The 72,089-nt window shown below is 40.1% G+C and overlaps 1 protein-coding gene and 1 long non-coding RNA gene across 2 annotated transcripts; both read right to left on the bottom strand.

The window, feature by feature from the left end:
* Positions 1-21,452: 21,452 nt before the first annotated feature.
* LOC122744068 lies at positions 21,453-38,089 on the bottom strand. Its single transcript, XR_006355044.1, has 5 exons — positions 37,870-38,089; positions 35,268-35,428; positions 30,103-30,183; positions 22,407-22,495; positions 21,453-21,762 (listed from the first exon to the last, which is right to left on the bottom strand). It is a non-coding gene; the product is annotated as an uncharacterized LOC122744068 (long non-coding RNA).
* A 123-nt stretch (positions 38,090-38,212) lies between these two features.
* Positions 38,213-66,479, bottom strand: LOC122739265 (protein FAM170A-like). Its single transcript, XM_043981070.1, has 3 exons — positions 66,363-66,479; positions 39,722-39,803; positions 38,213-38,950 (listed from the first exon to the last, which is right to left on the bottom strand). The coding sequence occupies exons 1-3, from the start codon at positions 66,477-66,479 to the stop codon at positions 38,214-38,216; spliced, it is 936 nt and encodes a 311-aa protein (XP_043837005.1). The 3' UTR covers position 38,213.
* Between the last annotated feature and the right edge of the window lie 5,610 nt (positions 66,480-72,089).

The following is a 72,089-nucleotide window of genomic DNA, read 5'->3' as shown; positions in this document are numbered from 1 at the left end:
TGTAAGGGACCTTAGACATAACCTTCTCCATAATGAGGGACCTCCTTACAACCCTTATTTTCTTAGATTAGGAAATTGAGATTCAGAAAAGTTATGGCTTTCTGTGGGTCAACCAGATCATGAGGAGCAGATGGGTCTTGGACTTGGGGTCTCTGACCCCAAAGCCAGCATTCTTTCCACTGTACTACATTGCTAGGTGGTCATTAGAAGACTGATCTTTGAGGGTTCAAACCTGGCCTAAGACACTTCCTAGCTGTGTGACCCTGGACAAGTCACTTTACCCAGTTTGCCTCAGTTTCTTCATCTGTGAAATGATCTGGAGAAGGAAATGGCAAACCACTCCAGTATCTTTGCCCAAGAAAACGCCAAATGGAATCACAGGAAGTCCAACATGACTGAAAGAGCTGAACAGCAACATTGCCTACAATGCTTGCATCCTGACAGATCATATATAAAATTTGAATTCAGATAAGGAGGAAAGAATGGGGATTGCATTAACTTTTTAAAATATATTTTTATTTGTAAAATATTTCCGAATTACATGTAAAATATTTTAACTTTAAAACATTTTGAGTTCCAAAATGCCTCCTGCCCCCTCCTCCTCCTCTTGAGAAGGCAAGCAATATATCGATTGAACACGTGAAATCATGTAAAACATTTCCAGATTAGCCATTTATGAACTGTGTGTATCAGTGAGGAATGGTAGAAATAGCAATGGATTGGCATTGGAGGGGCTGGGTTTGAGCCAGGCTACTTAAGAGGTTCCCCTACTTGGAGTTACAGAGTTTACACAATAGCTGTACAATCCAAGGCAAGTTACTTAATCTTTCTGAGCCTCAGTTTCCTTTGCTATACATTAGGGGTTGGATTTGATCTCTCACATCCCATTTGAGGCTCTAGGTCCTATGAGGGTCGAGGAGGGGAGGCTGATAGAAATTAGTGGACAGGCAGATTTGTCTCCTTATTTGTAATTTAGAGGGAGTTGCCATCTAGGTCACTCTGTTCCACAGCATGCACAAAACACCTGGAATTGCACCCAGAGACAGAGATCAGGCAAACCCTGGGGCAGAGATTGATTAAAGCTGAAATGTGTTTATAACATTCTCTCCAGTGGGAAAAGGATAAACATTTCCAGATGGCAGTAAACATCAGCACTCTTTTTCACTGTAATATGTTTGCTGAGGGGAAGCAGATGCCTCAAAAGAATGAGTATGCTCAGAGAGGGGCAGCTAGGTGGTTCAGTGAATAGAGCACCAGATGCCTCTCCTGAGTTCAAATCTGGCCTCAGACACTTAGTAGCTGTACGACCCTGGGCAAGTCACTTCACCCCGTTTGCCTCAGTTTCCTCATCTGTAAAATAAGCTGGAGAAGGAAATGGCAAACAACTCCAGTATTCTTGCCAAGAAAACCTCAAATGGTGTCATGAAGAGTCAGACATGACTGAAATGATTAAACAAATGCTCAGGGATAATTTCCCAAAGAGGCCTTTGACCCATGATGGTTTCAGAGCTGCCTCCATCAAGTGGAATGGACCTTTCCATTTGATATCAGAAGACTTTGGTTCTTGTACAGGCTCTTCTGCCCAATAACTGTGCCACCTTTTCAAAACCACTTTCCCAACTGCTTGCTCATCTGTGGGGTGAAGGGCTTGAAATCAGATGATATCTAAGGTTCTCAGAAATCCTCTTTGACCAACAGTCTATCAACTTTTTTTTTGTTTTTATTTTTTTTTTTGTGAGGCAATTGGGGTTAAGTGACTTGCCCAGGGTCACACAGCCAGTAAGTGTTAAGTAGTCTATCAACTTGTAGTCAATGTAGACAAACAGAAGCAAGTGGAAGCTCTTCCAAATTACCCACCCTTCCCTGACAAACATGAAGAATAGCTCTTCAGTTGATTCCTGTGGGATAACACTGTAGAAAGCTACATGTAACCCAAACAGGAGGTGAAGCTCATCACTCACACATGCCAGAGATGCGGGCGTTACATTGCTTCCTCAGCCAGGATCTCCACCTTCACCAGCATAGGCTTGGTAATACCTTAGATCTTCCCATGACCCATAGCTGAGCCACCTTGATCCTGAACTCTGAACTCTGAAATTCCTCTCTCTGATCATAACCACGCCTCCTTCCAACTCAGCCTCAATTTCCTCAAGTGTAAAATGGAGAGATAATATTAGACAGTACCTCCTCAGGTTTTGGTGGGGATCAAATGACAAAATATGTGTAGGGGCAGCTAGGTATCACAGTGGATAAAGAACTGGCCCTGGATTCAGAAGGACCTGAGTTCAAATCTAGCCTCAGACACTTGACACTCTGTGTGACTCTGGGCAAGTCACTTAACCCTCATTGCCCCGCAAAAAAAAAAAAAGAGAGAGAGAGAAAGAAAGAAAAAAGAAAATATATGTAGAATGTTTTACAAACCTTAAAATACAAAGCTATTATTATTTATTTACTAAACTCTATTCTGGAATCTCTTTCTCCTTTGTCCTCTGCAGCTTCTTAGTTGCCTTAATTTGCTCCCATCCCTGGGATCACTCTGGTCTGAGCCTTCTTCCCAAGCCATTTTTTCTAAGACCAAGCCCAAGGTTGTAGCTCAGGTATGTGAACTATCCATGAACTTTATCATCCATGTGGTGTCAGTGAGGCAGTTGGGTCACAGAACAAGGCAAGTTTATACCTTGTCAAGAAGATATTATCAGTACGAGACAAAGGACCAGATCAATGGGGCAACAAGGACCCAGAGCAAGTTGGGTGGTCATTGAATTGATCATAATTCTTAAATCTTTCAACGTTACATATCTTTACAATGTTGTTATTGTATAAATTTTTTTGGGTTCTGCTCTGTTTACTTCACTCTCCATCAGTTCATACAAGTTTTCCTAGGATTCTCTGAAATCATCCATTTATATTTATGTATCATAGTTTGTTTAGGCATTTCCCAATTGATGGGCACACCTTTGGTTCTTTGCCACCACAAAAGAATCATTATACATATTTTTATACATATGTGTCTTTCCCCTTTTTCTTTAATCTCTTTGGGGCATAGATCTAGTTGTGGTATTATTCACTTTAATAACTTGGGGCATAATTACATATTGCTCTTCAGAATGGATGGATCAATTTACAGCTCCAACAATGCATTAATGTGCCTGGTTTCCTGCAGCTCCTCCAACATGTTATTTTCCCTTTTTTGATAATTTCTGTTAATCTAAAGGGTACAAAGTAGAACCCCAGAGTTGCTTTAACTTTTATTTATCTAGTTAAAAGTGATTTAGAGTATTTTTTTTTCATATGGCTATTAATAGGTTGGATTTCTTACTTAGAAGACTATGTCTTCATATCATTTGACCATTTTATCAATGGAATAATGGTTCTTTTTCTTGTAAATTTGAATCATTTTCTTATATATCTTGGAGGCGATACCTTTATCAGAAAAATTTGCTGCAGAGCTTTTTTTCCCCCGTTGCCTACTTCCCTTATAATTTTAGCTACATTGGTTTTGTTTGTGCAAAAACTTTAAAAATGTAATCATAATTGTCCATTTTACCTTATATGATCCTGTACTGTCTTATCATGAACACTTTTATCCATAGATCTAAAAGGTAACTTCTTTACTCCTCTATATTGTTTATGATGTCATTCTTTATATCTGTTTTATATATATATATATTTACACACACATACACACATACGCATTTGAAATATGAGATTTTAGTCTATTCATAGTTTTTGTCTTGCTTTATGGTTTTCCCAGTAGCTTTTTTTTTTTTTGGCAGGGCAATGGGGGTTAAGTGACTTGCCCAGGGTCACACAGCTAGTAAGTGTCAAGTGTCTGAGGTTAGATTTGAACTCAGGTCCTCCTGAATCCAGGGCCAGTATTTTATCCATTGAGCCACCTAGCTGCCCATCCCCCCACTAGCTTTTACTGAATAGTGAGAACTATGTAATTTAAGATTCTAAATGTGGGGTTCTAATCTGTTCCCCCAGTTTTGGGGAAAACTGACTAAAATCACTGATAAAACTAGTTTAGGTTTTTAAGGGTTTATTGAAAGATAGAAAGAGAAAGAATGAGAATAGAATTCCAACAGCATGACAATCCTATCTTTCCTTAATTTTCCTGTGAAGTCCTCTGCTGCCACCACCACCACCATGAAGTCAGGAACCCAAAAGAACCTCTCCGCGCAGGCCCTCCTTCCTCCTTCCTCCTTCCTGTCCCCTCCCAGAAAATGGGAGACTCCTCAAGTTGATTGGCTGGTAGCCTTGATAGATAGTACTCATGCGCAAACGTTACTTCCTGATGCCAAGGAAAAGTCGCATGGCCTTGCTCTCTGAGGCATTCTCTTCATGGTGGAGCTTTCCTATAGTAAGTCTCCAGTAGGTGGCGTCATTCCAGTTCTTACCCCAGCAGCTGGATTCTTAGGGTTTGCAAACACTAGGTTACTATGGGCTCATTTGCTTTTATATAACGTTACTTAATCTGTTCTGCTGATCAATCTTTTTTCTTAAACAAATAATTTTGATTATTACTGCTTTTTAGTGTGGTTTGATATCTATGTAATGCCAGGCTCCTTCCTTTCCAGTTTTTTCATTATTTCCCTTGAGATTCTGACCTTCTATTCCTCTAGATGAATAAAAAACATTTTTTCTGGCCTAATATCTTTTAGTAATCTGATTTAAATAGCACTAAATAAGTAAATTAATTTAAATAGTATTGTCATTTTTGTTATTTTGATTTTGCTTACTCAAGATTAAAGAGATTAAATTACCTTTCTCCTCAATCTTGTTCAGATCCCAACCAAGTGTGGAAGCCCATTGCGCTCTACCAGATATGAGTGGGGATAAATTCTTTAATTATATTGCTAAAGGCTGGGCAATTTAGAAGTAAATGACATAATCAAAGTTATATCCCCCCAACCCCCTCATTAGACTAAGCCCACCTTTCATTACAATATTCATGCTTTCTCATTAATTGTCAACCAATCAGAGTTGATTGCCACCCTAAGGAACACCCACTCTTCCAAGAGCATATAAACTGTGAGCCCACCACCAGGATTGGTCTTTTTCATTCAAGAGTGTCACTGGACCATTTTATTGGTAATATCCAGCATTATTAATAAAATGATTAATTATCTAGAAATTATATCTCTTAAAATGTCACAGTATGAAGAGTCAAGGATAACTCCTCCTTGTTTGTGAACCTAGGTGACAGGAGAAATGGTGGTGCCCTCTACAGAAACAAGGAAGTTAGGAGCAGGGGTGGGTTTAAAGTAAGAAACAATAAATTTTATTTAGGACATGATAACTTGAAATGTCTCTGGAAAATCTAGATGAAGCAGCTAGTTGGTGCAGTAGATAGAATACAGGGCCTAGAGTCAGGAAGACTCATCTTCCTGAGTTTAAATCAAGCCTCAGAGACTTACTACCTGTGTGACCCTGGGCAAGTCACTTAACCCAGTTTGCCTCAATTTCCTCACCTGTAAAATTAGCCAGAGAAGAAAATGGCAAGCCATTCCAGTATTTTTGCCCAGAAAACCTTAAATGGGGTCACAGAGAGTTGGATATGACTGAAAAACAACCGATCAACAATGTCCACAAGGCAGTTTTATTCCTAGACACATACTCTTTAATCTAGTAACAACAGTCATCTTTCTTCTCTGGGCATTTTCTCTGACTGTCCCCCATGTCTGGGGGACATGTTGCACATGTCCATAATTTCTGCCTCCTGGCTTCTCTGGCTTCCTTCAAGTCCCAACTAAAAGCACACCTTCTCCTAGAAGCCTTTCCCAACACTTCTTAATTCCAGAGGCCTTTCTGTCTATTAATTAATTCCTATTTATCCTGTATTTAGCTCCCCAGGTGATTTTGAACTTTTTCATGGCAGGAACTGTATTTTGCCTCTTTTTGTATCCCCAGTGCTTGGCACATGGTAGATGCTTAATGAATACTTATTGACTGACAATGACAGATGTAGGACTGCAGTTCAGAAGGGAGATTGGGCTGTGCATGTAGATTTAAGAGTTTTCTACATCAAGTTGATACTTAAATTTATGGAAACTGATGAGATCAAGAGAAAAAGTAGACAAAGAGAAGACCCAGTACAGAGCAATGGGGTACACACATACCTAGGGGTTCTGACATAAATGAGGGTGCTTCGGAGGCTGAGGATTATTCAAACAGGGTGGAAGAGAAAGGGCAGGAGAGAGCAACATCCCAATGACCCAGGGAGGAGAGAGAATCCAGAAGGCTAGGGGTATTTATTAAGCACCTACTATGTGCTTGGCACTGTATTAGTCTACATTTAGTCTGGTTTTTGCTCACTACTAATTAGGCTATTGGGGAAGCCCTCTCATCCTTGCTTTTCTCTTAGCAAATGGCTTACTAGGTCTCATTTGCTTAATCCTGAATAATCTCCCTCTGTGGCTTTGGGAAGATGTAGACTCTGTTTAACCATGTTTATTGTGAGGTAGTAGGGTATAGCAAAAACAAATAGATTTAAAGTTGGGAGACCTGGGTGGTAGTTGTAGTAATAGTAGTAGTAGTAGTAGTAGTAGTAGTAGTAGTAGTAGTAGTAGTAGTAGTAGTAGTAGTAGTAGTAGTAGTAGTAGTAGTAGTAGTAGCAGTAGCAGTAGCAGTAGTAGTAGCAGTAGTAGTAGTAGTAGTAGTAGTAGTAGTAGTAGTAGTAGTGGTGGTGGTGGTGGTGGTGGTGGTGGTAGTAGTGGAGGTAGAAGTGATAGTGATAATGGTGATGGTGGTGGTGGTGGTAGTAGTAATAGTAGTAATACAATAACAACAATAATAACAACAATTACAAACACCACCACGATAACAATAACTAGCATTTGTAAAGCATTTCAAGGTTTGTAAAGAATTGTACTTATGCTATCTTATTTGATCGTCACAACAGCCCTTTGAGGTAGGTAATATTATTCTCACTGTATAGATGAGAAAACTGAGGCTGAGAGAGGCTAAATGACTTGCCCAGGGTCAAATAGATAGTAAGTGTCTGAAGGAGGACTTGAGCTCATGTCTTTCTGCATCCGGGTCCAGCATTCTTAACTATTGTGCCATCTGGCAACTTCTGTTCTATTCCTAGGGTCCTGGCTCTGTCATTGGTTTTGCCACCAGCTCTGTGATTACAGATAAATTATTCGACCTTTCTGAGCCTCAGTTTCCTTTCTTTGTGGAAGGTGAGAAGCCAGAACAAAAAGAAACAATAATTATAATTTACACTTTTATAGCACTTTCAAGATTGATTTTCAGAGCAAAGGGGGTGGGAGCTGTTTCTAAAGAATAATACTGAAGTACAGAGATGCCCCTTATGAGAGAAGAGATGCCATTGGGAACAGCATAAGTGTACAGCCAGGGATGTGCTCTGATCAAAGCCACTCATGACTTAAACTTGCCTAGAATTTTTAGTTAGAGTAATGTGGCATGAATAGGAGAGCCTGCCTATTATTCTTTTTTTTTTTTTAAAGTGAGGCAGTTGGGGTTAAGTGACTTGCCCAGGGTCACACAGCTAGTAAGTGTTAAGTGTCTGAGGCCGGATTTGAATTCAGGTCCTCCTGAATCCAGGGCCGGTGCTCTATCCACTGCACCATCTAGCTGCCCCAAGCCTGCCTATTATTAATAAGGTCTCTGAACCACAGAAATGAGGGCATTCTCTGAATGAAGTTACAGAAATCACAGAATGTTGGAGTCAGAAAAGACCCAGATAGGAAAGGAAATCTCCACTGTAAGGGTGAGGAATGAGAAAAAGCCATGGGATTTGGCAACTAGGTCACTGAAGACCTCCGTTTCAGTCCACAAAAGGGAAAGGAAGTCAGATCATGGAGTATCGTGAGGAATGGTAAATGAGTAGAGATGGGAGATAATTGATTATATGCCTAAGATGTTTGTCAATGGGAGGAAGAAAAAGAAGAGAGAGAATGATGGTGAAAAAGTAGGTGTAGTGAATTGAAAGGTTTCTTTCTTTACTTTTTTTGCAGGGCAATGAGGGTTAAGTGATTTGCCCAGGGTCACACAGCTAGTAAATGTCAAGTGTCTGAGGTCAGATTTGAACTCAGGTCCTCCTGAATCCAGGGCCCATGCTTTTATCCATTGTGCCACCTAGCTGCCCCTGAAGGGTTTCTTTAAAATGAAGAAAAACGAATATTTTAAGGCAAAGGGGGAGGGAGAGAACAAGCATTTATTAAGTGCCTAGAATGTGCCAGGTACTATGCTAAGGGCTTTACAAATATCATCTCATTTGATCCTCATAAGAACCCTGGGAGGTAGGTGCTATTATCATTCCTATTTTACACTTGAGGAAACTGATGTAGGAAGGTTAAGGTTAAGTGACTTGACCAGGGTCACACAGCTATGGCGGAATGGAGAAAGTGAAAATATTAGTGAGGGAGGGAATATTTGGGATATATGGTATAAGAGGAGGTAGGGAGGGATGAGTGTAAAGTAAAGAAGAAGGGGGTTAGGTTTAAATAGGAGAGAAAGCTCTTCAGGGATAAGTGTAGAAAGTGATGCATTAAAAAGGAAGTGGTACATGAATTGATGCTGAGTGAAATGAGCAGAACCAAGAGAACATTGTACATTGTATCAACAACATTGTCTGATGATCCACTGTGATCGACTTAATTCTTCTTAGCAATAAATGATCCAAGACAAAGCCAAAAGACTTATGGTAGAAAATGCTCTCCACATTCAGAGAAAGAATTATGGAGTCTGAGTGCAGATCGAAGCAGACTATTTTCACTTTTGTTGTTGCTTTTTTGTTATTGTTCTTGTTTATTCCTCCTTGTGTTCTTTCCCTTTTGTTCTGACTCTTCTCTTACAACATGACTAATGTGGAAATATGTTTAACATGATTGTAATGTATAACCTGTAGCAGAATACTTGCTGGCCTCAGGAGTGGGGAGGGAAGGGAGGATGGGAGAAAAATTTGGAACTCAAAAAAATATCTTTACATGTAATTGGGAAAATTTTTTAAAAAAATAAATTAAATCGGGGCAGCTAGGTGGTGCAGTGGATAAAGCACCAGTCCTAGATTCAGGAGGACTTGAGTTCAAATCTGGCCATAGACACTTGACACCGACTAGCTGTGTGACCCTGGGCAAATCACTTAACCCTCATTGCCCCGCAAAAAAAATTTTTTAAAAAAAGAAGTGGGTATTCATTAAAAGATGGTGTCAGTCATCATGTCCTGTACCTCTTCTAGTTTTGCACAGGGGGAGGAGATTCAATGTCAGAGTCAGTGTCACGGAGCTCATGCTTATCTCTTTTCCCTTACTAGTCAAGGAGTCATCTTGGCAAACAGAATTGGGCAATAGATACCGATGGAATTGTGCTGACACAGAGCACAATTAGAGAAATGCTAGATCCAAAGCAACAGAATGTCTTCCTACTGTATCTTGGCAAGAGCGAAGATGTCCAGAGCCTAGCTTACTCCCTCACCCAGCGCACCAGTGGTGTACCATTTCACTTGAGTGGAAAATATTCCCCTGTGTTGACTGGAATCATTCTGCTAGGTTTCAATCGAGATAAGATGGTAAACAACTCAGGTTCAACGAAAGATCAAGGTAAACTCCAGATAGTAACTATTCAGAAGGGCTCAGATGGCATTTATTTATGTAACACTTGAAACTAAAGGTTTCTGTTGCCAAGGAGCAGCTGGGAAAGTGTGAAGTCCATTTTTAAACATTATATTTTTCCTCCTAGAGCTAGAAGGGACTGTGGATATTATGTCATTCCATCCTATTATTTTATGGATGAGGAAATTGAGGACCCCTAAGTTTAAACATATAACCAATGCCTAGAATAATACTTTGGATCTAGTAGGTGCTTAATAGATGATTTTTAATAAAAGAGATTTAGGTGACTTGTTCAAGGTCACAATCTACTTAGCCAAGTCAGTCTTTCTACCATACTATATATTTTTTTTTTTTGGTGGGGCAATGAGGGTTAAGTGACTTGGCCAGGGTCACACAGCTAGTAAGTGTCAAGGGTATGAGGTCAAATTTGAACTCAGGTCCTCCTGAATCCAGGGCCAGTGCCTTATCCACTGTGTCACCTAGTTGCTCCCTACTATACTATACTTTAAAGAAAACAAACAGACTTTCAAATTAGAGCTAGTAAATTTTAAATTTCAAATTTGAGCCCATGATCTCAAAAGGAATCCAAATTTGAACAAGTAGAAATTGTGATGAAAATTGAAAATGTATTTCAAAGCACAAGAATTATGTTCTTCTTTGTAATTAATACATGATTATATCAGCTATAGTCCTGATCTATCCATTTCCCTTTCATCATTTACTGGTAATCCTTCTATGCTGCCTTTTGAACTCTGCTCCCAATCAATACTCCTGTCAGCTCAGTTGTTTTTCGGTTGTGTCTGATTCTCCATTTGGGAATTTCTTGGCAAAGATACTGGAGTGGTTTGCCCTCTCCACCTCATTTTATAGGTGAGGACATGAGGCAAACAGGGTTAAGTGACTTGCCCAGGGTCACACAGCTAGTAAGTGTCAAGGGTCTGAGGCCAGATTTGAACTCAGGAAGAGGAGTCTTCCTGACCCCAGGTCCAGCGCTCTATCCACTGCACCATCTAGCTGCCCAAACTTCCTATCACAGAATCTGTGTTGGAAGGGACCTTGTAAGGCTTGTAGTCTTACCTGTTCTGGAGCAGAAATCCTCTCTGCAATATTCTCAACAAGTGGTCATCTAGTCTACATTGGAATAGCTCATGACTTCATGGGATAATTCTTTCTACCATTGAACAGCACTAGTGGTTGGAAAGGTTTTCCTTTTACTTAAAGCTAAAATCTGCAAAAGTGACAGATTGGATTAGAAAACAAAACCCACAATCTGTTGCTTACAAGAAACACATCTTTAAAAAAAATACACACACAGAATAAAAATGAGGGACTGGAACAAAATTTACTACACATTGCGATTTTTTTAAAAAGCAGGAGTTGCAATTATACTATCAGACAACGCAGAAACAAATATTTGTAACATAAAAATATAAACAAGTTACATTTGCTGAAAAGAACCATATATGACAACCCAATATTGATATTCAATTTATATGCTTCAAAAGATTGAGGATCTGAATTCATAAAGGAAAAGCTAACAATTACAAAAAGACACAGAAGGTACTATACAACAATAGCAGAAGACTATAATTTTCCCCTTTCAGTTTTGGACAAATCTAACTTGAACTAAAAGCTGGATCTTTGAAAACACCAATAAAATTGATAAACCTTTAGCCAATCTGGTTAACAAAATAACAAATTAAGTAGAAAAAAATTTAAATGGAAGAAACAAAGAACAATTAGTACCAATACAACACAAATTATTATTATTATTATTATTTTTGCACAGGGCGATGAGGATTAAGTGACTCACCCAAGGTCACACAGCTAGTTAAGTGTCAAGTGTCTGAGGTCAGGTTTGAACTCAGGTCCTCCTGAATCCAGTGCCAGTGCTTTATCCACTACACCACCTAGCTGCCCCCACAAATTCTTCTTAAAAACTGAGAAAGGAAGCACTCTAATAGACTCCTCCCGTGGGACAAATATAGTTCTAAATATCTAAACCAGGGAAGGATAAAGCAAATAAAGAATTAAAGACTAATACCACTAATGACTATTGACTCAAAGATTTCAAATAAAACCCTGCCAAACTTCAGTAATTCGTCCAAGAATTCATCCAAGTTAGATTTATACCAATAATGCAAGAATGGTTCAATATTAAGAAAACAATTGACATAATTGATCATATTAAAAACAAAAAATCCAAAACCACATGATTTTCAATAGATGCAGAAAAAGTCTTTGACAATGAACATCATTTATTTATGCAATGATCCTAAAAACTATAGGTATATGAGAGGGACCAGGGGAAGGGGACCTGGAAGGAATCGTAATAATGTAAAAAATGAAAAAAATCTATTATAAAAAATTTATCAGTGAAAGGTACCTGGTTAAGGGAAAGAGGGGAAATGAAAAATGCAGTTGTTTATTGTCTATTAATTTTGGTAGATGCTATGGCCTTTATGTAAGATTTAAAAAATATTTTGTACATTTATTTTATTATTGATGTTTTCATGGCTGGTTATTAAGTTTATATACATATGTGTATATGTGTGTGTGAATTACACATACTTATAATATACATGTGTTACATGGATGTGCTGTATGTATATATGTTGTTCAGTTATTTCAGTCATGTCTGACCCTTCATGATCCCATTTGGGATTTTCTTGGAAAAGATACTGAACTGGTTTACCATTTCCTTCTCCAGCTCTTTTTACAGATGAAGAAACTGAGGCAAACAGGATTAAGTAAGTGTCTGAGGCCAGATTTGAACTCAGGAAAAGAAATCTTCCTGACTTCAGGCTCAGGACTCTATTCACTGAGGCATCTAGCTGCCTTGTATTTATATACACACACGTATGTATGCATGCATGTGTATATACATACACACATACATGTATACATATACCTATACACAACACAGATATAAATAGTGTGTGTTATATATATGTATAATCAAATATAAACTACTCCGATTTGGCTAATCTCACTTTGCTTTCTTTTATACAGACCTTTCCATGTTTGTATTTTTCTTTTTTTATGCATAGTACTATAATGTTCCATGGACAGGTACTTTGACATTGTGGATCTTACACTGGACTTGAAGATCTGTGTTCAAGCCTTGTCTTTGGTATTTACTAGTTACTCAACTAGACCATAGACAAGTCACTCAAACTTATTCATCCTCCTAAGCTGGTAAATTATAAATCTATATTGGTGAAATGAGTTCCCACACAAACAAAATCTCAAGTCCTTGATGTACTGATGTGAAATCTTAGATTATAATAACTTCAATGGAGTAGTCCCCCAACAGAAATTATTCCAGGAAAACCTCCTTAAACAAAGCTTAGGTTTGACTTATTTCTAGGCTCTCCTCTTAAAAGGATTTTCATAGGGAAGCCTCTAGAAAAGTTAACCCAATGTACATAGTAGAAGATGTTAGGCATTTTTCTTCTTCTCCAAAATAAAGGCTAAAAATGTAAAAGAATCATAAAAATTCCCTGACAAATACCTAAAACAAGAGGCAGTAACCCAGCACTTCCATCCTACTCTCCTTAGAAGAAGGAAGACTTCCAGGAGATTGGTGGGTCAGTTGAAGAGGCATTTCATTTTCCCCTCAGATCTGTCATGCGAGTCTGTATGTACCTTCTGGACAGCCAGGTGTGCATTACTAATCTTTGTGTTAGTGGTCATTTTCTCTTCTAAGAATGTGTCCAGGTGCAGGAAGTCAGATACCAGCCTCATGGCTCATGAGTTAGCCACCAAGGCTGGAAACATCCATCTCATAATCACTGTTTGGTCACCTGTGTTCAGGGAAAGTAGTACAAAGCACAATAAGCCGTTAGGGATTTGTGATCCCATCTTAGGGAAGTGTTTATACTTGCTATCATGAACTTGAAATGATTGTTAACTGCTGTTGGGGAGTGGGAGGAAAATCCTTCCCCACACACACACTTTATTAAAAGTCCAAGAGCTACTGGATTCCTAAAGCTGCATATTTTTTAAAAAGTCAGCAAAACTGAGAATAGAAGTTGTTTCTCTTTTTAAATCTACTGAAAGGGTAGCTCTTCCTCTAAGTTGACAAGTACCTTTTTTTTTGGTTTCTATTTTCAGTTTCAAATTCTTTCCCTCACACCTTTCCCCTACTCATTGAGAAGGCAAGAAATACAATACCTATTATAAATGTGAAGTCATGTAAAACATAATTCCACATTAGTCATGTTGTGAAAGGAAAAAAAGCAAGTAAAAGAAAATATGCTTCAGTCTGCATTCAGAATTCATCAGTTCTCTCTTGGTAGGTTGATAGCATTTTTCATCATGAGTCTTGGAATTTTCATGAATCATATAATTATCTTTGAAACATTCCAATGATATCCGGTCTCAGACACTTGACACTTACTAGCTGTGTCACCCTGGGCAAGTCACTTAACCCTCATTGTCCCGCAAAAAAAAAGAACCCTATGTTACATTCCAATGACAGAGACCATGGGGACCAATCAGGAATCTTTGGTTTCAAATGTACTTGAACAAGGGGTGCATTTGAAAGAGCCAGCACATAGGACTGTCCTCACGCATGCTGCATGAGATCGCCTGCAAGGGTCCTAATCTAATAGATCCAGGGGACTCCCCTGATTACTCCCATTAAATTAATACAATTAAACAATTTAGTCATTCTCTAATTCTTGGACAAACATGTGGCTTCCAGTTTCTTGCTGTAAAAAATAAACTTGCTATGAATGTGCTTATGTTTATAGTTTATTTTTTCCTTTTTTGGTGACATTTCTATTATAAAATCATAGCAATGGCTCAAAATCTCTTATCAGTTTTGTGACTTATGGGCTTATTATATCCCTTGCTTCTCAAGGTGTCTCTGTCCTTTAGTTTTGTGTAAACTGCTTTGTGTAAAGTCTGTAGCACTCTACAATCCCAGCATCAACACCCATCATTTAGTACAATGCCTGGCACATAGTAAATGCTTAATAAATGTTTGTTGAATTGAATTGAATGTTTATTGAACAGCATAGTGTCTTTTCCCACAGTCCTACCAACATTGGATTTTATCAGTTCCTTCTACCTCCTTCAGACCCTTGAAGGTTCTCTTCTCTCTCACATAGTATCTGTGGTCTCCCACTGTGCTAAGCATTGGGGATACAAAAAGAGGCAAAAGACAGTCTCTGCCTTCAAGGAGTTTACAGGTGAATGGGGGACACAACATGCAAACAAATAAATCCAAGCAAGCTTTATATCGGATAAATTGGGAAAACACTGGAATTAAGAGGGGTTAGGGAAGGCCTCCTGTAGGATGTAGGATTTTAGTTGGGACTTAAAAGAAGCCAGGGAGGTCAGTAATTGGAGTGGAGAAGAGAGAGATTCCAGGAACAAGGTACAGTCAGAGAAAATGTCCACAAGTCCAGAGATGCAATGCCTTGTTTATGGAACAATCAGGAGGCAAACCTTCTTCCCCCTTTTCATCTTCCTTTATGTGTTGTCTTCTCCCGTTAGAAGGTAAGCTCCTTGAGGGAAGATATTGTGTTTTATTTATTTATTTTTTGCTTGTATATGTATTCCCAGGGCTTAGCACAGTACTGTTATGAGGTTGGGACATATCAAGGAATTTGGAACTATTAAAGTTTAAACTGAGGGGAAGTTGGGTGGTGTAGTGGCTGAAGCACCGGCCCTGGATTCAAGAGGACCTGAGTTCATATCTGGCCTCAGAAACTTGACACTTACTAGTTGTGTGACCCTGGGCAAATCACTTAACCCTCACTGCCTCACAAAAAAAAAAAAGTTTAAACTGGCCAGCTAAACTAAAGGACAGAGACACCTTGAGAAGCAAGGGATATAAACCCATAAGGCGTGGCTGCTGCCCAATGGGTGCCAGGGGACAGAGATAACTCCAGAAGTCAGGACCACCACCTTTCACTCAAGCTTTCCCCACACCCAAAAGGAATTTTCCATTGTCAGTTGTTCACCCTATCTACCATCTATAAAAGTTTTTGCCTTTCTTGTTTGGAGAGAAATGTGTTTCAGAGAATCATGTCTCTAAACATTTTCTCCCCTTGAGAGTCTGTCTTTCTTGGTTCCTTTTTCTAGTTCCTAAATAAAAGATTGTTTTATTCTAATTAGATTGGTGTGCGAGAGGGTGTAATTCTTTAAAGAGAAATTCCTAAGGACCCCCACACCACCACCAATTTCCCTGTGGCAGTATCCAGCACATGCTTGTTGATTGAATGTTCATATACCATCTCAGGCATTTATTCCTTGTGTGACCCAAGAGAAGGTGCTTAACCTGTTGACCTCAGTTTCCTCATCTGTAAAATGGAGATAGTAACGATATCTTCCTCACAGAGTTGCTGTGAGGATCAAATTAAACAAAGAGTTGGTGAAGAAATTTTTGCACACTTTAAAGTGCTGCATAAATATTAGCTACTATGACATTATTATTACAGCTCTAATTGTCAGGAAGTTTTTCCAAACACCAAATTAAAATTTGCTTTTCTGAAACTGCACTTAACGTTCTGGAGTTCTCTGAGGTCAAGAATACAAAGTCGTTTTTTTTTTTTTTTTAGTGAGGCAATTGGGGTTAAGTGACTTGCCCAGGGTCACACAGCTAGTAAGTGTTAAGTGTCTGAGGTCGGATTTGAACTCAGGTACTCCTGACTCCAGGGCTGGTGCTCTATCCACTGCGCCACCTAGCTGCCCCAAGAATACAAAGTTTTAATGCCTCCCCCACATGACAGCCCCTTTTACAAATACAGCTACATCTTATTTCTCTCTTCTTCTCTAAATATTTCCAGTTCTTTCAACCAATTCTTCTATGACTGAATGGATCTCAAGATCTTTTGCCTCTTCGTTATCCCCTTTTCTAAGTTCTTCAGCTTATAAATTTCCTAAGGTCGTCCACCCCAAGCATGTGAAGACTTCCCCTGGAGGATGACAACAATTTGTTACAATGTCCATGAAGATGGCTGAAGCAGGTGATGTGGAACACTTAGAGATTGGTCAGACATTGAAGACACAAAGGTCATCCACTGAGCCATCACCAGTTGTCCAGATTCTTGTCTCGTGACTGAACTTAGATGACTCTGGATGAGAAATTGAGGAGGACAAACTTTGTGCAATTCTGCCTCACTTAAATCCAATTTATGAACAAGTCAAGGCATCACCTCATCATGTCAGTGGTCCTCTTTGAAAATGAAGGGTGGAGGCAGCTAGGTGGCACAGTGGATAGAGCACTGGCCCTGGATTCAGGAGGACCTGAGTTCAAATCCGACCTCAGACACTTAACACTTACTAGCTGTGTGACCCTGGGCAAGTCACTTAACCCCAATTGCCTCACCAAAAAAAAAAAAAAAAAAGAAAAAGAAAATGAAGGGTCAACAACAACAAACTTTCCTAAGGATATGGTACTTGGAACTATATACAATACTCTTGATCTGGGTTCAAAGCCCACTTCTGAAACTTACAAACTGTGTGACTCTGGATAAATTGTTTAACCTCTCCGAGATTCAGTTTCTATAATTGATAGGGATAGGGACTTTGGAAAGGGACTGAACCTTTAATATCACTGGTCTAGGGTACTCCCAGGTGAAGAAACTCCCTCTACCAATGCAGATTTTCTTGCTCTCTGTAACTTCCAGTCTCAGGGGTTAATGACTTGCTCACAGACACACAGTCAATGTATGTTAAAAGAAGAGCTTGGGGCAGCTAGATGGTGCAGTGGATAGAGCACCGGCCCTGGAGTCAGGAGTACCTGAGTTCAAATCCGGCCTCAGACACTTAACACTTACTAACTGTGTGACCCTGGGCAAGTCACTTAACCCCAATTGCCTCACTAAAAAAAAAAAAAAAAAAAAAGAAGAGCTTGACCAGGCCTTCCTGGCTTAGAGGCCCACTCTCTATGCCCTATACCAAGCTGTCAGTAACACAATTTAGTAGAAAGGACATTGTCTTATAGTTAGAAATCTGGGTTCAAGGCCCATCTCTGAAATTTATAAGCTGTATGATCCTGAATAAACGGACTCTCTGAGGTAAAGTTTCTGTAAACAGAAAATAATAATATTTCATGCTTTATACCACAGGGTTAGTGTAAAGAGATAATTTATAATTCTGAGAAGACCATGTAAATTGGAGTAATTGTTTTATTTTCTATAATAAATAAAAGCAGTGTGGCATAGGAGACAGAAAGCTGGGCTTCAAGTCAGGAACACCTGGATTCAAGTCATGCCACTGACATTTACTGACTGTGTGACCCTGGTCAAGTCATTTAACCCCTTAGTGCTCCAAGCAACTCACTAAAACTCTCAAGTTTCAGAGGCAATGCTGACCTCTGTTGGTTAAAGGAGTTTCCTTTCCCAATTAAATCACAGGGCTAGTTACTATACCTATACTGTTATTGTTTTGTTGATTAGTTGTGAATGACTCTTCATGACCTCATTTAGGGTTTTATTGGCAAAGATACTGGAGTGGTTTGCCCTTTCCTCCTCCAGCTCATTTTACACATAAGGTAATGGGGGGGGGTGTAAATAGGGTTAAGTGACTTACCCAAGGTCACATAGCTAGTAAATGTCTGAGGCTGGATTTGAACTCGGGTCTTCCTGCCTCCAGACAAGGCACTCTATCCACTGCCCTGACACCTAGCTGCCCTACTATTCCTCTATAGTACATATCCAAGATATTTTTCTAACAAGTTGGAAAGATCTTAGCATGCCATTAGGATTGTATATCTGTCATGCACAGACCAATCTGGCTTACTAAGTTGCCTGTAGGGTTATGAATTTTCCATCCTCAGTAAGTCTTAAAGAACATTTGCTAAGCCAGAGAAGGACTAGGACTCACTGAGGTGGAGGGAGCCCCCACGCTCCCAGCATAATCACAGATCCTTGAAACAGGTGTGACCTTGGAGTCTCCTGACTCCAGGCTCAGGCTCTTTCTTCCACCCTGCACTACCCTGGAAATCCAACAGTTGACAGCTTCCTGATGTTCCTGTGATCAGAAAAACGTGTGACCCGATGTCTGATTTCCCACCATTAATTTCACTAGTCAGTGTAACAACACTGGATTCAAAATTGTATCTTTAGACTGTCCCCTTTCTTTAAAAAGCATTATTTCTTTTGTGAAACTTTAGTAAAAGTACCCATTCTATTTTGTTCCCTTTGTTTTCCTTTGGATACTAAAATGATATTGCTACTTGGATCACTTCTACGGCACCTCAGGGAGGGGCAAGATGGGTGGAAAAGTGGATGGAGTGACATCCTTGGAATCCAGAAGACCTGGTTCTAATCTTGCCTCTGACACTTATTAGCTCCAGCTAACTGCTTAATATAGGTGGATCTAGAACCCCTCCCCCCAGACTGATGAGATCACAGGTTCTGATTCTACTCCCCCCCCTCTCCCCAACAGGCCCAAACCCAGGAAGGACATACAGATAAACACACATGTCAAACCCCTTCAAACAAATGGGGTATTTACTACGTATAACGGCTTGGGAATATTCATGGTCTTTGTCAGGATTGAAAATGTGTGTGGCCCTCCTGGGTCACTGCCGCTCCATTCCCCATATCTGTCAGATGGGAGGCATTGTGTGGTAGTGGGAAGAGCTCTTGACTTGGAGCCGGAGGGTTTGGGTTCAGATCCTCAGCATCCTTAATCATGATCTTTCTTCCCCAAACTCAACCCTCCTCCAGACTTTCCCTATTTCTGTTGCCATGATGATGTAATATTTAATATGCACTAGATAGGGATAGCAACTACGATTTAATTGGGATAGGAACTCCCACATGAGGAAACTCCTTCACAATGGTCAGCACATTCTGGAGTCATCTAGAAAGGACACACGCAATCCAAACGTGTTGACCCTAACAAATTGCTCTAAGCCATTACTTCTTTTCACTTATACAGGCTTTTTTGTAATTTAGGCTATTGTTCAAGAGAATTCTGGAGGTAGCATACCTAGATTTTAGCAAAGCATTTGATAAAATCTTGCATAATTTCTATGGACAAGATAGAGAGGGTAGGTGAAATTATATAGTACAGTTAGATAAATTCAGGACTGGCTGAATGACTAGACTCAATGAGTAGTTCAGTGTTAACTCGGAATGAGGTCTCTAGCACTAACATTTTTATCAATGACTTGGACACTGGCATAGGATAGCATATTTCTCAGATCTGCAAATGGCACGAAGAGGGATAACATAATGGAGGGCAGAATCAGAATCTAAAAATACCTTGTAAGGGCAGAATTCTAGGCTTTCTCTGTTAAGATGAAATTCTATAGGAATAAATGGAAAGCCTTACCCTAGGGTTCACAAAATCAGTTTCACAAGAACAATAGGAAGAGACATAGTTAGATAGCACTTTGAGAAAGATCATAGTGGGCAGCTAGGTGGCGCAGTGGATAAAGCACTAGCCCTGGATTCAGGCGAATCTGAGTTCAAATCCAGTCTCAGACACTTGACACTCACTAGCTGTGTGACCTTGGGCAAGTCACTTAACCCTCATTGCCCCATCCCCCCTCCCCTCCAAAAGAGAAAGATCAGAGAGTTTTATTGGACTTGCAGTCAAAAGAGACCAACCAAGATGGCTGCTACTTATTTGAATAGAGCACTGAACTCGGAATCAGGAAGACTTGTCTTTATGAGTTCAAATCTGGCCTTAGACACTTACTAGCTATGTGACCCTGGGCAAGTAATTTAACCCTGTTTGCCTCAGTTTCCTCACCTGTAAAATGAGCTGGAGAAGGAAATAGCAAACCACTCCAGTATCTTTGCCAATAAAATCCCAAATGGGGTCACGAAGAGTCAGACATGAGTAAAACGACTAAATGAGATGCTATAAAATATATAGAAGAGAAATGAGACCCAGACCCCACAGATAAGGAATTTAAAATCTAGTTGCTTCAAAGCTCTGAAAGTATTGCAACTTTCCCTCTTTGGACTATAGTTTCCTTATCTGTAAAGAGGGTTTCGTAGTTTTTGTCCAATGATCAATTTAGACTTTTTGAGGCTTGTAATGAGTAAATGCATTCACCAATGCCTTTTGTTTTTGTTTTGTTGTTTTTTGGGTTTTTTTGCAGGGCAATGGGGGTTAAGTGACTTGCCCAGGGTCACACAGCTAGTAAGTGTCAAGTGTCTGAGGCCGGATTTGAACTCAGGTACCCCTGAATCCAGGGCCGGTGCTTTATCCACTGCGCCACCTAGCCACCCCGACCAATGCCTTTTAATAGGAAAAAGTAGTATTAAGACTTTTATTGTATTCCCCACTGAGCCACACTGATGAAAACTGGGCAATAATGTTTAGGCCATCTGCCTGAGTGACTGATAAAAAGCATGAGGACAGGACCCACTCATCTCATTGGCTGGGAAATTTGAAATCTTGAAGCAATGAAAAAGACCAACTAAATAAACACTTCGCTTCTTTCTACTTCAAAAGGATTGGGGTCCCCAAGATAATACAGATTAACTAAGAAGGAAAGAATGGATCAGGAAGGTTCTGAGGAAGGGCCCCACTTGCAAAGACATTATCTTTGTTGGAGCTCAGTGTCTATTGCTGAGAGGTCCAATGTGGGATCAGGTGACACCACAAAAGTCAGTTCCTTTTCATTGGAAGTGCTCAAGCAGAAGCCCAGGCCTACCTGACAGGGTTTGTCATCAAAAGGCTTCATGAATTGGGAGGGAAAGCTGACTTACATAACCTCTCAGGTTCTGTATGGCTTTATCTTATGAGGAGGTAAAGAACAAATCTTAAAAACAAAAAACAAAAAAAACCCCCAAATCTCACTGAATAGTGTTGAATTGTCTTTATTGCCTGCCAACACATATATTTAATTTTTATTTCCCCCAAATCCAATACAATCAGAATAAACTTGAGAATAATACAAGGGCCTGTTTTTTGGGGGGTGAGGGTGGATGAGGCAGTACATGAAGGGGTGCAGGACACTGCTCCTACCCTCAAGGAACCCTCAATCTCATTAGGGAGATGGACTCTTCATCATTGATCTTTCCTGTCCATGAGTGAGGAACATTTTTTTTTTTCAAAAGCTCCATTGTGGACAAAGAACTTCCCCATCAGAACCAGTATTTAGCTGTCTCTTCACTGTGAGCAACTCGGGCACTTTCTCTCTTCTTTCTCTGATGAACTCTCTTGTCTCTTTTGACCTTTCCTCTCTGCCTTCCTGCTGCTGAGAATGAAGATAAATCATTGTTCTGATGAGATATCAAAAGTTTGCCTTTGGGGCAGAATAGCTCATCCTTTTAAAAAAATTTCAATTTCAATTTCAATTTATTTTTAAACAGAGAGCCACTTTCTCTCCCCTCCACACCCCCTCCTTCTAATTGCCCTATCCATCTACCATTGAGAAAGCAAGGAAAAAAAATCCCGTTACAAATATATATAGTCAAGGACAACAAATTCTTGCATTGCCCATGTCCAAAAAATATGCCTCAATCTGCATTGAGTCCATCACTTCTTTATCAGGGTCATGAGAAATAATTATTAATAATCAATATTTTGGGGAGTCTAGCACCTTATCCACCACACCATGCTAGCAAGTGGTCTAAGGATTCCATTCTGCTATAAGCCGAGGTCTTTTTCAGATTGCCCAAAGGAGGACAGGAACACAGAAAAGTGACATGAGATTTGTTTTCAAAACAAACTCAGAGGACAAAGAGTCTTACTTCTAGAATACCAGGGGCTTGGCATTCTTGTTGCCTCATTTGAATAGGCTTCCACAAGATCACAGCCTAATTTGGTGGTGCTTTGGGGCCCTTATCTTCCTAGTGACAGATCCTGACACCGAGGAACCCTAAACTCCCCTGTCCTTACCTAGGATCATTCCTGGAATGTTTTCTCCTCCTTAGATCTGTACTTCCTCGTCCCATCTTCATGTTGCTGGATTCTTTTCCTCTTGGGAACTGAAAAATGGGGAAAATCCAATAGAAAGAGAAAATCACAAAGACTTCAGTCGTCTCTGGAAGTTATGGGCTCCCTTATTGTTTTTCCTGAGTATGGAGGCCTACAAATCGGCCTGTACTGTGCATGTGTGTCCTGTAGAGCCATGCCCCATTGCTGCCTGACTAAAGATATCTGTACCCACTCCTGGGCTATTGCAATAGTCTTCTGGTTGAGGCAGCTAGATGGCACAGTGGATAAAGCACCAGACCTGAGTTCAAATCTGGCCTCAGACACTTGACACTTACTAGCTGTGTGACCCTGGGTAAGTCACTTAACCCTCATTGTCCCAAGAAAGTGTAACGATTGGAATAACGCCACCTGCTGGATATTTACTGTAGAAGAGTTCTACCCATGAAGCGAAGGTCTTTGAGGGCAAGACCAGGAGTCTTTTCTTTGGCATCAGGAAGTGACGCGGACTAGTGGGAGGAGGAAGGAAGAGACTGGCGCTCAGTCTCGGGCTCTTTTCCTTTGGACTCTGGTGGAGAGCGGAGCTAGAAATGTGCTCTCCCTTTAAATAGATAGGAATCTAGGCCTTTCTCTCTCTTTACCAAATTCTTATTCTCCTTAATAAATGCTTAAAAGTCTAACTCTTGCTAAAGCTTATAATTTATTGGTGACCACTCATTAGATATTTTAGACAGTTTAGCTAGAATTTTAGCCCTTAACAAAAGAAAGAAAGAAAGAAAGAAAGAAAGAAAGAAAGAAAGAAAGAAAGAAAGAAAAAGAAAATAGCCTTCTGGTTGCCCTTTTTGCCTCATCTCTGCCCATTCCAATCTCTCCTCTCCATAGCTATCAAAGGGACCTTCCCAAAGTGAAAATCTGACTATGTCACTCCCATATTCCGTAAACTCTATTGATTTCTTATTGCCTCTAGGATCGAATATAAAATCCTGTTTGGCTTTTAAATGGCTTTCATAACCTGGTCCCTTCCCTCCTTTCTAGCCTTCTTATACTTTTTCCTGCACATACTCCACAACTGGGTGATGCTGGCTGGCTTCCTCATCACATCATCTCCCGGCAGCCTTTACTTGGACACCCTCCATGCCTGAAATTTCCTCCTTTCTCCTTCAAGTCTCAGCTAAAATCTCACCTTTTGCAAGAAGTCTTTTCTGGTCTCCTTTAATGCCACCTGCTTTTATCCTGTGTCTATCCTGCTTGTACATCATCATTTGTATGTTTTCTCTCCCCCATTGGAACGTGAGTTCCTTGAGGGCAGGGATTGTTTTTCATCTTTTTTGGTATCCTCAGTGCTTAACGCAGTGCTTGGCATGTAAGCAGCACTAAATAATGCTTATTGACCTGATCACTGCAGCTCACCAGTCAGGTCCCTGGGAGGACATCCTGTGCTCAGTTTTCTGGAGGTTAACCGTCATTCTTTCTTCTGGATGCAGCTCACTACAGCCTCTGATACTGTTAGAGATTCGTAAAAAGATAAATTAACAAGAAGAGAAACATTTTTTACAGGCAAGTCCCACAGATTCTAACTTAGAAACCCCTAAAGGGTATCCTGTAGGATTCCCCTGTAAGAAAGGCCAAGACCCACATCAGATCCGTGATTCAAACATACCACCGTGGTAGGCCTTTTCTTGATCCTTCTGCTATCACATCAGCTGAACTTGGGTTCGACTTGTCTTTTATTCAAGAGGGCAGCCTCATCTTGAGGGTACCTCTCAATATCCATTGAGTCATTGGGAACACAGATAAAATTTCACAGTGCTGGGACACAATGAAAAGAGTCAAATTTTCAAACAGCAAAATGTTTCCGTGACCAACTCAGATTTGCCTAAAAGGGGCCCTGTCTACAGACCAACTCCTCACCTTTACAAGCTCCCAATATAGCTATCATGGCACTAAACCAAGATTTCTCAGAGTTAAATTTCAAAGATCATGATAATAGCTAGCATTTATATAATGCTTAAAAGGGCTACAATGAGGGGCAGCTAGGTGGTGCAGTGGATAGAGTACTGGCCCTGGAGTCAGGAGTACCTGAGTTCAAATCTGGCCTCAGACACTTAACACTTACTAGCTGTGTGACCCTGGGCAAGTCACTTAACCCCAATTGCCTCACTTAAAAAAAATGACTGCAATGTACTTTATAGATATGATTTTATTTGATCCTCATAACCATTCTTTGACATTGGTTGTGTTATTCCCATTTGATAGATGAGGCAACTGAGGCTCACAGAGACAATTACATGACTTGCCCATGGTTACACAGCTAAGTTTTAGGAGAGGATTCAAATTCAGTACACTCATGTCTCTAAGTCCAGTGTTCTTTCCACTGTGCTATCTGTTTTAACTCAGCTGGGCCAGGTACTGAACAGAGTCTCTTGGTGACTTTACCCTCCCTGCCCCAACTTGCCCATAAGCAGCTGAATCCCTGGGTCCAAATAGGTTCCTAAGAGCCCAACAAAAATACATAGATGGTAGCTCTTCCCCTCACTTTCTCTAGCCTCCATTGCCCAGTTCCTACCAGGGACTAGATGTTCTCTCCCAGGTGGATGTTGACTGCCTTCCTCTCCATCTTAACTCCAGCCAGAGGTATCCCTGTAGCCCTGTTCCAATCCTACCATGTACAATTGTTGGCTGCTCATACTGCTTAGATGAACAGGAAGTTATCTGCCAACTATAATTCTTCTGGTAAGATGGTAGACTACTGGGCCTTCCCATCTGCCTTTCCACTATTCCTCTGAGATCCTTGAGTACTGCCATCTGACCTGTATCCCCAGGGATTCCTGGGCTTTATCATCTGCCCTCTTGCTTTCCCCTACAGACTGGAGTCCTTTGAATTTTCCTTTTGGGTAAATCTTCCTATCTTCTCTAATTAGAATGTGAACTTTTTGAGAGGAGAGATGGTGTCTTGCTTTCTTATCTATATCCCCAGCACTTGGCAAAGGAGTATACAGTAAGTACTTGACAAATGCTTTTCCATTCCATACCTGAAAAGGAACCCCCAAGATAAGTGGTCACCCAGGCTTTCCTTGAAGACCTCCTACAAAGGGGTGGTAGATATGCTCCCCAGGCTGCCCATTCTTCTTTTGGATAATTAGGACATTTTTCATTATATTGACCCAACGTCTGTCTCTGTTAACTTCTACCCATTGCATCATTACATCTCCAGGGACTATGCCTGCACCACTGGTTCTCCATCTCTTTTGGCCAACTGTCCACAGAAATTGAGCATAAGCCCAGAGATATTTTTGTTGGAAATACTTTTCATATATCAGGAGTGGAGAGTTCCCTCCCCCACTTTCAGTAGGGTCAGACTCTTCATGACTCCACTTTGGAGTTTTCTTGGCAAAGATACTACTATGGTTTGCCATTTCCTTCTCCAGCTCATTTTACAGATGAAGAAACTAAGGCAAAGAGGGTGAAGTGACTTGCCCAGGGTCACACAGATAGCAAGTGTCTGAGGTCAGATTTGAACTCATGAAGATGAGTTTTCCTGATTCTAAGCCCAATGCTTTATCTACTGTGCCACCTAGCTGCCCCTTCCCCACACATCCCCATTTCATTCCCCATTTCTTTCCACTATTCTCCTTTTTTGGTCAATTCAAGGCTTCTGTGTTGAAAAGAAAATCTAATTCCTACATCCATTCATTAACATTTAGTTTCTTTGAATAAATTATGCCACATTAGGACATTTAGAGCAAAATTCTTTTGTCCTTTATGGATTTATAAATCAATGGAACCATGCATTGTAATGAGAACACTGGGCTGGGATTTAGGGAAACCTGGGTTATTCAGTCAACAAGCATTTATTAAGTTCTTACTCTATGCCAGGTATTATGCTAAACATTGGAAATAAGAAGAAAATAAGGCAAAAACTTGTTCTGGACCGTCAACGAGTTCACGTTCTAATGAGGAGCATAATATGTAAAGAACTGTTATTTTAGAAAGAAGCCTTTCCCAGTCTTTCTTAATTCTACTACCTTTGCTCTGAAGTTCCCTCCATCTTAGCTTGATTCTGTCTTATTTACCCATCTCGTAGTTGCTTGCATATAGTCTTCCCCATTAAAAGTGTGAGCTTTTAATGTCTACACACAAGATATACACAGAGTAGATAGATGGAAGGACTGGGACACATCAGACCACTTCACCTTTGATTACTGATTTCTTTGTAAAATAGGCAGACTGAGTAATCTTTGAGGACCCTCCCAACTCTCAGACATGATAAAGTTGCCATAGGAATGCTCAGATTTCACTTTTTACATCTTGGGAATGATATGAACAGAAACCAACTGTCTCTGTTCTTTCTATTGCCAAACTCTTCAATAGGAGACATCTTCCCTACTGCAGCAGCAGGACTTTCTTGTTATATATAATGCCTCTAACCTGGTCAAAAATGCAGCTTGTAGAGGATTTCCGCCAACCATGCCCCTATGCAGCTTTCTCTGGCCTAACCAGCTTCTCTTCTCTCTTCACTTTGCAAGCTTATCTTTTAACTCTTCCATCTGTAGAGGGCTATGGAAAACAACTCATTATTTGAATCCATTAGAGATTACCTTTCTTAATCATTGAATAGTAATGACTGATTCCTACTTAGCACTTTAAGGTTTGCAAAGAGGTCCACACATGTGATCTCATATGATCCTCCTAACAATTCTGTGATATGTATTAACAGGTATAATCATCAAGCAATTAACACCTTTGTTTATTAGGTACCTACTATGTGCCAAGTACTGGGTTATTGGCATTGGGAGCACTTGTACTAAAGTGAGACAGCCCTGTCTTGAAGGAGGATGATATACAAGTGACAAGACAGACTCCAAGAAGAGGGAGGACAGGGTACAGGTGACAAGATAGATTCCAAGAGGTGACTGCAGTCACACAACTCGTAAATGTCAAAGGCATCTATTGGGGCTATCTGCTTCTAAGTACAGAGCTATTTATTTATTTATTTACTTACTTACTTATTTTTTAGTGAGGCAATTGGGGTTAAGTGACTTGCCCAGGGTCACACAGCTAGTAAGTGTTAAGTGTCTGAGGCTGGATTTGAACTCAAGTCCTCCTGAATCCAGGGCCGGTGCTCTATCCACTGCGCCATCTAGCTGCCCCTAGGGCTCTTTATTTTTTAATGACTTGGCTACTGATGAGTTGTGTGATCAAGGCAAGTTATTTCACTTTGTCTGTAAAATGAGAGAGTTGGATCAAAGGTGCCTTCAAACTCTAATGTTTTATGATTCTATGATTCTGTATTAGTCATGTACCACTCAGAGAAATGACCTTAAAGACATTTAAAATTTTATTTTTCAATTAAAAAACTGTTTTCTATCACTCCCTCTTTCCTCTCTCCAATCCCATTGGAAAAAAACACCCCAATACTGACTCCACTCATTTTCATTGATTGTATCACAAGCCTGGAATGCTCTCTCTCCTCACCTCTATCTCTGAGCATTCCTGGCTTTCTTCAGATCTGAGCCAAAATCCTTTCTTCTGCAAGAAGATTTTCCTAGTCTCCCTTAATCCTAGTGGTTTCCTTCCAAGTTAGCCTGCATAGGGCAGCTAGGTGTCGCAGTGGATAGAGCACCGGCCCTCGATTCAGGAAGACCTAAGTTCAAATCCGACCTCACACACTTAACACTTACTAGCTGTGTGACCCTGGGCAAGTCACTTAACCCCAATTGCCTCACCAGGTTAGCCTGCATACATCTTCTTTGTACACAATTGTTTTCACGTTGTCTCCCCCATTAGACCGTCTAGCTCTTTAGACAGGGACTGTTTTTGCCTTTCTTTGTATTTCCCAGTCCTTAGTGCAATGTCTGACATATGGTGAGAGTTTAAGTAAATGCTTGTTGACTTGACTTATAAAAAATATGCATAGTCAAGCAAAACATATTCTCAAACTGGTCACGTAAAAAAAATAACAATGTTAGAAAAATTTAATATCTGAGCAAATATTGGATTTCAATATTGATGCTTTTAATCATCTGTCACAACCTAACAGATAATTTCATTACACCATCCCTGGTGTCGTTTCTCAGGTAACAACATTGTCCTTGGCTTCTTAAATAGTACTCAGTGACAGGTCAATAGGGAATGAAAGGAAAAGAGACTTCTTTCCTATCCCCCATAGCAACTCCAAGTTTCCTGGTTTGGCCTCTTGCAAAGATCCCTTGCTGATTATCCATAAAAATGGGGTATAGCTCTGTACTGTACTCTATAATCAAGGGATGCCTCAGACATCATAAGCTGCACCCAACCTTCCAGGGGACCAGGTCTTTTTTCTCAGAACTACTGAAGAGGACCCAGAATGGACTCTTTTTCTTAGATGCCCTTTTAATTGCACCTTACCTTGGGGAATTATTCCTAAATGGATACAGTATAAATTATGATTTGTAGGGGTATCAGGAAAGCCCTAGTTATATGCATACATAACTATACAAATTAATTTTATAGTGTTTATTTTGAAAAGGAAATAAGTATATACATAATCAGGAATATATGCATGCATAGGAGTTTATATATAATAATTGGATATTATATATACTTTTTTGTTTGTATATATATACTTATATGTATGTATGTGTGGTTGTTTATTTTTGTTTCTCTTATAATCTCTGTAAAATGAATTTGTATGGTTGAGACTGTATATATATGTGTGTGTGTTCATATGTGTATATGTATACATATATGTGCATACACGTGTATATGTACAGAATGTGTGATATATACACATATACCACATACCACACACACATATACAATACATATACATATGCATGCATGTATGTAATGGGGGTTGTTGCGATACCCCTTGAAATCACATTACATACTTTATCCATTCTGGGTCAGACTGTCACCTAAACCTTCCAACATTATCCTGTCATTGTTTTTCCAATCTGTTTTTCCCCAGGGCTAAAGCCTTTATATTGCATGGAGACATGTTTGCCACCTTGTGGCCATAGGGGGAGAATAGGATCTCTCCAGAACAAATCCAAATGAATTTGAAGAGTTTAACCCTCTGAGGATGTCCTGGAACAAGCTCATTGGGTTATTCTCTTAAATCCTGGCTTACTCTTGGCCAATCAGGAAACCTCCTGGTTTGGAGCCCTACCTCTATGACTTAGTTAACTAATTTGTGCCTACAATAGGTACAGTATTCCCATCATCTCAGAATGATAACAGAAAGATAGTGTGGTATGGTAGAAATCAATTAATTTGGAGTACAAATATATGGATTTGGGGAACAAGGCAACAAGGACTTCTTAAGTAACTAATATATGCCAGGTACTGTGCTAAGCACTTTACAAATATTATCTCATTTGATTCTTATCAACCCTGAGAGGTAGATGCTTTTACTATCCCCATTTTATGATTAAGGAAATTAAGGCAAACAAAGGTTATGGGACTTGCCCAGGGTCACACAGCTACTATGTGTTTGAGATCGAATTTGAACTCAGGTCTTTCTGACTCTCCATGCTCAGTGCTCTGTCCATTATTCCACCAAACTTACCTCTCCGGCCCTACAGTTTCAATTGTAGAGTGAAGGGGCAGCATTAGATGTTGCCCTAAAGTCCCTCTCAACTCTAAATCTTGCAACCTATGACAAACCACCCAAACTCACAGTTCACCTCCACTGTCCACAAAGACAGATGTCTCTCCTCTTCCTTGGTGGTGACAGGCCTCCATCTCTTCAGTTCAGTTGCTAAAGATACAGAACAAGTGTTAATAGGATCAAATAACTGCATTTCTAAAACAGTCTTCACCCTGGTGAAGGCTCTCTATAGTATTCTCTCCCTGGTTTTCTATGACACATAGGAAGGCCTTGGAGTGCAGAAGAGCTCAGTTTTTGTTCTGACTTTGTCACTAACTTGCTGTGGGACCCCTGCATCAATAGCCTCTCTTGGTTGCCTCCCTTGTACCAATGAGGCAAAGTTTGGATTACATAACTTCTAGCCTTAACATTTTCTTCTTGTGTCTTCTACTCTCCTCCTCTTTGGTAAGAAAAACGCTTCTCTTTCTCTCCCTCCCCCCACCCCCTCCCTCACACCATATCACCTATAGGTTCATCTTCTGGCATCCCTGAGGGCTCAGACCCTTCTTTTAGCTGTGTCCTGCTTTCTGCTAAATAGCCTTCCCTCAGGGATGCCAAGGGCCTAAGCTACTGCTGCATCCATCATGGTGTCCAGTTACCACCATATTGGCCACAATATTTAAGGATCAAAGGAGCTGGAAGGAACCTCAGGAACTATCTTTATTCAGGCAAGACGAGGAATCATTTGGTCTGGTCCTATGAGAAGGTTCATTTTATAGATGAGGAGACCAAATCCTAAGGAGGATAAGTGACTTCCCAAGTTACTATAGTTGTAGAAAGCATCAGATGCACAATTGAAACCCCAGGGCTCTAATTCCGGAGACAGGGCTCCTTCCATGGACCCTGATGCTCGATTTCAGCCCTGAGATCCAGGAGATTGATTTCTCTCTCTCTGCCGTATGTCATTTCTCCCTTTTATCTTTTGGATTTGACCTACATGCAAATGTCACTGTCAACTAATTCACTCTTAGTAGTTCATGTGAATAGATCATTCTAATTTTTTTTTTTTTTTTGCAAAACCATACCTTTTTAGTGACCCTCTAGGTTTGGGGGATCTTTGTATTATTATTCTCCTTTTAGAGATGATGGAACTGAAGCTTAGATGGAGGAGCTGACTTGGGTCAGGGTCACATAAAATGACTTGAATCCAAACCTTTTGAAAGGCCCTTTAGCCCAGCCTTTGGAGTGGTTGGGGTTGGAGGTAAGGGGGTTGGGGGAAGAGGAGTGCAGGTCACAAAAATTTTCAAAGAAAGGATGAGATTAGAGTTGGACTTTATGTAGGCTCAAAGATTCCAAGGTGGGAAGGGCCTTAGAGGCCATCTTGTCTGACTTTCTCACTTTACAGTTGAGGAAACTGAGGCAAAGTTTTAAGTGACTTGCCCAAAGTCACACAGGGAGTAAGTGGAAGAGCCAGAATGTGAATCCAAGATCTCCTCACTGCACTGTGCTGATTCTTTCAGGTTAGTATTTCTGATCAGTGGATAGGAAATGGGAAGTCATACAAGTGGGAGGAATAGCATTAGATACCTGGCATATGAGAAAGTCTGAGAACTGTTCGCAGAATAGTCAAAAGAACAGTGTTTATGGAGAGGAAGGTTTATGGAGAGGAGTAGGAGGACATGACAAGAAAGGTAGGGTGAGGGGCAGATAGGTAGCACAGTGGATAAAGCACCGGCCCTGGATTCAGGAGGACCTGAGTTCAAATCCAGCCTCAGATACTTGACATTAGCTGTGTGACCCTGGGCAAGTCACTTAACCATCAGTGCTCCCCCCCAATTTTTTTAAAAAAAGAAAGGTAGGGTGAGGGCATATAGAACAAAGGGAGTCGGGGGGCAGAGCCAAGATGGCGGAGGAAAGGCTGTGACTCCCACAAGCTCCAGATAAAGCCCATCCACTGAATCCCAAATAATGCCATAAAAAAATCCAAAGTCCAGAGCAGCCTAATGCACATAAGAACAGAGTGAGACTATTTTTCAGCAAAAGAGAGCAATTGCGATCACCTGCTGATTGGGCTGAAAAGCTCAGCACTTGGTCCAGACCCAGCCAGGAACAGACAGTGCCTCCGGCATGCCTCAGAGTCTTCAGCACCAGCACCAGCTTCTTCTGGGGCTCAGACCACGGACTGGTGAGGGGGTTTGGAGGTAGGTCAGGGTGCAGTGGAGGCAGTCTCTGCTGGAGTGGGGGTGAAGCACCCTGGTTCTGAACCAGTGGGCTGAATCAAGTGGTGGTGGCCCAGTGGGGGAGGGGCACAGGCACGCCAAACTTCCTAACCATAGAGAATCAGAGTTCAATCAGACTTCTGTTTCCGGGTCAAAGAGAAAGTGGGCATGGTTACTCACAGGCCAGGCAGGCTGAGAAGAAGCCCAATCACCCCCTGGGCCACGCTGTAGCTCAGAACAGTGTGTCCTGGAAGTGGCAATATACTTTAAGAAGGACTTAAAAGTCAAGAAATAGATGGCCAAGATGAGCAGGCAGAGAAAGCAGCAGACCATTGAAAACATCCTTGGGGGAAAGGTAGACCAGAACATACCTTCAGAAGAAGATAACAGGGGCGGCTAGGTGGCGCAGTGGATAAAGCACCAGCCCTGGATTCAGGAGTTCCTGAGTTCAAATCCGGCCTCAGACACTTGACACTTACTAGCTGTGTGACCTTGGGCAAGTCACTTAAGCCCCATTGCCCTGCCAAAAAACAAAAAAACAAAAAAAACACACAAAAAAAAGAAGATAATAACAAAGTCAAAGCTCCAACATCCAAAGCTTCCAAGAAAAATATGAATTGGTCTCAGGCCATGGAAGCACTCAAAGGGGACTTTGAAGAGAAAGTAGGAGAGATAGAAGGAAGATTTAGAGAGATGGAGAAAATAATGGAAAGAGAAATGAGAGCAATGCAGGAAAGTCATGAGAAAAAAGTCAACAGTTTGAAAAGCCAAATGGGAAAGGAAATAGAAAAGCTCTCTCAAGAAAATAATTGCCTAAGAATTAGGACTGAACAAATGGAAGCTGGTGACTTTATGAGAAACCAAGACACATTAAAGCAAATCCAACTGAATAAAAAAAAATAGAGGGCAATATGAAATATCTCCTTGAAAAAACAGCTGACCTGGAAAATAGATCCAGGAGAGATAATTTGAAAATCATCAGACTACCTGAAAACCATGACCAAAATAAGAGCTTAGACACCATCCTCCAAGAGATTGTCAGGGAAAATTGCCCTGATATTCTAGAAGCAGAAGGTAAAATAGAAATTGAAAGAATCCACCAATCACCTCCTGAAAGAGATCACAAAAGGAAAACCTCCAGGAATATTATAGCCAAATTCCAGAGCATCCAGGTCAAGGAGAAAATATTGCAAGCAGCTAGAAAAAAAGGAATTCAAATACTGTGGAGCTGCAGTAAGGATAAAACAAGATCTAGAAGCTTTTACATTAAAGACTGGAGGGCATGGAATATGATATTCCAGAGGGCAAAGGAACTGGGACTACAGCCAAGAATCATGTACCCAGCAAAACTGAGTATAATCTTTCAGGGGAAAAATGGGACCTTCAATGAAAAAGAGGACTTTCAGGCATTTGTGATGAAAAGACCTGAATTGAATGGAAAATTTGACTTTCAAATACAAGACACTAGAGAAGCATAAAAAGGTAAATAGGAAAAAGAAATTATGAGGGGTGTTAAAAGATTAAACTGTTTATATTCCTACATAGGAAGACAATATTTCTAATTCATAAGATCTTTCTCAGTATTAAGGGAGCTGAAAGGAATATACTTAGAGGGCACAGGTGTAAATTGAATATGAAGGGATAATATCTATAAATAATTTATTTTTTGTTTATCCTTGTTTTTTGTGGAGCAAGGCAGGGTGGGGTGGCTTATGTCTGGGGACGGATGTGGGCTCAGGGCCTCCTGGATCTAGGGCTGGTGCTTTGTCCACTGTGTCACCTAGCTGACCCATGATGACATCTTCAAAATAAAGTTAAGGATAAGAGGAATGCACTGGAAGAAAGGGAAAGGGAGAGGCAGATTGGGCAAAAGTAGTTCACATGGGAAAAAGCTTGTGGAGGTAAAGATAGGAAAGGAGTGGGGGAGTGAGTGAACGTAACTCTCATCAGAATTGGCTTAAAGAGGGAATAATTTACACACTCAAGAGGGGATAGTATTATATTTTGACCTGTGGGAAAGTGGGAGGGGAAGAAGATAAGGGGGGGGGGAGGAGAGGCAATGAAAGGAAGAACAGATTGGGGGAGGGGGCAGTAAGAAGCAAAACACTTTCAAGGAGGGATAGGGTGAAGGAAAATAGATAATAGCGTAAATATCAAGGGGAGAGATTAAGATGGAAGGTAATACAGTCAACAATAGTACCTGTGAAAGAAATGATGATCAGGATGCTGTCAGAAGGATGTATGAAAAATGCAAACCATCAACAGAGATAGAACTGGTGTTATCTGAATACAGTTTGAAGTATAATTTTATTCATTAGCTCCTCTTTCTAAAGGTATTTTGTCTATGTTCTTTCACAACCTGACTAATGAGAAGATATTTTGCATAACTGCACATGTATGACTTATATTGAATTGCTGGATTTCATAGGAAAGAATGAGGAAGGAGGGAAGAAGAAAATTTAGAACACAAAGTTTCAAAAAATCAATGTGAAAAGTAATGATGAGCAGGGGGAGTTCAGAAAGACCTGGAAGAACTTACACGAACTGATGCTGACAGAAAGAAGCAGAACCAGGAGAACATTGTATACAGTAACAGCAGCATTGTATGATGAACATTAGCAATGCAATGGTCCAAAACAATTTCAGAACTTCATGATAGAAAATGTTCTCAACATCCAGAAAAAAAAGAACCGTGGTTTAGGAATGCAGATTGAACCATACTGTTTCTACTTTGGGGCTGTTTGGGTTTTTTTTTTTAATTCTTTTTGTGTGTTATTTCCCTTGTGCTCTGACTCTTCTGTCACAATATGACTAATGCAGAAATATGTTTAATGTAATTGCACATATATAACCTATATTAGATTGCTTTCTGTCCTGGGGAGGAGAGAGGAATGGGCAGGTGGGAGAAAAATTTGGAAAAGAAAATTCTATGAAAACAAATGTTGAAAACTATCCTTATATGTAATTGGAAAATAATAAAATACTGAACAACAACAACAACAAAAAGAACAGAGGGAGCGCTTTAAGAAATTTTACCCTGTTGTCTGTGGGAATCATTAAAGGTTTGTGAGCAGGGGTGTGTCAACCTCACATTTTCTTTAAGAATTACAGGTTCTTCTCTCCTGCCAATTCTTTTCTCTCTTCTCTTCTTTTCTCTTTTTGCTCTCTCACCATATAGAAGTCTTCATTTTGTTTACCTATCAATGTAGATCGAGGAATAGGAATTGTTATTTGGGATACTATATGTTTCTCAGTTGTATCAGAAAATCATAAAAACAACTTACATTTACACAGCTCTTTGAGGCTTCCAGAACACTGTGATTACAACAACACTGGGAGAAAGGCAGCATGTTATTATAATTACCATTTTATAGAGGAGAAAACTGAAGCTCAGGGAAATTAAGTGGTAATTATCAGTCAGGACTAGGACCCAATTTTTCTGGTTCCAGGACTAATTCTTTTTTCCATTTCTATCAATGACCTGCTTCTTGTAGGACTGACAGCATGTTCTTCACATTGCCTGAGACATAGGTAAGCACTGAATCAACACGGTATTTATCATTTTTTTTGCTGAATAGAATTGTCATGTATCATTAGTCCTACTTGGCCAGATTTATCACTGCTTGAGAACACAGTGCAGGCTTCACTGGGGACTGGGGTGATCAGGAAAATCTTCACAAAAATGAAGAGATTTTTATCGGGTTGAGAAAAGGGCAGATGGGAGTTGGAAACTGGTCTTCAAGGGGCAGCAAGGTAGTGCAGTAGATAGAGCACTAAGCCTGGAATCGGGAAGATTCATCTCCCTCAGTTCAAATATGACTACACACTTACTGGCTGGGAAGCCTGGGAAAGTCACTTAACCCCGTGGCCCTTGGTTTCCTCATCAGTAAAATGATCCTGAAGAAGGAAATGGAAAAACCTTTCCAGTATCTTTGCCAAGAAAACTTCAAAATGGGACCGTGAAGAGTCAAACATGACTAAAACAATAGAACATGCAAATTATCAAGGCTGTGAATGGATGAACTGAGTTAGGTTCTAATTTACTGTGTTCACACAGTTCCAACCTTAAGGAGGACTTCTGCTCCTGTGGCAATCTGCCCTTGTGCTCTTGGCCATGCCATGGTGTTCCACTCTTGTCCCCAAATGGTGAGAACTGACTGATCTAAAGAAGCAACAATGCCCATTATCAGTGAATCAATGGATGAGATCAATGAATGGATGAAAAAATCTTTTATTAGTGCTTACCATGTGATAGCCACGGGACAAAGCCTTGGGTGTGATATAATTACAAAAGGAAGACAGTCCCTGTCCTCAAGTAGCTTGCCTCCTAATAGAAGTACAAAACATATATAGGGGAATGTTTTGATTGGACAATCAATCATCTGGAAATCTCTCTGTGAATGGAAATATTGAGGAGCTCACTGACATGTCCTTTCAAGGAGCATTGATATGTACTTTTGTTTTGTTTTGTTTTGTTTTGGTGAGGCAATTGGGGTTAAGTGACTTGCCCAGGGTCACACAGCTAGTAAGTGTCTGAGGCCGGATTTGAACTCAGGTCCTCCTGAATCCAGGGCTGGTGCTCTATCCACTATGCCACCTAGCTGCCCCATGTATTTTTTATACATTTAAAAATATTATTCTAAGAAGGGGTCTATAGGCTTTACCAGATTGCCAAAGAGGTCCATGACATAGACAAAGGTTAAGGAACTCTGACTGAGTTGAACCTGAACGCAAAAATAATAATGACATTTCCCCAAGCATTTTTCTCACAATAAGCCTAAAAGGTGGGCTGCACAGAGATGATTCAATATTTTGATGGCTCTGTGACCTCATCAATATGGGTATGTCCTTCAACAGTACATGTCATAACCTATCTCTACTTTCTCATCCTATGTAGCTCTGGTCCATATATCCTACAGTGAATCCCCTCTTCCTCCCCAAGAAGTGCTAGGGGTCTTTCACTAACTCAACACTTTAAAAAAATGAAATTATTATCAACCCAAAGAAATTATACATTTGTATTTAAAAGTGCTTTATAAACCTTAAGGTACTATTTAATTGTAAGCTATTATCATTAGCCCCAATTGGCAAATGAGAGAATTGAGGATGGATTAAGTGACCTCGGGTGACACAGCTAGGAAGTTCAGAACCAGAATTTGAACACAAGCCTTTGTAAGATCATTACCCTCTGTATGGTTGAATTCTCGAGAGCTTTAAGAACTCAAGAGCATGAGGATATATAGTTAGAGCCTAACTGAGACCAACAGCAGCATTTTACTGACTTTATGTGGGATGTAGAATTTGCTCTTCCAGTGGAGGCAAATATTGCTCATTTTCTATGTTATGCAGAGATCAGAAACAAGTGTGTGGATGTGGAGAATTTTGGTATACTGCTTTGGTACTTAGAAGCACTGTGGCAAGTGGAAGGAGGACCAGCCCAAGGGCTGGAATGACCTCTGTCCAAGTTCAATCCCAAGACACACACTGGCTGTGTGATCCAGGCTAGCATTTAGCCTGTAGCACTCCAGGCAAAATTTGAAAGAACAGAAACCAGAGTGTGGTTGCTATTTACATAGTAGAGGACATCTCCTCACCTATAGCATGAAATCACAAGTCTGCACCAGATGGGTACACTCACCATTTCCTCATGATAAAGACTATGAACATTCTCTCTTCTATTTTCCATTCTAATATGGAGATCAATCAGTCAGTCAATATAAAAGTGAGACAATCCTGTCCTTAGGGAGGCTTGATAGTTGTTGAGTCCATTCTCATTGATCCTGTTCCTGGATTTGTTGCTCTCTCTCTTGTTCCCCATGACTTTTGACCTCCTTCCAATGAGAGCTAGAGATCCTATATCTGGTGGTCTCTTGGACCTGCAGGGGTTTCATAGAGTTGTTGGCTTGGGAATTAAAATGGGGTGACTGGAATAGGGGTGTTTCGACAGGACTCGAGTCCCCATAACTGAGTCACCCCCCCAGCTCATTCTGCATCCTTGTCATGGTGCAAATCCATGCTCTGAGTTCCACGGGAGGTGCGTCCACGTCGGCCTTTTCCTTTACCCTGGTCTTCATGTGGCTTCCTCTGTTCTTTGGGGCTTTGCATTAAATGTTCATCTTTGCCTAGGAGCACATTTTTCTGGGCTCTTCGTCTTTCGTGGATTTTTTTGTTAAAAACGTGGCAGCTAAATCCCTCCTTGGACCCAGACTTAGCATGCTTCCTGAGGGCCTCCAGGGTGAGGAATACCCGGCAACAGGCCACACAACGGTAGCCAGTATCTGTTGTGACCATCCAATCAGGAATCTTTCTCCGTCTTCTTTCATCAATAAGTCTTGAAGGTCCGGGTACTTCCTCCTCTTTGTAGTCCTCAGTCAGCTCATCTACATTCTTCTCCACATCAGTGAGACCTTCACTGGGTAAATTGGAGTGAGGAGCCTCTAGTGTGCCCTCTTCAGCTGGGTTCATTTCATGAATTCGAGGTGCCCGCTGGATTGACTCCATTCCAATCTCAGTTTCCCATGCAACAGCCACTCCTTTTATAGTTTTCACCTGGATATAGTAGATGCACCCTTTATTATCAGTTTTGGGTAGTGAGGAAGAAGAATAGAAAGAAGAAGAAAATGAATAGTAGATAGAGGAATTCTCATTTTCTCGCTGGTTCTCAGTCTTTGTCTGGTCACTGGGCCCAGGCCTTTCTGGGGAGTCTTCTCTCTCATGCCCTGGGGAATTAAATGAACAGTGTTTTACCATTTGCTTTCCTGAATCAACACTTGCCTGGAGGGGGAGGAGGGGCATTGATTTTATCTTCCACTCTTGCCCCAGCTTCCCACTCTTGGAGTTTATCCATATGAAGGCTATCTAATAGATCACTCAATCTACTACTCCCACTGAAAAACTTCCCCAGATGTAGTCATCTTCTGTTGTGTTTTCTTTTTGTCCCTGGGGCTAGAGATTATATCTGGAGTTCTGGACTCTCGACCATTTTATCTCTATCCAACCCCCAACAACCTCACTCTCAGCCTTACAAACCACTTTTTAACTTTCAATTCAAAGTTATTCCTGAACTATGGGCCTTGGGCAAACCATTCTTCGTTTTCCCTACTTTCAGCAAGAACCCCTACCTTTCAGTACTCCCAAAGAGTCTCAGTTTGTCTCTTGCCCTTCCATAATTCCATTCGATATGTCCCTGCTGGTCAGTCAGTGCCCCAAATGAGGTAACAGTGAAGACAGTGGAAAAGAAACCAAATAGTGCATTTCTTGCTCTGTTTCAGCTTGAAATTAAATTTCCAACAAGGCAGTAGATTTCCCCGGAAAGTGTCAGTCATAGCTATATCCATAATGTAGCTCTGAATTTTTTACCTTATCTCTACATCTTTCTTATTTCAAACCATGAATTCCCTCTCCCCATTCCCACAATATTTTTTAGATTTACCTTTCTAGGAAATGAATTAACTGAGTTAATCTCTCTGGCTCCAGCCTTTTCATCTTACCTTCTGCTTCCTGAGTTCCTTCCTCAGTATTCTTGACATTTGATGACCCCTCCTCATATCTACGCTTCATGGTTTCAGGATACTGAACAGGGGAAGGCCCCTCAAAACACACAAATCTCAGTAGTGTACAGAGTCTTAGTTCTTCAAGAAATTTGGTAGAGAGTGGTCCTGTTCCCAATTATAGTCACTCAAAATATCAAAATACTTAAGAGACAAAGCCAAAGGGATGGATCTAGGCAGCAACCCTCAGAGCTCACTCCACTCCTCTGTGGGGCTGTTATGATCCAAATGATCACCGGGGACCCTTCAGAATGCTGTGACCTCATCAGTGACACTGGATGATTCCATAGCCCCAGATTAAACTCAAACATTGGCAACAGCACACCCTCACTACTCTGCTACCCCTCAACTCACAATCAACTGGGTTTCCAAAGGACTTTCCCAATTTCTTAATTTTACCAGACAATATATAACTATATTTATGAATACATAGATTCTTGGGCAGCTAGGTGGCACATTGGATAAAGTACTGGGCCTGGAGTCAGTAAAATTCATCTGAGTCCAAATCTGGCCTTAGACATTTAATAGCTATGTGTCCCTGAACAAGTCACTTTAAGCCTATTTGCCTCAGTTTCCTCATCTATAAAATGAGCTGGAGAAGGAAATGACAAACCACTCCAGTGTATTTGGCAGGAAAACCCCATATACAGTCACAAAGAGCTGTGTGACCTGAACAAGTCACTTTAATCCTGTTTGCCTCAGTTTCATCATGTGTAAAATGAGTTGGAGAAGGAAATGGCAAACCACTCCAGTATCTTTGCCATGAAAATCCCATATGTGGTCACCAAGAGTTGGACATGACTGAAACAACTGAACAGCAACAATAAAAGCTTCCTAAATTTGGGAGAAATAAATTTTTCATCTGTTCAAAGAATCTCTGATTCCATGTCCTAATTCTTACCTTCCACCTTCCCACCCACTTTGTACCCTTAATTTTCTGGACCAAGTGTTTGCATTTGGAGCTAATGAGCTCCAAATTGTGACAAGTTTTGTTGAAATTTTGATTAGATACTGTTGGAAAAGCATTTATTGAAAATACATGTGAAATAGGACAAAAATTGCTAGGCAAGGGTGGATATTGTCCTCAAACAGTCTGTGCCCTGGAGAATAATGCATTTTTAAAATCTTGTCATCTGGGCAGGGAAATCACAAATATGGTTCTTTTCCAAATCTGTGATCTGAAGTTCATCTGTCCTAGCCCAACCTTTGAACCACTATAGGTGACTGTGGACATTAGCTTCCTTCAACTCTATCACAGATATGTCCTCTATCCCTATTTCCCATTGTGGACTCCACATCTCTTTCCTCCTAGTTCCTTAACTATTTTCAAAACTATATACAACTATTGTCAAAAGTTCAATAAAGCCCTTACCACGTTCAAGGCTTCCCACTTCCTGTTAATTGTCTTCAACAGGTGGGTGGATGGGGGAGGGGGTAGTGGGAACCTTGCAAAATAAGGTTATAAAATCAAGTCTACTTGTGCCTATTTCCTTTGTCTTCTGGCAGAGAGAGTTGCTAGAGCCTGCTTGTACCAGCAAGGTGAGGAGTGGATTGCTAAATTTTCAAAGGAATCATTTACAAGCAGGGCCGATTTATCATTTTATCGAATGTCCATACTTAAGAAAGCAATGAAGAAAATGTTAATAATGCAGATTAAATCTGAAAGTATAGGGGCAGCTAGGTGGTGCAGTGGATAAAGAACCAGCCCTGGAGTCAGGAGGACCTGAGTTCAAATTCAGCCTCAGACACTTAACATTTACTAGCTGTATGACCCTAGTCAAGTCACTTAACCCCAATTGCCTTGCCAAAAAAAAATTTTTTTTTAAATCTGAAAGTATGCCATGGGTACATTTGTGTGTGTGTGTGTGTGTGTGTGTGTGTGTTGGGGGCGGGGGGGAGGGGGGGAAGTGGGAGATCTATTATTAAACATTTACTAGACAGTGGATAGAGTGCTGGGCCAAAATTCAGGAAGACTCATCTTTCTGAGTTCAAATCCAGCCTCCACTGCTTACTAGCTATGTGACTCTGGGCAAGTCACTTAACTCGGTTTGCCTCAGTTTCCTCAACTGTAAAATGGGGATAATCACCTACCTCCCAGGGTTGTCATGAGGATCAAATGAGATAACACTTTTAAAGTTCTTAGCACAGTGTCCAACTCATGGTGGATGCTATAATTGCTTATTCCTTTTCTGTTTCCCCACCCCTTTGGGATAAAATAATATTCAATATCTTTGGAGAAAATGGCATCTCCTAGCCTGAAAGGATTTAATAAAGGAGATCACAAAGATGTGACTGAACCTCAGATCTAAACCCACTAGAAAGTTGCAAACTTACAACATTAACAGGAAGTCCTTCCAATCAATGTAGGTGGAGTTGGTTTCTCCTGAAGATGAGGTGGGTCCTTTCTGGGTATTAATCATCCCTTAGAGTCTGACCATGTCCGCTTCGGCATTGATGTGTGCAGACTCCTGATGGGATGGTTCAGATTTGTTTGGCACAAATCCTCTGGGGTGCAAGGAGAAAACATGTCCTCCCCTCACTCTGTACGGAGATACCAAACTTTATAGATTGAAAATCCTTACAATAGTGGACTACACACATGCAGTTATTCAAACAATTCCACAGGAACACAGACAGGATTAAACTGCTAAGAGGGAAGGCAGAAGGAAGGAGTTTGGACTCAGGCTAGTTTCTTTGGACATCTGTTTGTTGTTATTGCTGTTCAGTTGTGTCTTTTTCCATTGACATCATCATAGTAATTGTGTATTGTTTTGTAGTCTCTGCTTATTTAATTTTCTAACCATTCGGGTAAGTCCATGCTTCTCTATATCTATCATGTCCGTTTTTTTCCCTCAGAACAGTACTACTCCATTACATTCATATACCAGAATTATTCCTCAATCCCATGGAATTTACTTTGTTTCCATGTCTTTGCTACCACAAAAAATGTTGGTCTACCAGTTCTTAGGTACCTATGAAATCTTTCTTTCTTTTCTTCTTTCTTTCCTTCCTTTCTTCCTTCCTTCTTTCCCTCTTTCTTTCTTTCTTTCTTTCTTTCTTTCTTTCTTTCTTTCTTTCTTTCTTTCTTTCTTTCTTTCTTTCTTTCTTTCTTTCTTTCTTTCTTCTCTCTCTCTGCAGATGACCTCTTTAGAATATATGCCTAGCAATGTAAAATTTGGGATATGAATATTTTAGTCACTTTATTTTAAGATTTCAAAATTGCTTTCCAAAATGATTTTTACTGATTTACAGGTCCATTAATATATGCTAGAGTGCCTATCTTCCCACAATCTCTCCAACATTGACCATTCCCATCTTTTGTCATCTTTGTCAAATGTTGTGGGGTGAGGTGAAAATTTAGGGTCGTTCTGATTAACAATTTTCTTATTATTTAGTGAATTGCTGCATGTTAATAGTTTTTAATTCTTTTGAGAACTGGTTGCTTATATCCTTTAATCATATCTCTTGGGGAATAGCTTTCAGTGTTATATATTTCTGCTAGTTGACTGTATAACTTGGATGGCAAACTCTTCTCCAGGGTGTTTGATAAAAAGATTTTACTACTCAACTGTTTTCCTGATTATTCAATATGTGCCAATATTATTTATGCAAAGCTTTTAAAATTATCTATTTTACTTTTTATAATTTATTCTATCCTTTATTTGGTTAAAGATTTGCCCTTTGCCCATAGCTCTGGTAAGTATATACACATATACATATATAAGCATATATTTATACATATATACGTGATCTACTCTTCTAATTTTTTAAAAAATGAAATGATCCTTAACCAGGTCATATATCTACTCTGAATTTATTGTATAGTGGTATAAAATGCTGATCCAAACTTAATTTCTGTCATAATATTTCCAAATTTTTTCAGTTAGAAAAAATTTAAAATACACTTCTTGGCCATCTTCTTACTATACTATTTCCTCTCCAGCCATTGTCTTCATCCCTTCTCATTAGAATCTTGGGTCTGCTGGTCTTGATGGTTGAGATTTTGCCTTATGTTGTTAGGATCTAGACTCCCAGGCTATTTACTGCTTATCTCTTCAACATGTCCTTGCATTGGATGCCTCCCCTCCCCCCTCCCACTTCCTCTAGCATCTCTCTTTTTGATGCCTTCCACTTTAGAATTATAACCTTCTTTAAGGTAGGAATAGTCTTGCTTACTTGAATTTTTATTCTGAGTGCTTAATACAGTGCCTGACACAAAGAACATGTTTAATATCCTATATCTCCATCTGCTCATTCATCCAAATAAAGAGTTCTTTCTTAGGGCATTTATATTTGGGGGGGCAGGTATTAAAACCTGAGTTACTGAGTTATTGAATTCGGAATAATCAAAATAATTGCATTTCTGATTTTTCTTTAGCTTTTCCATTGATTTACATTTCTAGTACTAAATGCTTTCAATGCTTTCTGGTTTATAATAGAGTTTTTAGTCTGGAAGTATTATTTTCCTTTCATTCCTACCTTTCCCCCATTATTTCCTTTGATAGTCTATATCTTTTGTTCCCCCAAATGAATTTTGTTATTATTTTGCCTAACTCTGTTAAGTATCCTTTTGGTAGGGTTTTTTTTTTTATATTTCTTTTGTATCTAGTTCAATTGCCTTTCTAACACTACATTATAGAAGATCTCTATTTGGTGTTTTCTTAGTTTGTGCATTTTATGTTTTTAAAGGTAATCCTCTATTTCTTTTATTTGTCTTTTGGTATATAATTGTGCATAGTATGTACTAATACTTTTATTATTTTGTTGATTTGATTTTTATCCTCTTTTTAATCAGGTTGGCTAAAATTTTGCCAATTTTTTTTTGGTCTTTTCAAAGAACCAACTTTCAGTTTTATTGGTTCTACAATCTTTTTATCCATTTCTCCTTCATTTAAATAACTATAGACAAATATCTCTATTGATACAAAAATATTAAAGTATTAGCACCAAGGCTCCAACATATTAAAAAGAATGTACAGCATGATCAAGTTGATTTATCACAGGAATGCATATTGGGATCAATATTAGGAAATCTATGAGCAATAAACCATATTAATAACAATTTAAAAACCCATGTGATTTATATCACTAGATACTAAAAAAAACACCCCTTTTTTGCCGGGGGGGGGGTGGGGAGAGTTAAGTGACTTGTCCAGGGTCACACAGCTAGTCAGTGTCAAGTGTCTGAAGCTGCATTTGAACTCAGGTACTCCTGAATCCAGGGCTGGTGCTCTATCCACTGCACCACCTAGCTGCCCCTGTATTACCTTTTATGTTATTGTATTTACCTTTCTATGTTTCTCTGGATTCCTACATTTGCATTTAGCATCCTCCCCTCACTCAGTAGAATTAATTCAATTCAAACAAAATTCTGTGTTACAAGAGAACTTTGTGGTATTAAGATATTCCAAAGTTGTATAGCATACAAGCTCCTTTTCTAAAAGGATCCATCCTAGGTTGAAATGTCAGAGTATTGATGGGTCACAAGCCAGTGAGAGGGCATGTTAACCTCAGTTCCTCTTGTGACAAACAACTAGATGCAGAAATCTCTAATTTGTTCCTTTAACTCATAACTCAGTTTTAATGGAAAAGTGGAAAATACTAGATCCTCTGAAATAGGACAAGCTGGTTTGATAATCAAATAACAATGATAAAAGATGATTAACACAGCTAAACCATATCAGAGGGTCCACACATAAACTACAAAGGTGACCTTTCATCATCCCACCAAGTTCACTTTCAGATGAAGTATAGCTAATGGATGAATCCATACCTCTGATCCTATTGGGCTGGGACAAAGCCATTCACTCTCCAGAGTTCTGGCTGCCATCTGAGGTTGGGTATAGATTCTAAGAAAACTCTGATACATCCCTGGCTTGGCCTTACAGCTACTCTCATAACAACTTGGAGGGTTCCAGCAACTCTGCTAGCAGCTCCACTCCTAGGGAACCACCTGGAGTACCCTAGAATTTCTAGCAAGGTGTCAAATACCATCTACCCTGTTTTTTACTTTATTCTGTACTTCCCCAAACCTAAATAAGGTGAACTATCCTCTTGCTCAGAGTCTTTGGTATGACTAGATCATAGATTTAAAGCTAGAGTTCAATTCCTCTCAATTTTTTTTTGTGAGGCAATTGGGGTTAAGTGACTTGCCCAGGGTCACACAGCTAGTAAGTGTCAACTGTCTGAGGACAGATTTGAACTCAGGTCCTCCTGAATCCAGGGCCGGTGCTTTATCCATTGCGCCACCTAGCTGCTCCCTGGAGTTTTGTTTTGCTTGCAACTATTCTCTCACCTATGCTTGTGAGAAGATTAAGATTGATCCTATACCATTTTTATTATTGTTACTATTGGCAATTGATTGATTTTGTCCTGTAATTGCTTATGTTATGGTTCTTTTCTCAACTTAGTTCAGAATTCAGCTGGCCTGTAATAGATTTATTTTAGAAATCCAGCTCTCCTGCTAATCACTGATCTATTCTTGCCTCAAGGAATTTTGCTAACCTTGTGGAATGTGTGTGAATACAAAAGGAGTCGAAACTGATATCTTTACTCCACCAAGCTGTCTTTCAAGCATGTCTGGTTTGCTGTCCATAAGTCTGGGCCACTATCTCATACCTGGGCTCAAACAATGAGCATTTCTTAGTCTCATGAGAGAAGAAGGGGTTCATTGATAGCCCCCATTACCAAACTTCAAACCAATCATGTTGTTCCCTACATTTAAGCTCTGAAATCAATCGTATTGCCCCCAATCCCATGAAACCATCTACCCTGTTTTGTACTTTATTCTGTACTTCCCAAAACCTAAATAAGGTGAACTGTCCTCTTGCTCAGAGTCTTTGGTATTAATGGAGGCAAAGCATTGTTGGCAGGTAGCGTTCCTCTGTTAATACATATTATCTTTCATAGAGGTCAGCCTCAGTTTACCCTTTTGTAAAAATCTCAAATGCAACCTGCCCCCCTCCGTTTCCCTCTTTCTGTCCCTTATTTCCTTGTAGTGATTAATGTATTTCTACACTATACTCTTTGTGTATATATTCAAATTTCCTTTGTTCAATTCAAACGAAAGTACAGTTCAAGGGACATTCATTATGTTTTCTTCCTATTCTTCCAAGTTTGCATAGTTTCATCTCATATGTCCCTATAATTTAAGAGTAAATTCATCTCCCTTCTTCCTTTCCATTTATATTCCCCTTTTCTTCTCATTTATTTATTTCTCCTCCCAAGACTATCAAAACAGAACAAAACAACCCCTAGGCCCTCTATCTGTGTATTTAGATTTCTTTCTGACCTTTGAAGACATTAGAATTCTGAGAGGATGTGGTTTTTTTCTGACTTTTAGAATATAAATAATTTATCATCATATAATTCATTAAGTACTTGCTTTTTTAATGTATTGTATTCTATTACCTTTTGTATTACTTTATGTATTTTATATATATATATATATATATACTTATATATATAAAGCCTTTTTTTTTTTTTTGGTGAGGCAATTGGGGTTAAGTGACTTGCCCAGGGTCACACAGCTAGTAAGTTGTCAAGTGTCTGAGGTCGGATTTGAACTCAGGTCCTCTGTCTCCAGGGCTGGTGCTCTATCCACTGCGCCACCTAGCTGCCCCTGTATTACCTTTTATGTTATTGTATTTACCTTTCTATGTTTCTCTGGATTCCTACATCTGCATTTCAAAGTTTCTACTCAGTTCTGACCTTTTTATCAGGAATGACTGAAAATCCTTAGGGGACTATATTTTCCCCTGTAGAATTATACTCAGCTTTGTGGGTTAGGAAATTCTTAATTGTAAGGTTTTTCTTGTTTGATCTTTATCATATACTACAGGCTCTCCTCTCCTTTGAAGATACTGCTGCCAAGTCTTGTGTGATCCTATCTCTGGCCAATTGGAACTTGAAACCTTTCTCTCTTTTTGGCTACTTACAGTATTTTTTCTTGGCAACTTTGGGTTTTGGTTATGATGTTCCTGGGTGTTTTCATTTTGAAGTTTCTTTCAGGGACTCATCATTGGCTTTTATTTTTAATTTGCTCTCTGATTTTCATAGATCTAGATAACTTTTTTTTTTTTTTGCGGGGCAGTGGGGGTTAAGTGACTTGCCCAGGGCCACACAGCTAGTAAGTGTCAAGTGTCTGAGGCCAGATTTGAACTCAGGTACTCCTGAATCCAGGGCCGGTGCTTTATCCATTGCGCCACCTAGCTGCCCCTGATAACTTTTTTAAAAAAAATAATTTCTCGAAATATAGTATCCAGACTGGGGGGGTTTGGTCATGCTCTTCAGATAGTCTGATTATTCTTAGATAATATTTCCTTGACCTGTTTTCAGGTTAGTTATTTTGTTTTCTTCAGTTTTTCAATGTTTTGATTTTGTTTTTAATATTTCTTGTCATAGCATATGATGCTACCTGCTTTCTATTAGCTGTTGACTTTTAATCAATTATATTAATGTATCCCAAATTGATTTTGTGTTTGGTTAATATAATACTATGATTATATGGTAAGATCAAAGGCAGTTTGTTATAATAATTAGAGAGATTCCCTTGGAGAGACCAAGATTTGGGTTCAAGTGCTAACTCTGACATAAAATGGTGATTGATTAACCTTTCTCAGAACTCTAGGCAATTCTCTAAGAGCCCATATTACAAAGAATTTCTAGTCTGAAGTTTGCATACCAGAAGTCCCCTATACAGATGCAATCACAGGTTGAGACAAGAAAAAAATGTGGTTTATTACATATGAATGAGATGTAAATCTGGAAGTTTATGGGGGAAAGAGTGTAAAGGGCAGAAAAGTTGACTGGTTGATTATTATATATTATGTAGCCTCTGTAAACTAACTGGATACTTGCTAATAATGATGCTGTATAAGCATATAGCCCTAACATAAAAGACTTCATATTAGAAATTGCTTTACATTGTCTTTTGAGCACAAAAGTATATACTTAGGATTGTTTTTGTAAAAGCTATAACTGCAAGATGTTTAATTGTCTAACACATTTGTTCACTCCAACCTGCTCCTAGGCCATGCTTGAGATGTACTGTTACCTACCTTCTTTACTTGCTAGTTTGCTAATTGTAACGATTGGAATGACGCCACCTGCTGGAGACTTACTGTAGAAGAGTTCTGCCCATGAAGCGAAGGTCTTTGAGGGCAAGACCAAGAGTCTTTGGCTCCTGACGCAGGCTAGTGGGAGGAGGAAGGAAGAGACTGGCGCTCAGTGTCATTCTCTTTCCTTTGGACTCTGGTGGAGAGCAGAGCTAGAAATGTGCTCTCCCTTTAATAGATAAGGAATCTAGGCCTTTCCTTCTCTCTTTACCAAATTCTTATTCTCCTTAATAAATGCCTAAAAGTCTAACTCTTGCTAAAGCTTATAATTTATTGGCGACCACTTATTAGATATTTTAGACAGTTTAGCTAGAATTTTAGCCCTTAACATAATTTTCTCATTGGAATTCTATTTGAAAGGGCAAGATGATTATTTCCCAACTGAAACTGCATAAGAAACCTTGAGCAATTGATCTTTTGGTTTTAGTCTGCTGAACCTTAACAATGCAGAGAAAGGAATAGTTAACCAGATATAATTAATGTTATGTGTGTCTGACTTATGAAATGTTTGAAAATTGTGGAATATTTTGTGTAGGGTAGCACCCTATGCAAAATTAGCCTAAGTGATTGCATGTATAAACCTTATTTGACCTTTGGGTACATGCTCAACCAGCCTGCAGGAAATAGCAATCTGAAAATATCCTTGTGCATGCATACTGAGACAGGGGAAAAGCTGAGGTGGCATAAAACCCATTTCCTCACAATACATGTACCAATCAGAATTTTTTTGCCCTTATATAAAAGTTATTTACTCCTGTCTATAAAAGTTGTGTATGGTTTGTAATCAGGGACTGGACTAAACACTTTTCTTTTAGGAGAATTACTATATGAGGGGGCTTGTCCAGACAATGCTCTGAACATGAAGGCATTCTAAGAGGCATTTGGAGAATGATCAGATTGACTTATATGGAGGCTCCCTGCATCCTCCTAGCAAAATCTGAGATATTTGTGGGTTTCAGCAAAACTGGGAGGTATAGAGGGAGAAGGGGCAGTCCTTCTGGGAACCACCTGAACACAGGAGCAGGATGTTCTTGTTTATCATAGGTTGGGAAGAGGGAATCTGCAAACTTCAAGACTGGTTTCAGCCAGTTCTAGTCAGCTCTGTGGTGGGCTTGCTCAGCAGGCACAGTGAAAGTAGGGCAGAAGCAGAGGATCACTGGTATGTCAAGGCTGGGCAAGGGTCAGATCACCTACTGCTTGGTCCATTTTGTCTTTAGGCATTGCATTCTCCTCTTTCTCCAATTCTATGGGATGGTACAGTAATTCAAGGAAGACATATATTCACAGTTTCTAGTGGAGTAAATGTTTGTATTGTCTAAATAGATAGTATAAACTAATATTTGCATGTGATTAATAAAGTTTGATTTCCAGCACTGAGAAGCATAAGTCTAATTAGTGTTTCTGTTGCCCTAGTTATCTAAGTAATAGTAAATCAGTCTTGTGCTGTGAATTGGCTGTTATACACTAGAATCTATGGTGATAGGAACACAATGGTGGAGAGTAGCAGAAGGGTCCCTGAGGTACGTCAAGCTTATAAAAGGTTGCAAGACAGGGAAACCTCTTGCTTATTTCCTTTTTCCAAAACTTCCCAGGTCCCTCTATCCTTGTGTAAAATATCCTCTTGAAATCACTCCTACTGGCGATATATGTCAACTTATGACAAACTGTGCCCTATTTATGAAGTCAGAAATGGGGATTAGAGACTTGCTGACACCCCCTTTATGACATGGGAGCTAAGAGTCAGGATTTCATTACCTGTAACCAACCATGACAACAACAGAAAAATGAGCTAGCCTATTTTGGAGGTGAGCAACAGTCATTTCCTATCTATTATGTAACAGGAGTGACAGAAAACTTGGTAGAACTGAGTTAACTAAGTTCAAGGGCTTTCTCCCCATAAAAACCATCACTGGACTACCTTCCTTCTGATGCTGTAACCTGAGGATCACTTCAACCAAAGTGTCAGGAACTAACTTCTCTGGGGGACAGAGCTTCTTCTAATGATACTCACTTTTCTATGAATGTAACCTGGTAATGTCCTTTGCCCTAAATCTCTCTTCCATCATTATCTGTATTTTCCTATTCTTGCTGTGAGGGTTTCATTTTAGGCCTTAACTTTTCCTTTATGTAACTTAAACACACTAAAAGAAAGGGCTATTTGTTACACATTACTTATCTGTTCAGTTCTTTTAGAAAAACTCCCAAGCCTTTAATGATAATCCTCAAATTTACACAATTTTCTCTTTTTTGTTCCCAACCTTGCTTCATGTTTGTTGTCCTAATCTTTTGGGCATTATGGTCTTTTTCTAGAATATACCACCCTAATCCCTTTGAACCCAGTGATTATGCTTATTTACACACAGGGAACCCCCCTTTTTTTTTTGAGTGGGGCAATGAGGGTTAAGTGACTTGCCCAGGTCACACAGCTAGTAAGTGTCAAGTGTCTGAGGCTGGATTTGAACTCAGGTCCTCCTGAATTGAGGGCCGGTGCTAAAGGAGGAGATTAATGCTCCATATATACAATTTTGAATCTCACAATCCACTGTGCCACCTAATTGCCCCCCCAATTATTTTTTATAAATAATCTTTACTTTTTGCAATATAGAGTTTTCACTTTATGTAAATTTGCATTATGCAAATTCAACTTTATGTAAAGAATTCTGAGAGAAATCCACAGGTTGGGAACAGTTAGCAAAAGGATTTCATCATTTGAGTGAATTTTTCTTGTATTGAAAAGATGGATCCAGATACTACAAGGTTTTTAAAAGTTCAAAGACTACCTGAGGTTAATATTGCTTGCTATCATCAAATCTATGAGAAAGAGAGCCACTACTCAAACATCTCTTGATAGCTTCATAAAAAAAGTTGGACAGTCAACCACCAGTAATAAAGGTTAGGTGTGGTAGGAAGAGGGTGTGGAAATATTTTAATTTACTGGCCTAATTTGGGGGGCCTAATCTGACTGGAGGACTAATGTGGGGACTTTTGACTGTCTGGCTATCTGACTGCTATTAATTTAATATGGGCTGCTTATAAAGTTTCCCCCACTGCTCTGCTCCCAAATTGATAAGCAAAAGATTAAGAAGCCTCTTAATTAAATAATCAAAGCAGAATTTATTTATGAAAATAAAGGTAAGAGTAAGGGTTAAGAAATGCAAAGTATACAACCTGTCTGCTTTTAATATAATAAGGGTCATTGCTGGTTGCTGCCTCTTGCCTTAGGGTATGCTCCAGCTTTCTCCAACTTTCTCCTTCACTCCAAGTTTCACTTTATCGACCCCCCTGAAAAGCCTCTTACTGTTTTGTTCTCCTTCCTTGCTCTTAGCTTTTTCTCCGTTTCCCCCTCAGCATCTCTAGCATCCCTTTCTCACTGACCTCTCAGCATCTCTAGTCTCCTCTTGCTTTCTCTATCCTCTGGTATCCTGTTTTCTCAATCTTCCGGCCTCCCTCACCTCTGTAAGTCCTCCGATGTCCCCCCCTCATTGTCTCACTAGCTCCCCTGTATATATGTTCCTTCTCTCTCCTCAAACCTTGGGCTTCCTGAGCCCCCATACACACCAAGATAGTCTGCCAGCCGCACTCACGCTGTGGCTGGGCGGGGGCTCAAGGGGCCCATGCCCCCTGCTGCATGCCTGGGATCTCCTGGGCAGCTCCCTTCAGGGCCTAGGGAGCTAGGGCTTTTTTTTTCCCCCCAGCCGTCTGACCTGGTGTCCTGAAAAGCCCATGGGGCTTTTTGGCTCAGCTGAAGTGGAGGGGGAGGGGCACCAGCCCCTCTTATACAGGAAAAACCCCTGAGGGCCTAAGGCTTTTTAATCTCAGCCCAAAGGCAGGGTCCCCAAATCACAATAAATTCCCACAAGGGGAAGGAGCAACAAATTGCACACCTGTGTTAACTTTACTGTACAGCATTGTGCATTCCTTTTCATTAACTTTACCTTTCATTTTATTATCATGGTATAGTATTTAATATGTCTGCATTATAGTAAATTCTATGACTTGTGTAAAGGTATTATTTTCTATATATTTTTGCTATATAGACTAAATGAAGTGGGTGGGTAGGGGCTGTTGCAGTGAGATCTATAGAAATGTGATATGTATAATGATTATACTAACTACTTAGATTTATTGGAGCCTCCCTACTTTCCAGGAGACCTTCACTTGATAGCTGAGGTTGCTGCTGAAGTGATCAGGTCTCCTAACATACTTGTAACCGCCAAACCAAACTAGGTGCCATGCTTCTGTTCCCAGCCACACTAACCTTGGTTAAGTGTCCCCCTGAACAATCATAAGGCTCAGTGATCCTAACAATTTGGAGACTGATCACCCAAGATACAAGAATGCCTGTATTGTGGTCCAGCTGTGGATCCGAAGATTGTTTTCATAAGACCCAAGTATTCCAGCTGTTTGTGGTTTTCATGCTTAAAATCCCTACCCCTGACATAAGCAAGTGAACCCCGCTTCTTAGGAAGGAGAAAAATGAGAACAAGACATTGGGGGAAGATATTGTCATTTGAGCGACTGACAATCCCACAATCAATGTCACAAGTCCTAGTAGCAGAAGGGGGACTCCTATTCAAATATGAGGAATATATGACCCTTTCAGTTCCTTCCTATCCCAAGCAGTCTCTGTTTTCTCTCTATATGAGAGACAACATTCTCACTGTCTGGATGGATGACTGTACTATGGGGAAGAGTGGACAAAGTGTCTAGTGGCCTGCTCAGGGATAATTTCTAGACTCCTTGTGGATAAATTCTTCAAATGGAAAGCTGGGTTGAAGAGTAGATTGTGAGGGAGATAGATGTCCTTCTTCTCCAGCCATTCCTGACATTTCCTTTAAAGAGATGGCTCATTAAGGGCAAAATCTGTTTTAAACAAAATGATGCTGACACACTTTTCACTCCACATCTCCATGACCATGGAAGAAAAGAAGACTCAAATGTAGTTTAAACATATCCCAAAGGAGTTTTATATACCTGGAGTCTTCTCATGGTTCTTCATTATCAAAAGGCTAAGAAGTGAACTAGGGAGTTCTTTTAGTGTAGTCATCTCATTAGAGTTTCCACACTAACCCCTTCTCTCTCCAGTGCCCTCATAATATCAGGGATAAGATAAGTCTATACCTGGGATAGGATAGGGTCAGGCCTATAGACATTACAAGAGAAAGAGCAGGCCCTGGGGAACAATCCCTAGGCTGCAGTCTGCATAGAATTTCAAGGGAGAAGTATCCCATAGAGCAGATAACATTATAAACCAGTGAGAGCTAGAAGATGGTTATTAGGCAGGAGCCCCTGCCACATGGGCAATTGAAGTGTAAGTTTTTTGGGTTTTGTTTCATGCATAATAGAAGGCTATGAACTGGTGATGTGGTCTCTTGCATCTCTGTCACTTATTAAAACAACAACAAAAACAACAACCCACTGTGGCAGATTGCTGGCATCTTAAACTGGGTAGAGCACTCCCAGTATTGTTTCCATAGAGAAAATGTGAGACAATGAAAGGACTTGGCAGTCCACTCAACTCAGCTGTCATCCTTGACCCTCACTCTGCATCCTTATGCGCTAAGTAAAGGTCTTCCTCTTACATGCTACAGCGGGAATAAGTATGTCACCTTAGGAAGAACAATTCCATTTAATTTCATATTCCATTTTATGACTAAGTAGTTATATAATTTCTCTAATTAGCTACTTGTATATAGCTAATATGTTAGCTACTTTTCTCTAATTAGCCACTTGTCTATGGGTTGGTAATGATGGGTATTCCCCAGATTTGGTAACCAAGTACTAATAATATGTGTCCACCCCTCCCAAATCGAATAATTAATTGATAAACATTTGCCAATGACAGTAGGTAACCAAAGCTTTGACTGATTGTTTCTTTTCATCATAAGCTTAGGCAACTAATCACTAATAAGAACTTAGATGTAATTTATAAACACCCTTAGCCATAACTATAAAAAACCAGTATGTGTTGGGGGGCAGCTAGGTGGCATAGTGGATAAAGCATCGGCCTTGAATTCAGGAGTACCTGAGTTCAAATCTGGCCTCAGACACTTACTAGCTGTGTGACCCTGGGCAAGTCACTTAACCCTCATTGCCCTGGGGGGGAAAACAAAAAACAAAAAACAAACAAAAAAACCAGTGTGGGGGGGGAGCAGCCATCATGACTAGGTCATGACTAGGACAAATTCCTTCCATCCCCAAACTTGGAAATATGAGCATCCCATTTCTCTTGAGAGCACTGCTGATTGACAGAGACTAGCCAGGACACCATCTTGGAGTAAGACACTCAAGTTCCAGCAGAGCAGAGAGGAAATTTGCCATGAGCACCAGTATAAGACAGGCTTACTGGGACCTTAAGGAAACCAATTTGTGGTTTCTTCCTTGAGGGGCTATGCTTTTATTGTCAAATAGAGAATTGCACCCTCCAGATTAGTAAAGGTTTTTTTTGTTTGTTTTTTTGGGTTTTTTTGCAAGGTAATGAGGGGTTAAGTGACTTGCCCAGGGTCACATAGCTAGTAAGTGTCAAGTGTCTGAGGCCGGATTTGAACTCAGGTACTCCTGAATCCAGAGCTGGTGCTTTTATCCACTGCACCACCTAGCTGCCCCCAGATTAGTAAAGTTTGATTGCATTGATATGTGTAAATCTGAATTAGTGTTTCCATAGTACTAGTCAGCTAACAGTAAACCAGTTGGGCACATGCCCTGTGTTATAGACATGTATGTTAAGTTATTTACATCTTCCCAAACCTGAAATTAGGATGGCTACGAGCTATTAATAGCCTAAAAGAACTGGAAAGAGGAGAAATTCTCCGATGCTAAGTGCAGTGAGGAAAGTACTAAGAGCACCTTCATTTGCTGGAACATACTGACTGTGGTGAAGTGGCCAGTGCTTCTTATCTGGGGAAAGAGAAGGGGCAGAAGGTGAGAAGAATGACAGGAGGCAGGGTTTCCTTCTAAAATGCAGCAAGCTTCTTCATTCCCCTGCCTGGTAATTCTCTTACAGTAAAACAAAGCATGAGCTCCTGAGAACATTTTTGAATAACAAAACCATCCATCAAGTTATAAGTGACAGTTACAGCATATTCCCAGGAACTGTTGCAGGATAGTGAGACCACCTGGCTTTTTGTTTATACCTTAAGGCCCATGAGGACTTTTCCTCACAATTTTGTTATGCTGTCTTCCTTACTCCCTGTCCTTGATTATCAGAAAGAACATTTTGACCGTTCCTCTTAGCTCAAAGGTTTTGGCATAACTCCGGGGAGGGGAACTTCAGAAAAGACCTCTGGCCCTCTGAGTTCTCTACACTGTGGTACTCTGGTCCAGTGTCTTGACCTCAGTTTCCCAATATCATTCCAATAGAGCTTGCAGCCCTGAACTACACTGGTTGTGTCTTTCCTCACTTGCATGCCCCGCACTAATGAATTCATGGGTTCAGACCATAAAGAAAGAAAACTACTGAAGCTATAGTATGTTCAAGGGCAACACGAGGATTTGGAAAAGCAGCCTGACAAAGGTAATGGCAGGACTTTGTTGCAGACCCTATTGCTTTCCTCCTTTAAAATAGGACTAGTCGGGGCAGCTAGGTGGCGCAGTGGATAGAGCACCGGCCCTGGATTCAGGAGTACCTGAGTTCAAATCCAGCCTCAGACACTTAACACTTACTAGCTGTGTGACCCTGGGCAAGTCACTTAACCCCCATTGCCTCACTAAAAAAATTAAAAAATAAAATAGGGCTAGTCCTCACCTCACTGACTATCATATAAAGACACATTTCATGAATTAACAGTTCTACACCAAATTTTACCTAGGATTTAAAAACCAGTATTTGATAAATACTAGTCCCAGCAAACCTATGCAATGTCAGTCTGTAAATTCTCAGCACAAAACTGGGCAGAACATAATCACTGGAACTGTCGAAAGTGTCTTGTCTTTTCTCCTCCCTACCCCTTGTTTTTTTTTACAATGAAATCTTGGCCCTTCAAGATTCCCAATGTTTTTATAATATTCTTTTATGCTGCTATGTAAATTGGGTATGTAGAAGAGACACAAAGATTTTACAAGGCTCAACTGAAATAGAAACTTATGCTAGAAAAAAAATGTTAACTCCCCCCGCCCCCAAAACCTCTGCCCCTGTGGTAGCAATAAAATGGTGGAGGTTAGGAGGAGAGAGGGGTGCCTGAGTTACTCAAACCTCTCTAGTGCCAAAATATTGTGAAACATTTTCTGCATACTTCCCCTTTTCTAAGCCATTTTCTAGTCCTTTATATTCTTGTGAAAGCAACTTTATAGAATATATTATATTTGAAATCACTGAAACAGTAATATGTGTCAACCTATGAGAAACGGCAGCATTTACGAAGTCCGAGATGGAGATTGATATTCCATAATTAAGGCTTTCCATTTTATGCTTGACTGACCTGTTTGCTTCTTTTTTTCCCAGGGAAATGAGGGTTAAGTGACTTGCCTAGGGTCACACAGCTAGTAAGTGTCAAGTGTCTCAGACCGGATTTGAACTCAGGTCCTCCTGTATCCAGGGCCAGTGCTTTTATCCACTGCGCCACCTAGCTGCCCCTGTTTGCTTCTTTTTTAAAAAAATGTAAAGGACTGACCCTCTGAGGAAGTGACTTGTTAGGATAGTTCACTTGTCTGGGGTAGAAGTTGGTTCCTGAGAAAAGCACTTGCTGAGTTGCCTAACTTGATGGTTCACTTTTTGGGAGGGATTAATCTGCTCAGAGTTCTAAGGAAGCAATTTTAAACTTAAGTCTTAAAGTCTGAGAAAGCATGTGCTCATCTGACTGTAACAAATTGCAGACTAGTAGAACAAATGGAGAACACAATATTCCTTAATGATTTGCATAGGAAAGATTGAAAAAACTTTTAGACTATTAACTGTGGAAATATGGATACTAGAACTGTTCCATAATTAATTTACTTGACCATAAATAGAAGATTTAGTTAATAATCATAAGCTAAAGTGAACTCATTTCCAGAAAGGACACAGAGTGTGCAAGATGAAAGGACAGATTTCAGATTTTATAGCATTAAAGAGGGATGGTACTTCTTGGTACCATCACTCATTGTGGGCTGATTGGTAGGCCAATGAGAAACTGGAATATTCTCTACTGCTATCTCCTGCTGAAAGGGTGTAGGGGGAAATGAAAAGAATTATACTATGTTCTCTTTTATGACTTGTAGCTGAGAATAAGAAGGGAATATACTCTATTATCTATTGTGATTTTCCACTTTTAAAAGACAGAAGATACTTCTCTGTATTTTGACCTATTGTTGCTGAGAAGAAAAGGCTACCTTTTCCTAAAAGATCATAACACCAATTCAGCAAAGGGCATTGGCTAAGCTTGAAGCTGAAAGTTACAAATATTACAGTTGCTGTTGAGGAGTAAGTCAGCTGGCAATAGACTAGAAGCAGAGAATCAGGAAAAGTCAATTAGCAGATCAATTAGTTTGGGATGTTATCTCTGGTGATACATATATATATATATATATATATATATATATATATATATATATATATATATATTAGTGAGGCAATTAGGGTTAAGTGCCCAGGGTCACACAGCTAGTAAGTGTTAAGTGTCTGAGGCTGGATTTGAACTCAGGTACTCCTGACTCCAGGGCTGGTGCTCTATCCATTGCACCACCTAGCTGCCCCTCTAGTGATATATTATCAATTTAATTTATCAGTGAAAGCATCTGTTCAACATAGAAGCTATATTCATCAAAGAACTTTTATGGACAGTTCCTAAGAAAATAAGAGGCGATGAAATTTATAGTTCCTGTGTTGTGAATTGTGAGTTTTCCTGAACACTTGGGTTGTTCTTGATCATGTGTTTCCCTGCAGGATTTCTGTAAGTTTCTGATGACTCTTTTCTCACAGATATTGAGTATATTGGTGGGAAAGTGTGACCCATATTTATGTGTACACTGGTATGTCTTATAATTACTGCATCTGCCTTATATCAATACCTTTTAAATTATTATTACAGCTTTTACTTTTAAGAGTTTTTTAATGTAAAACATTACCACATTAGTTGCTTTGTATAAGAGAACTCAAATAAAAGAAAAAAATGAAAGAAGGAAAGTGAAAAAATAGCATGCTTCAGTCTGTGTTCAATCAATATCAGTTGTTTCTTTGGAGATGGATTGTATATTTCATCAGTAGTTCTTTGGGATTGTGTTGGATTGTATTACTGAGAATAGTTAAGTCATTCAGAGTTGTTCATCAAACAATATTGCTGTCACTGTGCATAATGTTCTCCTGGTTCTACTCACTTCACTATACATCAGTTCATACAAGTCTTTCCAGGCTTTTCTGAAATCGTCCTGCTTGTCATAGCACAATAAAATTCCATTACAATCATATACTACAACTTGTTTAGCCATTCCCCAATTGATGGACATTCCTTTGATTTCCAATTCTTAGCCACCACAAAAAGAGCTGCTATAAATATTTTTGTACAAATAGTTCCTTTTTTCTTTTTTGGGATGTCTTTGGGATATAAACATAGCAGTGGTATTGCTGGATCAAAGGGTATGTACAGGTTTATAGCCTTTGGGGCATAGTTCTAAAATGCCTTACAGAATGGTTGGATCAGTTCACAACTCTACCAACAGTTGATTAGCATCCTAGTTTTCCGACATCCCCTCCAACATGAAATATTTCCATTTTTCCTTATATTTACCACAATGGTAGGTGTGGAGTGGTACCTCAGAGCTGTTTTAATTTGCATTTCTCTGATCAATGGTGAGCATTTTTTCATATGACTAGAGATAGTTTTAATTTATTTGTCTGAAAACTGCCTGTTCATATCCTTTAACCATTTATCAATTGGGGAATGACTTGTATTTTTATAAGTTTGACTCAGTTCTCTACATATTTGAAAAATGAGGCCTTTATCAGTGATACTCATTGCAAAAATTCTTTCCCAATTTTCTGCTTTACTTATATTTTGGTTATGTTGGTTTTGTTTGTGCAAAGGCTTTTTAATTTTACATAATCTACTTTATATAATTTATATAAATTATCTATTTTTAGATTTTGTAATGTTCTCTACATCTTCTGTGGTTCTAAATTCTTCCCCGTCCATAAATCTGACAGATAAACTATTCCATGCTCTCTTAATTTGCTTATTATATCATCCTTTATGTGTAAATCATGTACCCATTTTGACCTTATCTTAGTATATGGTGTGAGATGTTGGTCTATACCTAGTTTCTGCCATACCTTTAAGGTTTAATAAAAGAGTTTGTCTCTAGCTTCATGGTAGTAGTCCTTTTCTGGAAACCCAAACCTGCCATAATAATAATATGACCTAAAATTTCTGAAACCAAACTTTCACCAGGATCAAAATTGTATCCAAAGAAACTAGTCCAGAAAACCCAATCAAAGAAATTCTGCATATAATTTATATAACATATTGAAAAAATGCAATACATATCACTGAGTGATATTTTCACAGAAAATTCTTCTGGTCCTTAAAGAAGACTCACAACTACTCTTCAATGCTTCGATGTAGCTATCTGACTCTCTATATAAAGAAGACACAAATATTTGCAAGGCTAGACTGAAATGAAAAGAGCCATGATAGAGCAAAGACTTTAAGATTCATTTTTTTTTATTATAGACTTTTCTTTTTTTTTTTTGTGGGGCAATTGGGGTTAAGTGACTTGCCCAGGGTCACAAAGCTAGTAAGTGTCAAGTGTCTGAGGTCGAATTTGAACTCAGGTCCTCCTGAATCCAGGGCCGGTGCTCTATCCACTGCATCACCTAGCTGCCCCTGAGCAAAGACTTTAAAAGACATCTTTACTACAAGAATCCATGGAGTTTTGAAAGAAAGGATAGAATGGTTAAGAGGAAAAGGACCCAGAATAGCCCATTTCCTACTGACTTTTTAGACACTAGGACTCTTATGTGTGCATGATAAGTCATTTTCTTTTTGAAATAATCCTCATAAGCAATGTGTGTCAACCTTTGAAATTGTATCTTGCCTTTGAACTGAGAAATGTGTATTGGATGGATATTGGTCTTTTCCCCAAGATTTCTCATATATACAGTATGAGGAGTTTCTGACAGCTTGGTTGAACTCAGTGAACCAAACCCAGGAAGAGCTCTTCTAAAAGATAGTCAATGAACCCCCTTACAATTGCTATTATGGTTTGAAGACCCCTGGACCCAAAGCCCTGTGAGTCAAACCCTTTGGTGACTGAGGTTCCAATGGTATCCATCCCTCTAGTGACTGAGACCTGATATTATCTTTTATATTGTGCCTGTGGTGCTTCACTTTAGGTTCACATAAAAAGGAAATCCTATTCTGTTACGTAGTATTGTCCCATTCAGTTCATTTTGAAAAACTCTTAGACGTTGAAGAAAGTAAGGCTGTCCCTTTAATGATTATCCTCCAATGTCCATAATCTTATTATTTTCCCTTCATATACTTATATATGCTTTTTTTCAAAGACACTTGGACATATAAACCTTCTCCGTCTAAAAGATACAGTTCAGTCAATACTGTAGATGAAAGGTAGGTTTGACCAGCCTGCCAGTGTCTATATTTGCATGACCCAAGCTAAGAACGATTTTTACATTTTTAAATAAAGGGGTTTTTTTGGAACACAGCCACATTCATTTGTTTACATATTTCCTATGGCTGCTTTTAAACTGAGAGGGCAGAATTAAGTAATTGGAATAGAAACCATTTGTTGGCTCTGAGGTTCACTACAAATCACAGTGACACAGTTACGACTATTTTAAGTATTTTAAGCGCCATGCATATCATGGTACCATTTTATTTTTTATTATGAGTGCATACCCATCATGTGAAAACAAGAAAAAAAAGATAAGTTTTATTGAAAAATTTTTTAACTCAGAGCTGAGATTCAATTTTTTTTTCTAAATGAAAACTAACCTCAGACTCTTATTAAACACTGAATGTCTTTGGAAATTAGCTTTTGTTGCAGAGTTGATGATGACTTTTAATGAATTCACCCTAAAATTAGAAGGCAAAACAATGCCTGCATGTAAAGCTTATACTGCAGTAAAGTATATTAATATAATTTCAGACAACTGACCTTTAAATCACAAAAAAATCAAGCTACGTTGTACACTTTCTGTGCTGCCGAAAGCTAAAATAAGATTGAGGTCTCCTTTCCCATACACATCTGTAGCAGATATATTTTCTGAGCTCAAACTAGTACCAACAGCATTTTTCAGACTTTGATATAAATGCAAAAGAAATTTCTGTATTTCAAAATCCATGTAACAGTGTAATTGAGGAGTTTCACCTAATCTTCACTTGGAAGTCATTAATCTGCAAGGTATGGACATGTTGAAATGCAAATATCAAGAGAAGAATCTAATAGAATTCTCTGACAAATATGCAATATAAATTAAACCATTTGTTTGTGGACTGATATCAGTATTTGGCAATACCTGTGTGAAAATAAAATTTCAAAGATGAAATATTTGAAGTCTTATTACAGATCAGCATTATAAGATGAACTGATTTTGATGTTAGGGAAAGTTAGCTATAAACAACAATTAAGCAAAATATTATACAAAAAAATCCATTCTCATTTGTACACTTGCATTACAAAAATTTTGCTCAATCATCATCATTATTATATTTTGAATTTCATCAATAAAACATCATGGAAATTTGCTTTTGTGAAATTTTTTTTCTCTCTTATACAAGTCCCTGAAGAATAGCCTCAATTTTGCCTCTTAGCCTACAAAGCCTAGAATATTTGCTATATAATCTTATCAGAAGTTTGCTTAATACCTCCTGTAGACACTTATTGAAGCCATCATCTGAGTCTTTTGGTTCATCATTTTTTCTCTATCAGCTGAACAACAATTACAGCAACAAACTTAACAGCATGGTACCCCTGCTGTGTTTGAATGAGACCTCCAATGCTGATTCTCATCCAAGAGAGAGTGACTATGTCTCCTTCAGGTAGATTTAAAGATACAGGTAGTTCTGACTACATAGCCAATAGAAAGAGGCTGCTCCCATCCTCAAGTTACACCAATATCTCTAAGAAATAGGTTCCTTGGTATCTCTTACAGAAATATCTCCATCTCAGGTCATCTGCGCATGCACCAAAGCCCCTTTGCCTATCTTTGCAATGGCCACCACCCCCATACTGTGATAGATAATTAATAGAACCCCTATTTTATTCTAATCAGTATTAGTCCATTTCATATGATTCCATAATGGTAATGATTATAAATTATATACATTAGATCTCAGAGCTGTGAACTGCAGATTGTAAATTCACTTGCTTAATCATAGGAAGCTAACTAGAGGACCTCTACTCTTGTTTTTCCTGGTTATGGTGACTGAGCCCAGTGTGGTAGAGGTGACTCAATGACATGGAAAGTCCCCCAGCTATTTTTGTTGTCCCTCAGTCCCTCCTTATCCCTTTATTGCTTAACATGGGGAGATGACCATGAGCATTTGAAAAATAAGTAATCCTGTTTGCCAACCTTTGGCCTACCTTTCTACCAGTCCATTGGTTCATGTAGATGTTTATCAGCCCACGCCATGGCTCTGCTCATCAGTTTAGCAGGACCTCCTGAAAGTTCAAGTCTGTCAAGTCTGCTCACTAGCCCATCTGCCAACCAATGAGATTCTGTATTCTTAGTTCACTTCATTTGTATTGTCTGGGTATCAAGCACTATAAAACTAAGGCCCGGGAGGAAGGGAGCATCTCAGATCATGAGGTAGATCTGAGGTCCACTTCATTAGAGGGAACCATGGACCCTTTAATAAAGTGCCATTGGCTCAGAGCTCTGCCTCAGTTTCTTTATTGTAGGTTGGACAATTTTAGACCCCACAACACCTGGAATATACTACATCCTTATTTGTTTCACAGAATCGCTCTCTTCCTTTAAGATTCAGCTGAAACACCACCAACATAAACCTTTCCCATATCTTTCCAAATACAAATGCCCTCTCATCCAAACTACCAGGTATTTATTCTCTTTACATTTATCCAGTCTACTGTTGATAGAATGTAAGGATCTTCAGATCAAGGAATATTTCATTGTCTGCTTGAAGGATGAAGCTTAACACACTGTTCGTTCTATTTCAGAGGCTTTGAGAGAACACAAGTTTCTAATCTAGATTTTGCTCAGTAGGAAGGCCAGGATAAAGAGGCAGGAGGGAAGGCTTCCGCCACATCCCAATGATTTAAAAATAGGAGTTGTATCTACTGAGTGCATTTTTCCAATAATCATATATGATTCATTCACAAAACAATATATAGATAGCAATCCTACCTCATTACAGCAATACACTGAAATACTTTTTTTAAAGCGAGAGGGGCAGCTAGGTGGCACAGTGGATAAAGCACCAGCCCTGGATTCAGGAGTACCTGAGTTCAAATCCAGCCTCAGACATTTAACACTTACTAGCTGTGTGACCTTGGGCAAGTCACTTAACCCCAATTGACTCACTAAAATAAAAAAATTAATAAATAAAATTAAAAGCAAGATGTATTTTTCCTCCTTAGTAAGTATATTTTCCCTCTTTCCATTTCGGCAGTGTCGTTCAATGCTTAAGTTTTAACTCAGCTATACCATTGTGCTGTAAGAAATTATATTGAAATAAATGTGTCACATAGCAACAAATAATCTTTTTTTCAGGAGGGTCTCTGTCTTACACTCACTGTCACAAAGCAGTTGAGGCCTCTATAAAAAGAGCTGCAAACGCCAAATCCAGGTGGAAAAGAACATCCTGGAAGAGAATAACAAGGTCTCCAGCGAGGATGTCATAAGGCCTCAGAGGTGATTCACTTTTAAGGGGTGATACCTTTTATGAAAGGTGAAGTTGATACATTGTTCATTCCATTTCTCAGGGACCATAAGAGCAGACGACTTTCTAGTCAAGTCTGGCTCAGTGGTAAGGCCAGGCAGGATAAAGAGCCATGAGGGAGGAACAGTTCTGTGTCCTGAGTGATGACATTTCTTGTTTTTATTTTTCTGCTTAGTATTCCAATGTCTTCTCACTAATAATGAAGTTCAACGACTCAGGTCTAGCTATCATACTGTGAAAAATTATTATTTGTAACCAGTATCTTGGATATTTAGCATTTTCCCATTACTTCACAGTCCTAACTTCCCCCATTCCAAAGTCCTTCTTGATAAGATTGAATCAACTCTCCTTAATCTTGGTCAGGTCTATCCAACCAGCTAGGAATTTGGTCTGGGGTGGAGAAGCCCGTTGTGTTCTGCAATGGAGACAGATTCTTGTGTGTGTGTGTGTGTGTGTGTGTGTGTGTGTGTGTAGATAGAAAGGCCTCTCTTCCGAGGGGGGGACGTCATTCAGCCTGCCTATTGAAAAGGATATGCACTCCCCAGTCAGGGGAGTGAAGTGTCAGCCATGATCTTAAAGAGTATGCTCTTTGATTGGGGTCACCCACTTCTTCACCAAGCTTCTTACCACGAGGCTATAATGAAAGTCCCACTTATTTTTCTCAAGTACTGTGCTTCGATCTAGCCAGTGTAACGATTGGAATGACACCACCTGCTGGAGACTTACTGTAGGAAAGCTCCAACATGAGGAGAGGGCCTCTGAGGGCAGGACCATGCGTCTTTTCTTTGGCATCAGGAAGTGACATTTTCTGGTGGGAGGAAGAAGGGGGAGGCTGGCACGCTGGCTCACTCTCTTTCCTGTGGACTCTGGTGGAGAGCGGAGCTAGGAATGCTCTCTCCCTTTAATCGATAGATGAATCCAGGCCTTTCTCTCTTCACCAAATTCTTATTCTCCTTAATAAATGCTTAAAAGTCTAAGTCTTGCTAAAGCTTATAATTTATTGGCGACCACTCATTGGATATTTTAGAGAGACTAGCTAGAATTTTAGCCCTTACACCAGCCTTACTTTCCCTGCTAATTCTACCCCTTTTCAGGATGTGGTGACCTCCTTTTCTCCGCCACTAAAGAGTCATGTGTTTCTAACTCCATTTTTCTTCTGCTCTCCCCTGCTCAGAAGGGACACAAAGCCTCTAGGGAAAAGTTGCTGTTTGCCTGCATCACTGCTAAATTTTGGGGCCATTTGAGATCTGCAGCAGGTCTTCACTTAGATCTGGATTGCCTAGCCCAAATCTCAAGTTTCCACAACCCACCACTAAGTGCCAGAGGCTTGACTTCTTAGGACTTGTGAACTATTTCATATTGTGTGTGTCCCCTCCTCCCTCATTGCCCAACCTTTCTATGACCTTTTGAAAGACTGCGTCTCTGAACCCCTCCTGTGGAGAGAGGAGTACACCACTACCTTCCAAACACTTAAAATGCCCTTATGAGTCCTCCTGTTCTAGAACACCCCAATTACTCCTTCCTAATTCACCTACTTTTAGTTCAAAAATGGGGAAAAGGAATGGTGAAAGCTTCTCACCCCTGGGCTATTATAGTAATACCCTGGGTCCTGTAGGGCCTCTCCTTTCTTACCTCCCGACAGCTGCTGTGACATCCAAACACCTCTCCCATACTGAGGACACAGTGCTTGAGTCTCCTTTGCTGATATGTGTACCACATGCTGTTGAAATCCTGCTTAATTCTCACCATTCCCAATGCTTTTCTGTGAGCTGCCTCACCAGGCTAGAAATTTCCCTGATGTCAAGACTATATGTGACTATCTGTAGATGTGAACATCCTTCATCCAGACTCCTTTTTTGCCATGACCTGAAAATGATCTTGACCACCCAAATAATTATGACTGCATTAAAGTATTAAACTCTGTTTTGTCTCTCAGAGAAGATCTCAAGGAAACCCCCCTAGAGAATCTAGACTTTTCTTGGTTTATGGACAGCTCTTGTCTAAGAAATGAATCTGGAGATGTGGTGGCTGGGGACACTACAGCCACCACAAAAACATGGTGGAGGATGGTCCTCTTCCTTTTGTCACCTCAGCACAGAAGGCCAAGTTGAAGGCAGTCACCAGATGCAAGCTGCCTAAGGGTAAGAGAGTAAACATTTTTACTGACAACAGACTCACCTTTGGGGTTGCTCATGATCTCAGGATGCTCTGGAAACAAAGACAAAGGTCTTCTTCTGGTACCCCAATTAAGAATGTAGAATCCAATGTAGGTCCAATTAAGAATGTAGAACAGGTATGTAGATTATTTGACTCTTTTTTACTGCCTGCTAGTGTGGCAGTCATTAAAATCCCAGGATACTTCAAAAAGGACTCTCTCCTTGCCATGGGACATGCCATTGCTTACTACCATGCCAAACTGGCTGTCTTGAACCCCCTTATACTTGTATACCCCCTATTGGCCCCTCCTGAGGTGTTACCCTCTGCTCTTGTGTTGGTCCCAGATGAAATCTCTTTGACCCAAGGGACAATGACCAAACCAGTACTGGAGAGGCTAGGGAGGGAGGGATGTGTTTAGGACAAGGCTTCTGGTCTATGGTGTGGCCTGAATGGCTGTTTATTCTTGCCTGACTCTTTGAACCAACCTATGATGGAACACCTACACTCTTTGAGCCTTTGGGGTCCTGAGAAATTGCTTGTGCTGGCATGGTAGAACTGGTGAGGAAAATTCAGGAGAGCTGCATATGAGGTTTACCTGGAGTGTGAGATTTGTCCCAGGCATAATGTCAGTTGGTCCCTATAACCACTGCCCACTCCCCACCCCCTACCCCAGGGAGGTCCCTCTCCCTGAGGAGGCTTTCTAGGTATGGCAGATGGACTTCAGCTTCTGCCCTCCTCAGGAAACAAGTTCATCCGGGTCCTTACAACCTTGATGGTAAGGCCCCTACCACACACTTCTTACAAACCTGATTGCTGCCAAGCTAAAAGGCATTGATAGCTAGATTCATCTTTCTCACTTAAAATGAGCCCCTGCTTCTACCTGGACTGCTGAACGTCTTCACTACCTAAGATTTCATCTGACCAGTACTGAGAAGCAGATGATATCCAGAGTAGACTGCTCTCCCAAGATTTTAGACAAGGACTGAATCTTGCTCATTTATCGATTTTCTCTTATTCTATTCACCCTGCTCTTTTTTGCTTTCTTTTCTGAACCTACTCCAGCACATGACACCTTGGCAATTGTGAAGCCTGACAGTCACCTTAATACTCTGCTTCCTCTTGATGGTGCTCACAGTCCCCCTCACTGGTCTTGAGTTGCAGCCTCCTTCTTTCCCTTTCTCCTCCTGGATCCCTGTCTCTCTTGGTACCCCCTATCTAACCCCTATATCTCAGGTTTTCAAAATGTTGCATCCCTGACCAACTTTACCAACTATTCACTCTGCTTAAGGAGCAATGATTTGTCTAAAGATCCTATCCTAATAGCTGATCCTGTCCTCCTGGAAACTTGATACAGCATAAATGGCTCTTGGTGGTCATATGGAAAGTCATATGCCTGGGGAAACCAAGGAGACTGGGAAGTAGAGGACCAATCACTAGGCTCAGCTTTCCCTGGGGAACTTCAGGGAGTCCTCAAAGGAAGAGCCTCTGTTACCAATCAGCATTTTTCCTTTTGCATTTCTAATCCCCCTAGAGAACCCTGCCTCACTTTTGTCCAGTGGGGAAAGGAGTCTCTGACCCAGCCTCCACATAACTCTCCCAAAAGAAAAGTGCATTGCAGGTCATATTGGGTGAGATGCCCCACTCTAAATGCAATTACATCCTGATATTCCTTTCACAATTTTAATGCCTCTTGTGCCCCCGATCCTGCATTCTATGATGTGACCCAAAAAGAGATTTACCTGTGTCAAGGAAAAATTTATTATGGGGAACTAGTTCCTACTTGGTGCCCTCATAGGTCCTCCAGACTCCATGGTACTACAACAATTAAGTGCTCCAGGATCCTTGCCAGCCTTCAAGACCAAGACCATCATTCCCTGCCCACTTTTAATGGTTCTGCTTTCCCTCCTGATAGCATAGTCTGGCAGTGGTGGGTGACCTGGGTCCCCATCAGTGGGACCTCCTTTGCTCTCAACATTTTGTCTGGTGACTTTGTCGACTTAAATTTAACTTACAACTGCTCTTTCAACATTGGTCCTCAAGCTAATGTCTCCACTAGTGTCATCCATGGCCTCTTGACACAAACTTTTGATAACTTTGCTTGCCAACTATCCTCCATGCTGTCCCTTGTACCTCCATGTGGACGAATTTCACTTCCCAAGGAGAATGTGTGGAAGGCATTACCATCATACCACTGATTGGATGATAAACTCTTTATGCACCTTTCCTTGTCCTTGGAAGGACATCGACCCCTCTACAATCCTTAACCTTGGCATCCCTCAGTCTTATAATATTTTCTTTGTCTCCCTCAGTCCTACTTTGCCTCTTAGAAAACAGAGGTCTGTCTCCATCCTGGACCCTAGTCCTGGGCCCAATCCCTTTGTAGAAAAACAAGGTGTTGGGTACTCCATCCTAATGGTCCTCCTACCTATTTATGTGGTCTTGGACCTGAGCAAGTTTTACAATTCTTTCACCACAGTGTTGGGTTTTAACTAAACCATCAAGAGGCATTCTTCAGTGGTCAAACAGGTTGAATCCCTGGCTTAGATTGTTCTCCAGAACCACATGGTTCTGGATGCCATGCTGGCAGTGGAGGGAGAGCTGTAGGCCTACATTGGTGAGTAGGGCTGCTTTTATGTGACTGAATTGGGCTGCATAACTCAGAGACTGAAGGAGCTTCAGAAGGCCACTTTGACTCTCACTGAATTTGTCCTAGCACTTGCCCTAAGTGTTTTTTCCCTTTCTGGGATTTGTTTTCTTTCCTTCCAAATGGTCTTGGTGACCTTGGATTCATCCTACAAGAGACCCTGGTTGCTTTGCTACTCATTCTTTCTCTTTTTGTTGCTTTTGAGGTCAGTCTTGCTTGCATAAAGAGGCTTGGGACTAGAGTCTCATACAATAATTGTTCAACAACAGGTTGATCCTGTTATATTTCCTGTTTGGTCTTCATCAGCTTTTGAGGATGCCAATTTGATCAAAAGGGAGAAAAATGAAACTGAATTGGACAATCTCCCTTTTTTGAACCCAGAACTGTACTAGCTGTTAGGGCAGAGAATTTAACAGTGTTGAAACAGCTGCACCAAGGCTATTGTGACCTCCAGTAACCTGGTCCAGGCTGTGCTATCAGAGAGTGTTCAAACTTAACAGTACTGGGTTAATCCTGCCTCCAGAAAATATCCCCTCCCTTGCTGTTTTATCACATGGACTACTTCTCCTCCCAAACCCAGAATTTGAAATGATTTCATGGTTAAAGTAGCAAACAACTCATGACTGGTTGTTCCATCCATCTGTCAGCCATCCCTCCTGTGTATAAAATCCTTGCTTTTAACTCCCTCCTTTGGGCATTCTTGTACTCTGGAGCAGTGCAGTGTCCTGGCTCTAGACTCCTTGGCCTCAATTAAAAACTCTTTCTTTCTATAAGTGAGTTTGTTTTATTTTTAGGTTGACAGCTGTACGACTTGGGTATCTTTCTTCAGCCTTGAACTTGGAAAATGGTGCTATTAGTTTTTGTCTCACCAGAGTAAAGTCAGGTTTGAATGGGATGATTAAGATGAAGCAGTTTTTAATCCTTTAGAACATAGGGATACCAGCTATTATATTTATTACTGTGTCATGGGAATCAAATGAGGAAGAAGAGCACAGCACCCTGCAGCTGAGTAGAGAAAAAAGGCTACAAGATCAGGAAGCCCCATATATGTTCTCTTTTCCTACCCCTCTCCTAGACCAGGGCATCTTAAACTTTTTCTACTTGCAACCCCTTTCTGCCCCAGAAATTTTTACATGACCTTGGGTATATAGGTGTTATAGGGAAATTGTGGGAGAGTTAGGGTAGGGGTTCTTAGGAATTCCTGTTTAAAGAATTACACCCTCTCACACACATCCAATTAGAATAAAATAATGTTTTATTTGGGCGCTAGAGAAAGGAAAACCTTGAGACAAGTCTCAAGGGGAGATAGCATGGCACAGAGAAGTGGTACTCTGAGATAACTCTCTCCTTGAGCAGGAGAAAGGCAAATATTTTTATAGAGGATGGATGGTGGAGGGACTGGATGGGGTTATCATCTGACTGTGGAAATTTCCCTAATTGGGGGTGATCACCCGAGGAAGGACCGTCCCCCACTGGTGGTGGGTTGGGGGAAGCCAGGCGAGAGGCGGCTCCCATCTCTGTCCCCCTACCACCACAAAAGCAGCAGTCACACCTACTGCACTTATCTCTCTTGCTTCAAGATGTGTCCTCTCAAGGAGAAGACCTGTGTCAGCTGACCAGGTTAAACTTTGATAGTCCTACCCCATAGCAATCGGTATATAAATTAGGCATATATAACCTTTTACTGTTGACAAATTTTTCAGAACCCCCACATTCAGTTACCAACCCCATATGGGGTCATAACCCACAGTTTAAGCAGCTAGACTTCTCTCTATCCTTGTCTAAGTACCTTACAAACTGTTCTATTTGAAATATCCCTCAGCCCCACCCTATGAGCAACTATACCACTTATGCTTTGGAAGGTGAGGAGTTAATGCTAGTTAATACCCTTTAGGATAGAGTTAAGAATCAACAGTTCATTCTTCATACTTGTAAAAACTATTACCATTATGAAGGGACAATTTGTTGTGGAGCTAATGGCGACTCAGACTTCCCACATGTCTATGATGAGGAAGGTAAGGAGCTTGGTGAAGAAGTGGGTGACCCCAACCAAAGAGCATACTCTTTAAGACCATGGCTGACACTTCACTCCCCTGACTGGGGCCAGAAGACCATTGTACATACCTGAGGCTGTAGTGACTGAGATGCCATTGTATTCAAAGCCCAAAGTGACTGGAAATCAACTCATATCCTTTACCCTTTTCCCACCCCTGGTCCCAGGTGGTTTTTTTAAAGGCCTTAATCTTATCTTGTCTAAAGTTAAATACATCCTAAAGGAAAGCTTATTTCTTTCTGTATTACTAATCCATAACCTGACTCTTGATCCAACTTATGGAGCTCAAATCTTTCTACTGTCAGCATCATACATCTAAGAAACAACAATACTCATAAAGCATTTTATCTCAGCAATGAATAGGAAGATTCCATTTGTTTTTGACACAAGAGGTGCTTCTGCTTCTTTTGCTAACAGGTATATATTTTTTTGTAATTGTTATTGTGTTCAAGGTGATATATTTAAGGTTTCAGGTTCCCACTACTGGCAGAGTGCATGTGATAAG

Source organism: Dromiciops gliroides, chromosome 2 (assembly GCF_019393635.1).
Source record: "Dromiciops gliroides isolate mDroGli1 chromosome 2, mDroGli1.pri, whole genome shotgun sequence".
Taxonomy (NCBI): Eukaryota; Metazoa; Chordata; class Mammalia; order Microbiotheria; family Microbiotheriidae; genus Dromiciops; species Dromiciops gliroides.
Note: the sequence above shows the minus strand (reverse complement) of the source record. Positions and strands in the feature narration are given on the sequence as shown.

What these genes read in the sequence shown, in the direction of transcription:
- LOC122739265 (XM_043981070.1), bottom strand. Translation starts at nt 66,479, where the DNA reads ATGGTGAGAATTAAGCAGGATTTCAACAGCATGTGGTACACATATCAG. An exon ending in GTCACAGCAGCTGTCGGGAG is followed by an intron (nt 39,804 to 66,362) that starts GTAAGAAAGGAG and finishes TCCCCTGTTCAG; the next exon opens with TATCCTGAAACCATGAAGCG. An exon ending in AGGAACTCAGGAAGCAGAAG is followed by an intron (nt 38,951 to 39,721) that starts GTAAGATGAAAA and finishes TTAATTCCCCAG; the next exon opens with GGCATGAGAGAGAAGACTCC.